The sequence below is a fragment of the Solanum lycopersicum genome, chromosome 9 (genome assembly GCF_036512215.1).
Source record: "Solanum lycopersicum chromosome 9, SLM_r2.1".
Taxonomy (NCBI): Eukaryota; Viridiplantae; Streptophyta; class Magnoliopsida; order Solanales; family Solanaceae; genus Solanum; species Solanum lycopersicum.
In genome coordinates, this window is record NC_090808.1 from 60192917 (window position 1) to 60265005 (window position 72089).

The following is a 72089-nucleotide window of genomic DNA, read 5'->3' on the forward strand; positions in this document are numbered from 1 at the left end:
TGAGTTGAAATTATAAAGCTAAATAATAAAATTTATTAACTAATCTATTGATTTAAAAATTAAATAAAAATGAAAACTTTTAAATACCGCGCATAGCGAGGCTAAGTTTACTAGTTATAGTTATAAAGCACAATTATTGAAACTACAGTTATAAAGCCTTATTATGTCTATTATGTTTGCTATCCTGAAAGTTTCTCTTCTTTATTTCATGTGTTATTCTTTTAACTCATTTTATCGCCTCTTTATTTATTTTTGGGAAAATACACAAGCACTCCCTCAACCTATGTCGGAACTCTCAGAAACACACTTATACTATACTGAGGTCGTTTTACCCCCTGAACTTATTTTATAAGTAATTTCTGCCCCTTTTCGACCTATGTGGCATTAGTTTGAAAAAAAAGTCAACCAACATTGGGCATAGTGTCACGTAGGCCAAAAAGGGGTAAAAAACTATTAATAAAATAAGTTCAGGGGGTAATAGGATCTTAGTATAGTATAATTTTGTCTCTGAGATTTCGGACATAGATTGAGGGAATACTTGTGCATTATTCCTTTATTTTTAATTATATGTGCTCATTTGCTTATCCTATATTTGACTTTATTGTTTAAATAAAAAAAATGATTTTGACGTTCTGAGCTCTTCGAAAAAATCACTAACACGTGATTATGCCATAAAGGGAAGTCATATATAATATGTTTGGATAAAGTGTTTTGACTTTTGTTTCGTTTGATAGATTGAACATAAATATCTAATATCCGAACATAAATACTTTAAGTTCAATCATAAATGTGCCAAAGCGTATATATATGCCAAATTTTAGACATGCTTATATGAACTCGTGAATTCAATTACAAATATTTTTTCTATCTCTATCGCGTATCGCGTATCGCGTATGTTTGAAGTTGAGCCAAAAATAACTAAAATATAGCTTTCTTTGCTTCCAACAAGCTAGGTTCTTTTAACTAGGCCATAGTTTAAATAGGAGTTCTGAAATTGGCTATGTTTGCACTTACCCCATGTCCAAGCCCACGGCCCAAGTTAAAAGCAAGAATTAGGGAAGCCTTTTTAAAACCCTAAAGTGTAGCAAGCAAGATCGATAACTGAACTCAGAACGGAGGCGCCGCACAGTGGGGGAGAGAGAGAGACAGAGAGTCTCCGGAGTAGCAAAACCAGAGTGAGAAAAGTATTATTTTCATCATTTAACATTTTTCTGTACTTTTGTTGGTGAACTTTTGTGTGGTGGATTATATTGAAAATTCGTTTGTTTGTTTACAGGACAACAATGGCGGACAAGGCAGTGACTATTAGAACTAGGAAGTTCATGACCAATAGGTTGCTTGCAAGGAAACAATTCGTGAGTTCTTAAATTGTTGATTTGTTATTGAAATCTAAAAAACTGTTCTTTTTTTTTATCCCCTTTTGATTTGCCTTTACGATTTTTTCAGATTATTGATGTCTTGCATCCTGGAAGAGCTAATGTTTCCAAGGTTAGTGTTTTTTTCTTCACGAATAGCTTTCATTTGCTTGCTTGTTTTGTTTATCCTTTGGTGATTTTCAGTTTAGGTGTTGTTGGAGGAGTGAGAGTGCCAATAACTCTTTAGCTAACACGATGGGCGTTGTGCTGTAATTAAGCAAAATGAATGTAGATATTTCTATAGCTAACCTCAGCTAGTTTAGGATTGAGACAGTTGATTGTTGATATTAGGTGTGTCAACTTCTTGCCAAGTGAAAGGACCTAATTAAGGATCTCTTGTGGAAGCTTAGTTATGATTTTGTGCTATATGGTCTCTTTGGAAATGTTAGAAGAAGAATGCTCCTCGTATATATTAGTTGCTATCACTTTTTCATTATCCTGTAATTCCACTCCCAGGGCATGATGCCTTGTATCTTCACAGTCATGCTTAGTTTGAACCCTTATCCTTTATATAGTTAGATGTGATTCTGTACCTTTTCATTGCTGACCTGTTTAAACTAATATTTTAGGCTGAGTTGAAAGAGAAGTTGTCAAGGATGTATGAAGTGAAAGATCCAAATGCCATCTTTGTGTTCAAGTTCAGAACCCACTTTGGAGGAGGCAAATCTACTGGCTTTGGTTTGATCTATGATTCTGTTGAGAATGCCAAGAAGTACGAGCCAAAGTACAGGCTGATCAGGGTAAGACATTGCAAGCATGTGCATATGCTTGTATGCTTTAAAGACCTGCAATTGTTATAGTTCTTTCTTTAATTCAAGAATCTTTTTATGTTACCTTGTCAAAAGTAAAAATTAAATCTAGAATCTGTTAATTTCTAGTGCTGCAGCTTATACCTTTTGGTTCATTGTGTAGTTTGAAACCAACCAGCAAGGCTATTTGATATAACTGTCACACTGCAGCATTGGTTTTTATTTTTATTTTCTTAATCATGCTTTGATCAGTGTTAGTGTTATATCTGAATGAATAGAAGCTCTAAACTGAAAGATAATCTTATACTTTATCTAATGCTTCAAAATACACAAAAGGAAACCTTCTTTGTTTTCCATAGACTTTAAAGATACCTTAAGTATGCCTTTTCTATAATTTAGCTTGGTGGATTGTGCTTTAAAGATACCTTAAGTATGCCTTTTCTATAATTTAGTTTGGTGGATTGTGCGGGTAGAATTTGTGGTGCTGGAACTAGAGAAGTAGAGAGAATATAGTATTGATTGTTCATTACATGTGTGTCCATTAGATTCTTAATATTTTTCTCAGGGAATCTCATCTTGTATCTATCTGCTTCTGTGCTAATCCAGTTAGATACTGTTATTGAATCACTATCCAAATCTGGTCATGTGTAATACTTTCTACTTTCATAAGCTTTATTGGATGGTCTATCACTGTTATTGGACCACTCACTATCATATGTTTTGAAGCACCTAAATGTCTTTCCTCTAACCCTATGCCTTCTGTGTTCAGTGTTTTCCCTTGTTCATTTGAGACTGTTACCTTATTGGAAATGTATGCTGAGCTCACTCCCTCCCCCCCCCCCCCAAAAAAAAGTGCATCAAGTTTAACTGTTTTCTGCATTTATAAGCAAAAATGTGTTCTGAGTACCTATCTTACAGATGAGAGCAGTATACAAATTATTGAATTGGTTTTGTTTATAATGTCAGTGATGATAAAGATTTCCTTCTATATCATAATATTAGTTATACGAAAATCAAGGACTGCTATGTTGGGTACAACTTATATTTCTCCTAATAAATATGTATCTCAACTTTCACAGAACGGATTGGATACTAAGGTGGAGAAGTCCAGGAAGCAAATGAAGGAGAGGAAGAACAGAGCTAAGAAAGTCCGTGGTGTTAAGAAGGTAAACATTGTTGTCTCCGTTTCTATCCTTGCTCGTATGAACAGGAGATAATTACTGTTCTGTTCATAGTTTCATTCTTTGTCGTGCTAATGATATTATTCCATGACTTGCAGACAAAGGCTGGAGATGCCAAGAAGAAATGATCTGTTAGTAATTGTAGACAAAGCAGGAGAAGCGTTTTGTTGCTCCAGTTACATGCCATATCATTTATGCTTTTTATTGAACCTTTTTGTAGACTCTTTTCAATTTTGCTCAGGTTACTCCAGCATATTTTGCATGTGAAAGTACTATTAGATCATCATCAAAAATGAGTGAAGTGTTAGAATATTATTCTCTCTTCAAATATTGCCAAATTCATTTCTGTCACTGTTACTTGCTTATCATAGGAGGATTTGACGTGTGATAATATTTTTGATGAGTTCGAGTAATTTAGGTTACGTACATTCAATTCGATTTGACCAGCGCGCCTCTAAAATACTTGAAACTCTCCTATTAATAATGTCACATTCAGTTGTTCTGCCAGAAAGATTTCTCTTAGCTCTTTACGGAAGTAGAATTTAGTTGTGTTTCTATTAAGAAGAGAGATTTATTTTTACCCCAAAAAATTCTGAATAAAGCATTTTCTCCAATACAAATTATTGGTGGGCAAGAGATGACGTTTTCTAATAACTAAACTTTAGATCTCTAAAGCATGATAACTACAAATACTGATTTAAATTTACATAAGTTCGGCCTACATAGATCGTTTTGCTCTGCTCCTCAAGTATGGAAAATATATTCTTGTAGGTAATGGATCTCCAAAATAAAAAAAAGTTAAGACTTAAGAGTATTTTATTAAAATAATTTTAAAAAAAGGAATCCGTGTTTATCTATATATAATTACAAAAAAAAAATTAAAAAGGGCTTTTCAATTGATTTAATTTTTTCCTTGATTTATTTTTTTTATATATAAAATCAAATCAATATCACATTTTTCATTCTCTAGCAGACAATCTCTCTACATTTTTTTGTTTTGTTTTTCACTTGATTTCGAATACTCATATTAAAATTCGATTAAATTTGAATTTACACTAGAAAATTCGAGTAGATTTAGCAAATCCTAATTAAATATATTTGATTTAAATTTGAATTTATGCTAGAAAATTCAAGGAGATTCAAAAAAAATTCTACTTAAATATGAAAAAATACTTATCACTTTTATCACAATCGTGATCGATTAAATCCCCCTACTTGCCGCAGTAGATCCAGCACTGTTTGAAGAGATTAAGTTGATTATTTCCCATTTAAATAAATTTTTTGGTATTATGATGAAGTAGCAAATTAAAATGAAGCACATTTTTTCATTTTGAAGGACAAGTCCAAAAAAAAGAAAATGAAAACTCATTCATACTGATAAAATGCAGGCAGGTGTATGTGGGAAGAAATTAAAAACATTAAAGTCCGACAAACTCTCTGGTTTTAAGAAAGTAACGTATAAAAGGATTGTACAAACTCGTGAGAAGCATGCTTTTATTTTGCATTTGGTCGAAAATATTTTTATTTAATTATTTTTATTATAATAATAAAATAAGTTATTACATATATATTTTAAAATAATTTATTTTAATATAACTTGTCTCAAAATTAATTTTTCTGAAATAAATTGTTTTATACATCTCTAGGAATAATCTTAATCAAGAGAATTCTTAATTAGTTAAATTCTGTTTATATCGTAAGACATAATTCCTTTTTTCAATATTTACTTTGTTTATATAATCTTCAAAAATATAGTTACTACTAAGATAAGATTAAAAAGAGTGAATTTGTTATAAATCCATTGAATGGGTGGATAGTCCATAAAGTTGGTATATGAACAACCATCCATATTCACTAGGTTCATGAACCTTTTTGGATAAGATGTATCTATTTATTATGGTACCTAATATGGTGACTTTTGGAGTGATTTCTCAACCTATAAATAGGATTGTTCATTCACTATTGTATGATATACATATGAGACTTACATACACTTGAATAAGAAGAAAATTCTCCTTTTTCTATCTACTTCTCTTGTCTTCTTCTCTTTATGATTATATTCTTATGAACTTGATTTTATAATACGTTATCAGCACGAGTCTCTAGCCTATTGAGAGTGAGTTTTAGTTTTTCTTTAACTCATGTTTTGGTTGATCTCATTATGAATCAAGGTATTATTTTCATAAAATCAGGCTATACAAAAAAAATTTAAATAGAAGAAGGTATGAAATTTTAATGCATGAGTTTGAATATTATTTTGATTGTTTTGAAAGACTCAAAGGGTGAGTCATGTTGTACTTCGGTCTATTATACCGTTGGTTAAGGATAAGATGATGAGTTCAAGTCTCATCGCACCTAAAAGGATAAGACATCAGGTTAAGTTCATATGCACATAATGAAAATTATTTGAGGATAAGACGACAGATTCAAATTATATCGCACCAAGAGGGTAAGACATCAATTTTGATGCACCGTGATAATAATATATGGATAAGACATTGAGTTTGAGTCTCTATTGAGAATTACAACTAATCTCACTTATCTATGTTAACAGTAGTTTAATAGTGTGTTAATAATTCTGTTAGTTAGTTATATTAGTTAGTTACTTAGTTAGATACATTTTTGATTCCTTTCTAGAAGGTTCTTAATCACATGTATATAGTGTATTGTTGATGAATGAAAGAGCAGTTTTGCTTGGCTGAATTCACAAACACTCTCTTCTTATCTTCTTCTCATTTTCTTTGATCACCATTAATGGTTAGCTATCCATAGGAAGCTGCATTGCATATTTTACTCACTGATACAGTGAATTCTGTTATGGTATCAGAGCCACGTTGATTTCTCTCGTTTCTGCATCATCAAGATCTATCTTCGATCTGTTTTGTTATTTTTCAATTCGTTGATCCATCATGACAGAAACCACTACTCAAGAAACTGCTACTATAATTGATACAAGCAGTGTTTTCTATGTCCACCCTTCAGATAATCCAGGAATATCACTTGTTCCAGCTCAGTTTGATGGGGTTGGATACAGATCCTGGAGAAGAGGCATACTGCGAGCTCTGTCTGTGAAGAACAAGCTAGTCTTCATTGATGAAAGCTGTGTGAAGCCAGTTGATCTTTCTCAATCTCGTCAATGGCAGAGATGGATGATATGGTAACTTCGTGGATTTTGAACTCTCTTACAAAAGAGATTGCAGACAGTGTTGAGTATGTCAACAATTCCTCTGAACTTTAGAAGGAACTAGAAGACAGATATGACCAAACAAATGGTGCGAAATTGTATCAAATTCAGAAGGAAATTGATGATCTGACTCAAGGAACTTTGGACATCACTGTCTATTACACAAGGCTGAAGAAGCTCTGGGAAGAGTTGAACACCTTAAATGCAATGAGCATATGCACTTGTACATGTACTTGTGGTGCCAAGGATAGTGTACACAAATCTGAACAGGACAAACGTCTAATACAATTCCTCATGGGATTAAATGAGGTTTACACTGTGATCAGAGGGAATATACTCATGATGAACCCTCTTCCTTCTACTGCACAGGCTTTCTCTTTGTTGATTCAAGAGGAAAAACAAAAAGAATACAGACCTGCTAATCGTACACCTATGGAATCAATTTCATTGAATGTAAATGCTGGTAGAGGATCACAAGGTGGTAGAGGTTATAGAACAAATTTTCCAAGCAACAATGATTCAAACATCAACAATAACAGGAGCACTATGATCTGTGATTTTTGTAAGAAACAAGGTCACATTAAAGAGAAGTGTTACAAGCTACATGGATATCCTCCAAAGAATAATACTTTTAACAATAGAACAAACAATGCACAACAGTTCAATACACAACAGTACAGGCAAAATGACAATCAGAACTTCAAAGGAAGAAGGATTGTAGCCAATGCACATGGGGAACAATGCTCACAAGAAAACAGTAATTCAAATGTTGTCATTACACAAGAACAGTATGGTCATATTATGAGCTTGTTGCAGCAGTTCCAGACTGATAGCTCAGGAGAGGATTCTAAGAATAATGCTGAGCCTAGCAAATTTGCAGGTACAATACTGTGCACTTCTTCTATTGACTTTGGTATTACTTCATGCAAATGTTCTAGATCAAGTATTGATTTATGGATCATTGCTCAGGAGCTTCAAACCATATGACATATAACAAATCTTCACTAACAAACATTCAAACATTACCCTATCCTATACTTGTTTCACTCCCTAATGGATACAAGGTTAAAGTGACAGAGTGTGGTGATGTACATATTTCATCTAAAATGGTTTTAAACAAAGTTTTGCATGTTCCCTCTTTCAAGTATAATCTCATTTCAGTCCAGTCTCTAGTCTCTTCAATGAAATGCATACTTTCGTTTACTGATAAAACTTGTCTATTACAGGCCCCTTCGATGAAGAGGCCTCAGGAAATTGGTAGTAGCAAGGATGACATTTACTACATGTGTGGGAGATGCTTGAATGACACTACTCATACCTCTGATTCTGTTTGTAATTGCATATCTCATAGTTGTAGGTGTTCTTCATTTCCAGCTTCATCTTGTAATGAATCATCTGTTAAACAATCTAGAGAGGTTCCTGTAATCTTTGATAGTTCTTCTACTAATAATACAGATGTGTTGAACAATTATGCATCTATTGAATCTCTGAAAGATGGTATGGATTTACTGTGGCATAATAGACTTGGCCATGTACCTTTTGTGAAAATGAGAAATATACCTACTATTCCTATTAAGTTTTCTACCAAACAGCCCTTCATATGCACCATATGTCCAATGGCAAGACAAGTCAGGTTACCTTTCACTCCAAGCACAACACATTCTAAGAACATTTTTGAACTTCTTCATATTGACTTGTGGGGTCCTTATCATGTTCCTACATATGACAATTACAAATATTTCATTACCTTAGTGGATGACTATAGTAGAGCTACCTGGACATATTTGTTAAGCACCAAAAGCAATGCCATACAAGTCCTTCAAACCTTTGTTAACATGATAGAAAACCAGTTCCAAACAACTATAAAATGCATCGGGTCAGATAATGGTTTAGAGTTCAATAATAATGAAACACTCAAATTCTTCCAAGCTAAAGGTATCACACATCAGAAAAGTTGCCCTATACACCACAACAAAACAGCATAGTAGAGAGAAAGCACAGATACCTGCTTGAAACAGCTAGAGCTTTCCTTTTTCAGTCCAAGTTACCTACCAAGTACTGGGGTGATTGTATTCTTACATCCACTTACATCATTAACAGGCTTCCTTCCACATTTCTTCAAAACAAGTGTCCCTATGAGATGCTCTATAAGGAAAAACCAAAGTATAGTCAATTAAGGTCTTTTGGATGTCTATGTTATCCCACACTACCTAAAGTCCATAGAGACAAATTAGAACCAAGAACTACCCCTCATATCTTTTTAGGATATCCTTCTGGAATCAAAGGGTACAAGGTAATGAGTCTTGCCACAAGGAAAATACAAATCTCAAGAGATATGATTTTTCATGAAAAGATTTTTCCATTTGTTTTATCTTCAGAAAACAACATTTTTCCTTCTATTTCAAAACCTTGTTCTACTGATTTCTGTGAACCTTGTGATACATTGTTGAACAACCATTTCGATGTAATTGATGATCATACAACTCTGTCTCTTAATCCTACATCACCACATTCCTCACCAACTACACAAACTGAGTTACCAAATCCACCTATACCACAAAGAAAATCCAACAGAGTAGTTAAGACACCTCATCATTTAAAAGATTATGTTCTGTCACTTCCTAAGCTAAAAACCAACTCAAATTCTGTTTCCAACATCAATACCATTTCCAACAATAACTTGGCTTCTAACACATTCCTTGATAAACACCATTACATAAGCCCTGAAGTCATTGCTTCTAAAAGTCAAGTCTTGGTTGAAAGCATTTGTTGTGACAGTGAACCATGTTCCTATGAAGAAGCTGCAAACAGTCCTGCATGGCAAAAGGCAATGGAACAGGAATTTGATGCTTTACATGCAAATGAAACTTGGGATCTAGTTAAACTACCTGTAGGTAAACAAGCCATTGGATGCAAATGGGTTTATAAGGTGAAACATAAAGCTGATGGTAGCATAGAAAGGTTCAAGGCCAGATTGGTGGTTAAGGGATACACTCAAAAGGCTGGGATAGATTACACTGAGACATATTCACCTGTTGTTAAAATGACTACTATGAGAACATTGATGGCATGTGCTGTGAAAAAGGGCTGGGAGTTGTTTCAACTTGATGTCAATAATGCTTTTCTACATGGTGATTTGCATGAAGAAGTATGTATGTCAGTGCCTCAAGGTCTTGATGTAGGTGAGCCAGGTCTAGTTTGCAAGCTTAACAAGTCCTTATATGGCCTTAAACAAGCCAGCAGACAGTGGTATGCTAAATTGACTGAGGCATTGTCTCTTAGAGGCTATACACACTCACAATATGATTATTCTTTGTTCTACAAGAAATCTAATTCACTGGTGGTGTTTTGGGCAGTTTATGTTGATGACATAGTTTTGACAGGCACAGACACAATTGAGATCACTCAACTGAAGATGTACTTGGATAAGACATTCAAAATTAAGGACCTTGGTAGACTTCACTATTTCTTGGGCATGGAAATACTTGATACTGCAGGAGGGGTCCTCATTTCACAAAGGAAGTTTGTGTTGGACTTACTGAAGGAGTATGAGTGTTCCAACTACACATCTTTATCATCCCCTCTTGATCCCAATGTTAAACTCAGGGCTAAGGAAGGAGCTCCTCTTTATGATCCTACTTATTACAGGAAACTTGTGGGGAAGTTAAATTTCCTCACCAACACTAGAATGGATATAGACTTCAATGTCCAACAGCTGAGCCAGTTCATGCAGGATCCTAGACTTCCTCATTTACAGGCAGCTTTTCACTTACTTAGATATATAAAAAAGGATCCTACATTGGGAGTTTATTTGTCAAGAAATTCTGATTGTACCATGAGAGCATACTGTGATTCAGATTGGGCTACATGTCCAGATTCTAGAAGGTCTGTAAGTGGTTACTTGGTATTACTTGGAGACAGCCCTATTAGTTGGAGGTCTAAGAAGTAAGAAACAATTTGATTATCATCTGCAAAAGCTGAATACAGATCACTTAGGAAAGTGGTAGGTGAATTGGTTTGGTTACATAGACTGATCATTGAGTTAACTATTCCTCATCCTTCTCCTATTGCTGTGTACTGTGATAGTCAAGCTGCCATTCACATAGCACATAATCCTGTTTTCCATGAAAGAACCAAACACATTGAAGTGGATTGCCATTTTGTACGAGATAAGCTGCAGGAGGGGCTCATCTCGATTCAACATGTGCCTACAAGTGAACAATTGGCAGACATTTTTACTAAGTCCCTCAATGGTGTCAAACATGCTGCAATCTTGAACAAGTTGGCTGTAAGATCATTACCACCAACTTGAGGAGGGGTATTGAGAATTACAACTAATCTCACTTATCTATGTTAACAGTAGTTTAATAGTGTGTTAATAATTCTGTTAGTTAGTTACATTAGTTAGTTACATTTTTTTTCCTTTCTAGAAGATTCTTAATCACATGTATATAGTGTATTATTGATGAATGAAAGAGCAGTTTTGCTTGGCTGAATTCACAAACACTCTCTTCTTATCTTCTTCTCATTTTCGTTGATCACCATTAATGGCTAGCTATCCATAGGAAGCTGCATTGCATATTTTACTCACTGATACAGTGAGTTCTGTTAGTCTCATGCACCATAATGGTGATAAAATGATGATTAAGCCAAAAATGATATATTTTTGATGAAATATCTTGAAATTCATCATATTGAATTTGCTCCATTCCTTGAAAAGAATGTGGTAGCAACATGTGATAACTCTGAAATTCGCCTGTTGACTTGCTCCATTCAATCATATGAATGTGGTGGCAGTGAATGATTAGTCTGAAAGATGACAAATAATTAATGATATGAATAAGGGCATGGAGGGACACAATTATAATAGTCATAATTGTGGTAATGATAAAAGGAATAACACTATGAGTTCTTCAAATAGTCCTTCAAAATGTAAAGACAATTTTTATCATCAAAATTGTATGAAAGGTCATTAGACTTGTAAATGTTGTCAACCCAATAATTTGACAAGTTTACAAATCCTCTATCATGAGACAAGAAGATAAAGTGATGGTACACTTGATCTTTCAAAGTGATGTTGAGGTGTGTCATGGAAATATGATGAATTTTAAAGCCATGACAATGTGCTTATAATGCAAATTTATGAAGTACATATAAATAATTAGTCCATTCCTTGAAGAGAATGTGACTTGTGATGAGTATCGTGAATACTCTACCATTCTATAAGAGAATGGTTCCAGATGTGATAAAATCATTATAGATTTGAGAGGAAATAAATTTTATTTGGTAGAAATGGCTAATTGTATTGTACGTTTTATACGTCACTATGGTATGTTTATTGTGAACTATCGAAAGGGCAAAAAAAAGAAATAGTTCTTGCCTATAAGGATTGTGGTCATTATTGTGTGGCAATACAAATTTGTCAATGATTGTGTACCTATGGTACAACAAAAGTAAAGCAAGAAAGATGTCTTGCTCATAATGATTTTGACCATGACAATAATAATATAATTTCTTCCTTGAAGGAGATGCTCACCATAGGGATGGTGTCATGCAATATGTGATAGTACACAAAATTAATTGCAAGCTCTAACGAGTTGTGCTATTATCAGAGAAATAATATTGGGGTTGTAGTAAGTCTCAAAAGAAACTTTTTAAGTTTCGGATGAATTGAAAATAAATATTGAGACTATAAATCACTACAATCGAAGAGGGTTATAAATGTTTATGTAAAAGATTGCCCCACTTTTCCTCTTGTTTGTTCCATACAAACATGTACATGCTGATGAAATCACATGTAAAAGTAAATTATAAGTGTTTTAAAATAAAGATCAAATGACATGACTGATTGACCATTCCGATTAAATGTGATGTAAACGTGATTGAAAATTCAGGTGATTTATATGATGAAGAAATAAAGATTCTTCAAGAATTCTCTTGTGTTACATGTTCTCTTGATAAAATGATCATTGTACCAGCTAAGGTTGGGATTGTAATCCCCTAAAAAATTTGAAACATATAAAAGGGTGAATATGGGCCCGTTCACCTGTCATGTGGATCATTTGCAACTATATGATTGATGCATCTATGCGATGGTCACATGTATTTTGTTGTCAACTTACAAATTGATTTTTGTAAGGTTGTTTCCTCGAATTGTTAAAATTAAGAGAACAGTTCCAAACTATGAAATTATATTGATAATGTTGGTTGATTTAGCAGAAATTGTATGCCTCCAATTATAGCTAAATCATGGTTATGAGAACAAAACTCTCAAAGAAGATTTGGTATGAGATAATTTTATTTAACATGTAGCAACACATGTATTTCCCCATTAAAATTGGTTCAGGGTCAGGAATCATATAATTTTTCATCCAAAATGTTGAATGTGCGGTTTTGATTTTAATTGCTCCACCACGCACAAAGATGAACTTCCAAATAAGGTTGGAATTATGTTAGATTTTCTAACATTAGGGGGAGAGATGATTGACAAATGAAAATTATGTGTGAGGTTAATTATGAATTATCTAGATCCTCATTAAATAAATATGTGAACTTAAAGTTCAAGGGATAATTCAGTTGCATAATGTTCCAAATCAGTTGCCAGATGAATACACTGACCCTATGATATAATTCAGCTGCAAATGCTCCAATGTGAAGTCCTTGAAGGACAGAGTCTATGATACGCCGGAAGTATAATAGACCAATCGATTTCAAATATAAAATTCCTTGAAGAAGGAATGAGCAAATGATCAATATGGTCATGATAATGAGGCAAGTGCTATAAAAGAGCACATTAACATAACACTTCATAAAATTTTGAAAAAGGTTCAGGTACCTGAAATAATGAAAAATGAAGAGATCTCGATAAGTTACGTCTTGTTGGAATCGATATCAAATAACCGTCGACGGTATCTTTGATATGAGGTAGCGCTCAATGATATAAATTGTGACGAGGATCTTGATTTCAAATCTGTCATATAGTGTGGATAGATAAATGGTTGGCCAAGTAAAATGCACAATTCAAGTATATTTTGTTTCACTTAGAAAAGTGACATTTTGGACTAGTAATCCATAAATCAAGGTATAATGTCAGAGGGGTACAAATAAATTATTATGCGATAGTATAACCGTAAGATATCAAATACGGTTTGTGCCTTGGGACATAAAGGTTTATCGCAAAAAATCCTAACATTATTGGAGATGTTTTCTCCTTTGGTGGATGCAGTGAGATTTGTTTTGATATGGCAACATATGAAAAACTTGAATGCATGTAATTAATAATTGTAATGTCTAGCTAGACTATGAAGGTTATATGAAAATCCTTGAAACAATCCAGGTGTCTGAAGCATATAAGAGTTAGAAATAAACTTTTTCAATAAAGCTTCAAGAATCCTTATATGAATGGAAATAGTCAAGGAAGAAAAAGGGTACAAAAGAATGACCCTAATTATCCTTGTATTTTTATGAAAAGGTCTGGGTAAGACAAAATTTTGTCTTGACCTACAAATTGATAATTTGACAAATGAAATATTTGTCTAACAATGCACATACACTGAAAAGTTTTGATGCAATTTTATATGGATAAATCGCATTCATTGAGTACCCCAATGATTACGAGATAACTTGACATAAATGATGATTCGGTTTGATCTCAAAAGAAGGATGAAGAGTTTCTTTGTGATGAAACTCTATCTTTGTGCAATCAGGGCACTAGTGCACCTTACTAACAATATTTGACCAGATATTTGTTTTGCAGTAAATTTACTGGCAAGATTCAGTTTCTCTCCGATAAAAGGACATTGAAATGGTGTTGAGCACATGATTGAATATCCTCGAAAGACCATAGTTATGAGTTTATTCTATTCCGAGGAATCCAAGACAAAATTGATTGGTTACGCAGATGCAGAATATTTTTCTGATCCGCATAAAGTTCTATCTCAAACACGCTATGTATTTGCATGTGGAGGCATAATAATATCCTAACGATTAATGAAGCAAATGTTGCAATGCAGAAATAAAAGTCCTCCACGAAGCAAGTCGAAAGTGCGTCTGGTTGAGATAAATGACACGCCATATTCAAGAAATATGTGATTTTTCTTTGAAAAAGAATATACCAACCACAATGTGGGAAGATTGGAGACATCATCACAAGAAATTAAGTGATGTTTTAATCAGGGGGAGTATAATACGCGTTGCACTCTTTTTCCCTTGACCGAAGTTTTTTCCCACTGGATTTTCCTGGCAAGGTTTTTAATGAGGCAACAAATAGTGCGTATCAAAAGGTATGTGTACTCTTTTTCCTTCACTAGAATTATTTCCCACAGGGGTTTTTCTTGTAAGATTTTAAGGAGACACATTATCTATGAACATCCAAAGAGGAGTGTTATAAATCCATTGAATGGGTGGATAGTCCATAAAATTGGTACATGAACAACCATCTATATTCACTAGGTTCATGAACCTTTTTGGATAAGATGTATCTATTTATTATGGTACCTAATATAATGACTTTTGAAGTGATTTCTCAACCTATAAATAGGATTGTTCATTCACTATTGTATGATATACGTATGAGACTTACATACACTTGAATAGGAAGAAAATTCTCCTTCTTCTATCTACTTTTCTTGTCTTCTTCTCTTTATGATTATATTCTTATGAACTTGATTTTATAACAGAATTAGTTTTGTTTTATTATCTAAAATAATAAATAATTAATTTTAAAAATCACTACAAATAAATGGGATGCAAGGAATATATAACATGACTTTATTATAAAGCTGTTGAAGTTAGTTCCTTCATTTTATTTCATGCATCTTAGTTTTAATGATTCATATCTTATAAAATATGTGTATCTTATAAATCTAAACATATTATATAAATTAATAAAATTAAAAATTAATAAAGATAAAATAAATAATCTTTTCAAAAGTATATTTTTTAAAAAATAAAAAACAAAACACATAAGTTGAAATAGAGTAAACAAAACATAGAAATATTATTTTTGTGGAAGTGTGAATTAATTAATTAGCTTAGCGGTAGCAACCAGGGGCTTGCCCCTAGTTTTGGTGTTTTTCTTGAATTTGATTATCTCATGATAGCAATATTCAAACGGCTAAACGATATGATATAGCAGATGAGTTAGTTTTTTATTGACGAAAAATTTTACGTTTAAGTTTTAAGTATGAAAAAATTTGAACCGAAATATTACTCTTTTAATGGGGCTTTATGTGTGAATCTAAAATAATTAAGCTTTAATATAAATATCGAACGTCGAATAAAAAAATTATATATCAACCTTTATTCCATGAAATAAGATATTTATTATATTTATACTTCATAGAAAGTTGGAAATATATAATAATAATAATAATAATAATTTTATAATACAAACACTCTTATATATATATATAGTATTAGATAAATAACAACAATTCCAAAGTCAAAAATTCTTGCCCCACATTTTCATTTTTAATATATTAAACAAGCATTTGAACACATTCAAAAATTTTCCCTCTTCTTTTAGCACACAATGAATATTAGATTACGATAGTTCATAATGACTAATGACGAATATAACATACAAAAAATCAAGATTAAGTCAATAATAGTAAATAATTAATTCAAGTGATTAAGTATAATATTGTCACAAAACTAGTTTATAACAAAGTATCATGTAAGATCATTCTTAATATGCTAAAAGAGGTTAACATCCTTAAGTACTCCATGACCTTTCATCCTGAAAAAAGAGGGATTCATAATTTTTTCCCTTTAATTATCATCTTCGACATTCATTTAAATCTACTCGATTACTTTCGATTTATAAGAATAAAAATCCTTTTAACATTTTTAAATTAAATTTGATTTTACTCGCCATTTAAATTATAAAATAATAGTAATTCACATAAATGTTAACATTGTAAGTTGAAAATACACAGACTATATGATTTTTTTTTTTAAAAAACAATCGTAATACACATATTAAAATAAAAATTAATTTACTTAAATAATTGGTTCTATTTGAATCGATTTTCATTCAAATTGTGAGCAACCTAATTTTAAATCTTAAAAAATAATTTGGAGAATTAGTAATTAATCATTAAAAGAAGTAATTTACTTCTTTAATGTTTTTTGCCATTAATTCAAGTATTCAACTATACTTCAATTTTGTTTTCAACATTATTAATCAAAATATTATCCCAAGGCTGTTCATATTAGGTAGAGCAATAAATATTTTTTTTGACTATTGTTTATTTTAGGAAAAGAGGCAACAAATGGAGGGAAAATGAAAAATAAAATAAAATAATCGATTCTCCCTCCCAAATTACAATTAGTCCTTCTAGCTTCTTACCTCGAAAACGTAAAAAAAAGAAAAAAAATGGTCTCAAAACTTTGTACTAAAATACAAGAAAACCCACTTTTCTCCTCTCAAACAGTCTCTGCCAATTTCTACTAAAACCCACAAATTTCTTTCTCTCACTAAAACCCCAAATCTAACGCTTTTTAATTGAAGCTCAAAATCTTCTATGATGTCTCTGCTTCACCGATTTCATGGTCCTTGAAGATTTATTGGTGAGCTGAAATCTTTTTTTTTTTTGAATTAATTGGGTGTACTGTTTTAGGGGTTTTTGTGGTTATTTATTTGATGGGGTTTGTGTAAAAATCTAGTCTTTTTTGGTTGATAGAGAAAAGAGGATCAAGAATGGATGAGGGGTTGATAAGTGGTAGTGTAGAGAAACATGGGTTGGATTTGAATAGGGATCCGTCTGAGCTGATGGAGACTGATTTGACTGTGATTGACTTGAATTCTAGGCAAGATCTTGATTTGAATGAGTCTGTTAAGGAGGTATGTGAGAATGAAGATGGAATTGAAGGTGTCATTGTTGATGTTGAAGAGGGTGATAAGGTTGAGGTAGGTGTTGGTAAAGTTGGGGAGGTGGTTGAGGAGGAGAATGTAGTGGAAGTTGTTGTTAAGAGGAGACGAGGGAGACCGAAGAGGGTGGTGGGTTCAGCTCATTTGGAGCTTGAGAAGAAGGGTTTGGGTTTGATGTCAAGTGGGTTGAGTCCTTCTGAGGAAAAAAAGTGTGATAAGGGAACTGCTGTTGGAAATGGCAAAGAGGGTCAAATTGAGGACAATGTAGCTGGTGAGCCACACAGCAAGGGTGATGCCACAAAGGGCAAAGGGCGGAGAGGGAGGAAAAAGAAGGTGTTGGTTGCTTCTTCACCGGGAGGACAAACTAAGGAAGGACGTGATGATTTGGTAGGTTTTGAAGGTGGCAAAACAATGAAGGTGGAGGATGGCATTGATGCCAGTACCCAAGTGCATGTTGATGAAAGCAATGTTAAGGGTCAGGATACGCCTGGCAGGAGAGGCAGTGGAAGGAAAAGACTTAAAGTGGATTATACTGAATTGCACGAAGATGAATTCACTGACGATGAAGAAATTGATGCCAGAACTGATCAGTGTGAGGTTAAGCCTGTAAGGAGAGGCAGAGGGAGGAAAAGAATGAAAGTGGAGGGTATTGAGTGTCTTGATGATGATGATCAAGTGAAAAGACAGAAGGTAAACCCTATGGGTCAGTTTAAACGGGTCTTGAGATCCCAGACACTGGCAGTGACTGATGGCGAGAAGGATGTTTTTGAAGTGAAGGATGCTGGTGTGTCCAGTCCAAAAATAGATAATAAGATTGATCCTTCTGAAAAAATAATTAAGACTAGGGCAAACGATAATGCAACCCCGAAAAAGAGGGGAAGGCCAAAGCTAAAGGGCCGTCGTGGACGACCTACGAAGATGCAAGGGAGAAATGAAATTTCCAGTCTGACAAGTAGCCAAACGAATAAATCGAGGGGCCCCAAGAGGGGCATGAATTATGAAAAAGCAGATGGTTCTGTTAGGAGCTCAAAACATCTAAATGTTAGTCAGACAAGTGGTGTGGAAGGGGTGGTTAACACCAGAAAGGAGAAAGACACTGATCAAGCAAATGATGAAGCTAATTATGAGGGTCCTAAAGATGGTCATAATAGAAGGCTCAGCAGTAATCCATATTGTGCGAAGAAAAGTAAATTGAAAAGAAGCAAGCCTGAGGTGATGGAATCGGGTCTTAGGGAACAAAAGCAGGTAATTAGAAATCAGATAATTGATATGCTTGTGAAGGCAGGTTGGAATATTGAGTACAGGCCCAGGCTAACGAGAGAGTATAGTGATGCAATTTTTTATGATCCGGAAGGAAGGCAACATTGGTCAGTCACTTTGGCATACAAGAAGCTCAAACAGAAAGTTGAAGCTGGGGATGCTGACGATAAGACTAATTCTGCGTTTACTCCTATTCCGGAGGAGGTATTTAGCACATTGTTCAGAGTTAGGAAAGACAAAGAGATCAAGGGAAAAAAGAAGAAAAAAGATGCTGGAAGTAAAATGAGCAAGAAAATGACCAACAAGAAGTTATCCAAGAAGCTATCTGCCAAAAACAACTCAGATAATAAAGGAAGTGTTGGTTCCAAAACAGGATACAACTCAAATGTGGCAGTACGGAGAAAAAAGTTGGGACCAAATACAGAAGATGGAAAACGCAGAAAGCCCTGTGCTCTATTGGCTCGTAGCTCTCAGGGAGGGGTTGATTCAGATGGTGATGAGTTTATACTGTATGATGGGAAGCGCACTCTTTTAGCGTGGATGATTGATTTAGGAGTTATTCAGTGTGATGCTCAGGTGCACTACGTTTATGGTGGAAGAAAAAAAGTGAGGCATGAAGGAAAGATCAAGGGAGATGGAATTTGTTGTGGCTGTTGTGGTGAGACACTGAAGCTTGCTGATTTTGAATCTCATGCTGGAAGTAAGCTGGGCAGGCCACTTCAGAATGTGATTCTGCAGTCAGGACAGTCTCTTCTGCAATGTCTAGTAGACTCATGGAATAAGCAGAAAGAAATTGATCCTATTGCATTTCATTCCGTGGATATTGTTGGTGATGACCCCAATGATGATACATGCAACATTTGTGGAGATGGGGGTGACTTGATATGTTGTGATAGTTGCCCCTCAACTTTCCACCAGAGCTGCTTAGATATTCAAGTAAGACTCTTCTTCTATCCTTTCGTTCCGTGTTTTCTTTCTTTTGTATTGTCTTAGTTTTACTTCAATCTATGCTCAAAGAATATGATAATATTCTCTAGTCACTTCTGTTAATCCTGAAAAGAGTACAATGCTCTTTTTCTTCAATATATTACTTTTGGATAATATATGTTAGGAAGACTATCTTAATTGATTTCCTTGTAAAGATTTTGTATAGATTAGTGCCATACCTCTTCCAGGTTTGATTTAGGTTCAAAAGGAAACAGAGAGTTAGCAATGGAGCAAAGTGGAAAATCCACTGCTTGGCCCTTGGATAGTGTAGAAAGGCTTACCATATAAAGAAAGATCAAAACAGAAGTGTAAACAGTAGAAAGAATTAGGTATGTTCATGGGAATATATTGCATATTCTTTTGTTTGTTCAAGAAGATAGTACTTCCAGTATTGAAAATGTGGCTTGAGTTTTTGTTCAGCTGCTACAATCTGGGTTTCATATTATTTATCAAAAGGAAAAAGTATTGCCTCAGTTCCAGCTGTACTCTTATAAGTCATGGATGTTGGTTGTAAGAATGAGAAAAGGAGGTTCTTGGACCACCTATTAGATGGCTGGCTAAAGGAATAGTTGGTCATTTCAAATTGTAATCCCTGGTACTCTCCTAACTTAGAGTATGTCTGGATGAGCTTATGACTATAAGCCAAAAGCCATAAGTTGGGAATATTTTTGTATTTTGGCTTAAAAACACTTTTTTTGTTTTACTCACACTGCAAAAATGCTTTAAAACTACTTTAGCTTAAAAGCACCTAAAATAAGCCAGTCCAGATGGGCTCTTTTAGAGAATAGTAACTGTGTATTTTATCCAAACAGTACTTAGGTAGTACTTAAACCATATATACAGTTGGAACTTTAGAATGTTCATATTTCTATCTATAATCAATCAAGGACATCAATGATAGAAATAGTGTCATTAGAGTAGAACAGATTATACCCAAAACAAAGCAGTAAGATAAAATCTAGCTTAATCTTTTGCCTATCATTTTCTGTGCCCTCAAAGCACTTGGAATTTCTCTCCTTCCTCACTGTCCACCAGATACATGCAGGGATAAGTCTCCATCTAAATCCAAACTAGCCTTTACTCATAAAATTGTTGAGCATAAGCATGTCTTATTGTTTTTGAATGTGTTGCAGAAGTTACCTTCTGGAGATTGGAGATGTGTTTATTGTTCATGCAAATTCTGTGGGACAGTTGTCAGAAACTCCTCAGAAAATGATGTGCAGGATGGCATGGCAGTATCTGAGTTGTTAAAATGCCATTTGTGTGAGGGAAAATGTAATTTCAAATCCTCTTTTGTTAGTTATTTTTTTTCTCTAAATTTGTAACATGAATTCGATGAACTAGACAAATTTATCTGCTTTGGCTTTTGCAGTCCATTTGCCTTGTGTCCCCGGTGACAGTGCTCTCGGTTTTGATACTAAAGATCTATCGTTTTGCGGAAAGGGATGCCAGAAGGTATTGTACTTGTCCAATTAAATAGATTGCAGTTTTTGCAACTTCTACTTCACATTGTTCCAGCCTTGAAGAAGTTATTTAAGTTCATTTGTCTGTCACATGCACTTAAATGAAATTGTTGAAAAAGAAGAGAGAAGTTCCAAATCGCTCTCCAATCCTCTGATGTATTCCTGCATGTATATTATCTAGAACTTTCTTCCTCAGACTGAGATTAAATTATATTTATGCAATTTGTATATACATATACATATGAGTTTCTATGCACTATGCAGTGAAATAATCTCACCTGTTCTTCAACAGATTTTTGAAGGCCTGCAGGTGCTTCTTGGTGTAAAGCATGACTTGGATGAAGGATTTTGTTGGAGACTTCTTCAACATCGTGATTTTGGCAGGGATACAAATTTGACTGACGATCTAGTAGACATAGAATGCAATTGCAAGTTAGCTGTTGCTTTCTCCATCATGAATGAGTGTTTTGTGCCCATTGTTGACCAGCGAAGTAAAATCAATGTAATTCAGAGTGTTGTTTATAGCTGCGGGTGAGCATCTCTGAAGATTGTGATGATATGTTCTCATGAATTTATATTAAGTGATGACATAACTAATTTGTTGCTATTATGACTTTTTCTGTTCCTGTCTACTCATGCTTTGATTAAAAGTGATGCCATTTAATGAATTCCATATAGAGTTTGTTTCTTTTGTTAGTTCTAGATATGAAGTGTGGAAGTGTTTGTTGATTATTGGATCACTGAGTCTCGTCCAGATGGCGATAGAACAACTAGTAATTCCCCTGCTCAAGCTAATAACTTTTAATTTTCTTTTTTCTTGTTAACTCAAATCATCAGGTCATGTTGATGATATTGATGTGATATCATTTTTTAGTTTTTTCCACTGAAAATACTATCTATACCTTTTCATTGAATTCTAAATTTTGGTTCAGTTTTCTTAATACCAAAAATTTTCAAGTTGTCCTTGTTTTTAATACTACAGTTGAACACTAAATGATTCCAGTGATGGTGTACATGGTTGATAATTAAGGCACTTATCTTTCTTCTATAAGTTGATTATGAAGAATTTATCCTTATTTTCCTCTTTTGATACTAGGTCAAACTTTAGGCGGCTGAACTACAAAGGGTTCTATACTATTGTTCTTGAGAAGGGTGATGAACTTATCTGTGCTGCATCCATAAGGTGAGTGTTTGTTGGAGTTTTTTAGTCTTCGTTGGAGTATTTTCTATTCATAGTGATCATAATTCTGTATTGCATCCAAGTGCTTCATGACCAAAGCATATTTTTTTTTTTGGGCACCACACCTGGAATCCCCTGTCTAGGAGTCAACAGTGGCTCTGTCTCACATTTGCTCCCATAATGACTCCATCCCCTAACCTCATGCTTGGAGGTTGAGGTCTTTTCCGCTACATAAGCAGTGAAGAAGCAAACTTGAATTCTGGCAGCATTTTTAGCATCAGCTGAAGAATCAAGTGAATTATTATGACTGAATCTGTTAATTGGAAACCTGCAATATTTATTACTGAAAAGCTGGGTATTGCTGTGGTAGCTCTGAGCATCCTAGGTCCCAAAACTTGACGGCTCTATGCCCAGAAAGGGATGCCTCAAGGACGCGTGCATATTAATAGGCAGAAACTGGGAGCCTCAGTCCTTCAACATCCAAAAATAGTTGCATCAATACCAGAAAAGTTCTACTGCTTTGTTCTAGAAGAATGGTCCCAATAAAGATACTTAGTGATAATATGATCTAGGCTATCCTTGCTATGGATTACTTGGTTATTGTATTTGGTTTGGTTGTGGCTAGGTTTGTTTTGATTAATTGACATATTACTTTTTCGTAGTTAGCATTCTGGAGGCACTTGAATGGACAGCTGTAATATGAGTGATTCTCGTCCTTCTTGAATAGTCAGTGTAGAATCAGTAAAAGTTGTGATTGATGTAGGTGAAAACTTAATAGGTTATTCAAATGGCCAAACTACCTAATTTATTTTATTTGATATTTAGTTACCATCCCAGGCGAATTGAGAAGTTGGCCACAAGTACTAGTTGTATGCTGTGATATCTTTGCCCTTCAGGAAGGCAGGAAAGAACATCATAATCTTTTATACTATAGGCAACCCCGTTTTAGTTTGTTTGGTTGATTTTGACTTGACATGGAGTTTTAGAAGATAAAGAGACTATAGAAACTTATGGTTTTAATCTTAACACATGTAAAATTACCAAAATGCCCTTGAGTCTTGTGGTCTTAAAAATGCGATGTGGAAAGTAGAAATTAAAGAGTTACCAAACATAGAAAGAGGTTTTACTCTTGCTGAGCTATGCATGGCAATAATCTAAATCATATCTAAAAGTACCGGGCTGAACTGGTTGACTGGCTGGCGTACTTTCTAGCCTAGAACAAAAGCTAGGCACATGCGATATAGTATTCCATTAAGGGATGTAACATACTACTTTTCAACGTCGACCTTCATGTTCTAAATTGATGTTTGATGATGTGGCAATCTCTTAATGTACTTAATATTTTTTGCCACTTCTCCTCTTGTGCTAAATGAATTATGGAGAAATTTGTAGTAGTGGTATCTAGTATCATTTTAGTTTGACTCTCTCTTGTATTCAAGGATTGTGATAATAACAACTGGAAATAATTCTACTCTTTACGTAGGATTCACGGGAATGAAGTTGCTGAGATGCCATTCATTGGAACCCGATATATGTATCGTCGTCAACGTATGTGCAGTCGGCTTCTCACAGCGATTGAAACGGTATGATTATGTAATAAGCTAGTTTGATGCCTCTTGACATTTCTAAAGTGGCATGCTACTTCTCATTGTAAAGATTTGATATGCCTACCCTTTTATTTAGAACCCACCTTTATTTTCTATGATGGACGAGGTATACAAAATGTGTTGACTTGAACGTTTCCTATGTGCTTAAAAAGAAGTTGGAAACTTTACCAGTTCATTATTCAAAAAATAGTATTGAAGTATGATAGTTTTGACTTTCAAACAAAGTATATACTAAAATAGATCAAGAATCTTGAAGGACTTTTGTTTAGTGAAGCCTTTTATTCAATTCTTTTTTTTGCATTGGAGGTAGATATTTGATGACAGTTGTGTAGAGTCGATGTTTTCTTAAAATGATTTCTATAAATAAAAGGTCATATATTTATTTGATCATTTGTAATCTTCTTTAAAAACCTTTTCCAGGTAAATTTTTAGGAATAAATGCTGCGACCAGTGTTCTAAAAGGTTTTTTGGGATTTGGTCGGGGCTCGCCCCTTGATGGGGCACTTGTAAAACACCCTGAGGCACATGTATGTGTTCGTGAGGCTTATGCCCCAAGCGCTTGACTGTGCGCCTTAAGTATGCGTATTGCTCAACGTTCAGGACACAATAGTTCTTAGCAAATCATGTGTCAAATTCCCCAATTAGCACCCTCAAATTCTGAAGTCACATTACTAGTAAAAGATCTAATCATCTATAGAAAATTTAGATAACTCAAATAATGGGCCATAAAACAGCCTATTTTATGATTGAGAACATTACGAGGGTGAACACCAGTAGAAAATTTCTTCTGAATATAGACAGTTGGAACTTTACACATTCACTTGCAATCTAAGTTGCATGCACTCTTCAGTTTCTGTGCTGCACACGTGTTGACACGACATGAGTTTGGGATTCATACTGGATTTGGTCAACTGATATTGGATACTTTGACCAAAATCAATGGAGAATTCGGGACAGATACAATGATTATTGCAATCAAAACAAAAGCTAAGGTGAAACTGAAGAGGATGGAGTACGTTATATATATAAATTTCTATGTCCGTCCTTTTCCTTGCATCAGCTTCTAGAATTCTCCTCTTGATTAATATCTTTTCCTCAGAATACCAAGTAAGTTTTCCACATATTGTCTCATAATTTAGACATATAACTCTATCTATAGATATTTAAATTATTTTTAGCTGAATCCTTAAATCCATAACGGTACCCCTGATTTTTAAAATATAGATTTTGAAGGATCTGACCGCTAGATCTGCACCTTTATAGGACACCCTCACCGAGTCCAAGCAACTAAGCTTGCTGTTGATTTTCATGACTTCGTTCTTTCTCTCAAAAGTATCAGACTTTCTATTATTTTACTGTATGAAAGATACTTCATATTTCTTCCTGAAAGAGTCAGTTTTAAATTATTATACTGATTAAGATTAAATTATTTTGGTTTAGAAAGGTAAAACATATGGTCTGATAATATTATTTAAGAAACTGTGATTTTTTTGGTTGTTTGAATGTTAAGACTATTGTCAATTTGTATCTCATGATAAGTTCACTACAACTGCATTATTCTAGGAGCTTTTCTAATTCCTTGCAATTTTCGTGAATGTTTACTGTATTTTTCATATTTTCTTGTGTCATTGTGCCATTTTGTTGATTTATAAATTGAAATATGTGAAGAACTATGAGGCTTACGCCTCGGGGCTTGCATCTCTTTTTGTATTAAGTAAAATGCATTGCCTCACCTCACCTCCCCTTATGCCCCTGCCTTTTAAAATCCTGGCGGCATCTTTAATGTTTAGGATGTCAGGTTTGATAAACAATCAGTTGTTTAAATATAAGGTCCATCATTTGGCTGAGACTAATGCTACGGAAGTCTGAAAACAGGGGAGATGTATGCAAAACTTGAAAACTAAATGGGAGATATCTGTGATTCGAGCAGACCTCGGGGGAGGTTAATGTAATTTGCCCTTCAAGTCTTGCATATATTGTACTTACACTTTTGGAGGTGGCCAGTGTTCCCTTGATGCTGATGAATACATGTTACCAGTGTCAAAAGAAGTGTTGCATATGTTAATGTTAATTGTTTACAGCTATTATTTGAGTTAGGCCTAAAATCAGGTCCAGTTTTAGTATACTGCTGTACATTTTGAAATCCAAAATTCATTAGAACATATAACTGTTTTTCTGTCTCTATTTACTGTTCAAAAGCCTTCCAATGAGTCCTTGCAGCAAAACCTTTTCCTATCGAACTGATTGATTTACAATTTGAACCTCTTGACATTAGCAGTGCTCTTGTAACCAGTGTATGGGTCTGGATTCTACTTTCTGACCTATTCTTGCAGATCTGAGTCGATATATAAGATCCCCTGAACATAGTGAAGGTACCACATGTTCACATCCATAGAAATCATCATTATCTCTCTTATTCTTCCTCCCTTGTGCCTCAGTTTTCAAACTGGTGCTCAGAATTCTGTTTTAGTTGCCAAGGCCAAACTATAATCTGGATTATGAATTATAGATTTGGTGTCATTAGGTAGAGGAAAAAGAGGTGAAGCGGCTATATTTATGACATCATGAGATGTAACAAGTGTTATCATGCATGAAGTCTATGCTATTTGTATGGAAATGTGGAGTTGATTAACTTGCTTATGTATTCTAGTCTCTGGAGCCAAAGAGTTTTTCTTTGCTCTTAAGTACCTATCTGAAGTCTTTTCTTCTTGAAATTCTTGTCAGGCGCTTTGTTCTCTGGGTGTTGAGAAGCTGGTTATACCTGCTATACCAGAACTTAATGAAACATGGACGAAGGTTTTTGGTTTCAAACCCCTTGAAAAATCAAAGAGACAGGAAATGAAGTACATGAGTATGATAGTGTTCCCGGGCACAGATATGTTAGAGAAGCCTCTATTGAAGGATCAGTCCAGTGAAGGCCAAGTTACTTCAACAGGTATTTGATATATAATGATGCTGTACTTGTTTAATGCTCTGTCTTTTCAAGTTCTTTGCTTCTCATGATGCCTTATTAAGTTGAAATAACAAATCAGCTTCAATATGTGCCCGAGGACTGGAGTTATTAAAGTAATATGCTATTTTTCAGGGTCCAATGCTGATGCTATCTCTGAAGTCAAGCTCAACCAGGATGATAAAGGTGCTACTTTCCCTGTTGAATCAAGTCTTGATATAGTTGATGGTGTCTTGAATGATATGTCGGAATGTAGAAATAGTCTTCCTTCACATGCTTCTGGACCTGATGCTCATCAAACTGAAAGGATAGCTAATTGCTCTTCTGCACAACCTGATTACGGAACTATCCCCTCTGATGTAACAGATGAACAACATGGGATAAAGATGTATCAACATTGTGTAAGTGGGATGGAAGGCAATACAGTAATTTCTTCTCCTGTGGCACCTATATCAATAATTCATGAGGAGAAAGCCATTCACAGTATGGATGTTAGTAAAGAAGCTGTCACTTGTCAGCTAAAAGGAGAGGTTAAGCGTCTGAATAATGACTCCGATTCTGTTGACAAGGTTTGCCAGGAGACATCCTCTGTAGATTGGCAAGATAGAAATGAATGTGACACACTTGAAGTGCCTGCAGGAAAGGAAACAATTGCTTCAAGTGAAATGACGTCTGCTTTGATGTGTGATTCAACTGGTTCGGTAAAAGCTACTTCCGAAGCCTCCCATCAGATGGAAAAAGTTGCGGATTCTTTAGATCTACCTGTTTCTAATGGCTATATTTGTGATAAAACATCTACCTCAGACTCTTCTTGCTTGAATTCTCCTTTGGCAAGTCAAGAAACTTCTCATGAAGTCATGAGAAGTAACATGAATGACCATAAGGAAGTTTATGTGGATGCTCATGTTCTGTCTCTTGATTCAAAGTCTCTCCATGATGTAGCTCAGTTGTCTGCAAAATCAACTGAGGAATTGGAGTCTTGTTCATAATTAGTAGTTTGTCTGGTTTTGAACTCTGCGGCAGTATGAGTACCTGTGATGCTCCTGTGGTGCTATAATAGAAGGATGCTCGATATGTAAGTTCATTTCTATTGGCTTTAGACTTTTCCTTAAAGTGACATGGTTTTGTGAAGCAGTCAATGGTGTATGAATTGTTTAGTTTTTCTATTAGACTTTTAATCTCTAAGCTATTTAACATGATAGCGAACCATATACAAAGTTTATATCGAAAGAGCTCTTCAAAGATGTGTTATTTTCTGCAGTGATCCAATTATATACCTTATCTGTATACATCATATAGCATTCTTATTGGAATATATAAGTTATCTCTCTGGACGACATGAGTGGCTCGTTAGTCTCTCTCCCTCCCTAGTGGTCCATGTGATGACTTGGTCATAATGTCCAAATTTCTCTGGGCTCCTCCCGTTTCCCCAGCATTGAAGAGTTGCCTAGTACTTTCTAGTTTCTTCAAATAGTAATTTTTACTAATCAACTTGTAGCAACTTCCCAAAGTCCAAGTATAAGTGGTTTGTTAGAAGCTATTATATAGTCTCTGATTGAAGGCCGTCACCATATAATTGACCATATAAAACCAAAGTTTGAGATATGTATGTGCCTTTCTGAACATGGCAGGTTACTGTCTTTTCGTCTTTTTAGTGTCATGGCTGTTAGAATAGGAATTATGTATATACAATCCTACTTAGAATAGGAATAAGAATAGTTATAGAATAGTCATAGAAATAGGAATAGTAAATCGTATCCTACTTGGTAAAGGATTATATAGTAGTGTGTATAAATAGGGTCTTTTTTGTAATAATGTAGACAACAATAATTCAATAATATTCTTTTCCAATATTTCTCACATGTATCAAAGTCTCGACGATTTTGGTAGAGGATCATAGAGCTACCTTTGTAGGCGGGTGGCTAATTCTCATATATGCCGCCCATCTGGCAAATGAGTATGTTAACAAAAGTAGCGCCAATGATATATGCATGAACCCTATATTCAGAGGGGAAAAACTTAGTCAGTTAGGTCATCGTGTGTCAATTACCGGTGACTTTCTAGGGTTGTTTGTGTTTGCCCCATATCCATTGGTATTTGTGTAGCACTGTGCCATTTTTTTGGTAACCACTTTTTCATTTTTAATTTATGTAGCATTGCCATTTTTCCAGTGACTACTTTTTTGTATTTAATTTGTGTAGCACCAGGCCATTCTTTCGGTGACTTACTTTTTTTTTCATATCTAATTTGTGTAGCACTGTGCATCTCTTTGGACTACGTTTTTAATTAATTTGTGTAGTATCATGGATTTTTTCCAGCTACTTTTTCACGTCTTTTCGGTAGTTCCTCATATTTGATTTGCGTAGTTCCATTCTTGTCTTTCTGGTGACTCCTCAAATCTGATTTGTGTAGGGGTTGGGCCATCGTTCCAACCCTACCCATATAATTTCTCTTTTTCAACATGGTTGTGCCGTCAATCCAACCCTACCCATATTCTAGTTTGGTTGTACCATTATTCCAACCCTATCCAAATAATTTTATTTTTTAGAGTGAGCACTTTCAGCCATCAAATCTATTACTCCGACATATGAGCATATTCCAACTAATTTTTCGGTGACTTTCTTGTTTAATTTTATTTTGTGAAATTAAGTGAATATCTCACCAAGCCCCTCATCGGTCCTTATTAATTTACATTTGTAACGAGCTAGGTACATATGATTTGTATGCACTAGCTTGAGAAGGAATGTTAAAATAGGAATAGATATATATATCAATAGAAATAGGAATAGTCATAGATGTATGAATAGTAAATAGTATCCGATTATATTGTAGTATCTATGAAAAAGATCTTTTTCTAATAATGTAGACAACAACAATTCAATAATATACTTCTTCAATATTATAACTCAGTGTTTTGTATTTGCCAAGTTTGTTCTTTCTAGAGATTGTTGATTTCTGAATTTTATGTTGAGCTCTGAGTTTCTGTTTGTGTTGCAGGTAGGTCGTGTAGATTTTTGAAGATGTAATATGCTAATTTTGATCTTTAATTGAGCGACAACTGACTAAGCGAAATGTATATTCCTCCATGTAATTATTGACATGAACATATTCGGTGCTATGGTTTTTGAGTAGCTTTTTTCGTTTCGGTTGAAAGTTGTAGATGGTTCCTACTACATGGCAGCGGATAAAGGATAATTTGACCTGACCTACACACTGGATTTGGATGTTGTTTATAACTACGCGTAGATGTATGCTTTTATTGAGGTATGTATTTCATGTCATTCTAAAGCACCTTTCGTAGCTTATTGAATGATGAAACCTTTCGTAGCTTATTGAATGATGAGACCATTCCTTCTGCTTCTTGCTCTGTAGTATCGTTTCCATGGTAATAACTTCAATTGCATTGCATTTTTTCCCTTTATCCTTTTTTCTCTGCTATCACTAAACTTTTGTGGAAGTTGGTTTTGTCCGGAGATGGTTTAAGATCGATCTTCCGCTCGGAATTTCTTACTGGAGAGATATAGTGCAACAGCGTCAATAATGTAGTTGACAAGTTTTAGATTTGTCATTTAGAAAAAATTTCATGTTTGAGAGGAAGGTAGGTGTAGTGTAATGGTTGGTTTGACCAAGTGTGGTGAGCTAGAGTGTGAGAACTAGTGAGAAGTGGGTAGTTTGGAGAAGGTAACAATACAAGAATATATTCATCGGTTTTGACTAACAAGAGTTGTGGTAGAATTGTAAGTACTCCTTGATTCTTAACTAGAGCTCTCGGGTTTAAGTTCTTTTGGGTATAGAGTCCCCTTTGTTAGGGAGCGCTTTACTCAATAGTGTGGAACTTTTGGTGCGAGATTGATGACTTGCCATGTATAGTATAGCTCATGTATTGTCGAGATTCATGTGTGAGGCTTAGTTTTGTGAGATTGATGCTTCAATCCCTTGGGTCGCACACTCTTAACTACTCTGTGCTAGAGGCTTGTTTAACCATTGTTACCAAAATCATGTATCAATATGGATTTTTATGCGAATGGACATTATACACAAGTGTGATTTTTAACTCGATCTCACTTCACGTTTATGCACTCCAGCTTTGACTGTGTATAAGTAGACATTTAAACTTGTAAAAAGTGAAATAGGTAAACACATTATGTATTGTGTGATGTCCTATACGGTGTTCTACGCATTTTATGCCACATAAGACACGTTTACTTATGTGCTCTCTAGATTTTACTCCTACCTTAGTCATTTTTGGAGGAAATGATAACATATTTTCCGTATGATGAATTTATTGGTCCTTAAGGCAGAAAAGGGAAAATCAGTACAAATCTTTCTCATCACATTAAAATTTATAGATCAATCAATTTGGGATTGCTTTTCTAAAATTAAAATAAAATACAAAAAAAGGTGAGCTTTTTTTTTTGGGGAAAGAAATCTCAAAAATATTTCAACTTTGGTTGAAACTCTTGTTATGATATCAAAATTTATGGAGTTTCTTCTATCACTTGCACTTTTTAATAGTGTATTTTAAAGGTATGTCCATGTGAATACATTATTATATATAATTATGCGATATTTTTTATGTCTACGTGAACGCATTTATAGCTTTAAAATACACAATTAAATAGTGCAGAGGGTAAAAGGTTCTTTCCAAAATTTGGATCGTTATAGTAATTTCGGTTAAAGTTTGAATCTATTTCAGATTTTTTTTCTCCTCTTTTGGTTTGGTGTTCGATAGAATGGATTTGTGCCGCGAAAGGTTCCATTTGGAAAGACATTTTCTATCAACTTTTTTTATATCCAACTTTTAATTAAGGGAGGAGCAATATTATCTCGAAGGATTATGACGGTGCGATGTGTTGCTTTATTTTGGTTTACTATTGGACAAAAGGCGGAAATTTTTCTAAAAAATCTTTAACATGTTCTATTTTCCATTATTTCAAAATTGAAATAATAATAATGTTATTATTATTATCATACAAACTATAATTCTTCATAAGTAATTTCTTTAGAAGCACTTCTAATAAATATATTTTTGACAAGAAGGCCTTCCTCCTGACGAGTTCTCTACAGATTCAATTCAAATTAATCAAATATCAATACGAATTTTAGAAACGGAAAAAAGAAGAAGAGGACGATCACATGAGACTAACACATGATATGAGTGAACATCATAACGTAATATTATATCCATCATCAATTAAGTTGGCCATATAATATACTAATAATTTGTAAAATTATAAACCAATAATAACCCAACTTGTGTTCAGAAACCAAGTCATATTTCACTGGCATTGGCATCTTTGAATTAGAAAATATCTACTATTAAAATAGCACATGCATTTTACTGTGCATGACAGAATCTTGAACAATAACAGTAGATGAATTATGTTTTTACACCCAAACAGCAAAATATCAAAGTGAAAAACAAAACAAAGATTCTGTTTCATATAAATTTTGTCTTGAAGCTGCCCAACTAGTTCCTTCAAATATAGCGTGACACGACTGTTTCTTTCTTAATCAGATGTCTCGAATTTAAATTTTAAATGTAATTTTTTTTTGGATAGGGAGTGCTCATTCTTAAATAAGGCCTTCAGCTACGTGAATTTTAAATAGTCGAACTTCGATATGAATATCGACTACCAAGGCGAAATTCAGGTAAAAAAGTTTCATTCGAATATATATGACTTTAATCACAAATGTATTTATTTGTTTGCACTTTCTGTGAAACAAAAGCACGCCAAATAAATAAAATGTCATAATGTATTTGCCATATATAAAGTGACCTCGTGAATATTTTTATCACATTTTTGGTATATAAATAATAATTTACTGATGAAACTATATAACATGGTGTCAGTGAGTAAACTTATTTTGTATGTATGTATGTATCTATATCTATATTGTACGGCTAGCTGTATAAGATTATCATATATCACTGCACCAAAGACAAAAACTTCAATGATTTATTATTTTATTTCTTTTTTCGTAAAAGAAGAAATTTAACGGATAAAGATTTTAAATTTCAAAAATAAATTATGTGTGCCCACAGCTTTTGTTGTTATCCCTGGAGGCCAGAAGTTGTAGTTTCGTCCGAGTCTCCTTGATTCTCAAAAAAATTATTAATGGTGTCGTTTAATTTGATATGATGTGTCTAAAATAAAATTTTAATTTAAAATGATAATTAAAAATTTATATAATTATAAATTATTTTATTAAAAATTAAAAACGTTTAAAATTAAATTAGAAATAATTATAATGCGATAGAATCTTGCAATCGCACATAATCACTTGCCACTAAATATTGAAACAAGCTCAACTAAAATCTTTCAGTATTTAGAACCTAACTATATAATATGTCCTTTCCAACAAAAAAGAAAAAAAAGGAATATCATTGTGTTGGAATGGTAAGTTCTTTTTTTCATTCGTAATTAAAGATTTTGAGTTTTAATCTTTTTGAGTATGCAATCGTTTTTTATAAGGAAATATTTTTATTTCGATACAAAACTTTTTGATGAGAATACAAATTTAATTACCCTCGATGTGAGATCTTCAAATGTGAACTCAAATTTAATCGTGATAGAGTGCAAATATGATGTATAAAAACGAACTATTTTTATCTTAAGTAGTATAAACTGAGACTCCAAAGTAATACTTATGACTTCGTTTGTTCCATTTTATGTGACACTTTTTTTTCTCTAGATTGTCCTGAAAAAAATATCACCTTATATAATTACAAAAACTTCAATTTTAAAATTCTCTTTTATCTTGAATGAACTGAATCTCAATAACATAGATATTTAAAGACTTGTTTTTCTTCTCTCTTTCTATTTTAAACATTATATCAACTAAAAAAATATGATATAAAATGAGACGGAGAAAATATAATATAGAATATCGATTAATTAGTTGATTTTGCATGTGTGGGGTTAGCGTAGTACTGCAAAATCACGATACCCAAAAATGAAAAAGTAGAAGGCTTTTGGGGGAGACTGTCCTCTGCCTGCCAAAAAGAAGGTATAGGCTGGAGCCTACTAGCCGCTACTTAATTAACCTAGTCTTCTCCCATTTCCACAACACTTAACTTAACGCCTTATTTGGTTGGGAAAAAAAAAAATTTTCACTATAATAATTATTTTCTCGTCAACTATTATTTAGTATGATTTTTATTCTTAATATTAAATTGTAAAAATTCTGATGAATTTTTAAAGATATTTTTATTATATTGGTTTTCAATTTATTTTTTATATAATTTTTAAATATTTATTTTTTTATTTAAAATATCAAATTAGTGTATTTAATTTTTTTTAATTAAATTAACTTTTAAAAAATGTAACATCACGTATAAAAAAAAATATATATAAAAAACATAGCGTGTTTATATCCTTTTAACTTCATTAATGGCGTTTTTAATAGATTCTGCTATATTTTAAAGTTAAATTACTACTTAATACTTTCTCTATTTCATATTTAATGTAATTGTTTAACATATTTTTTCATAGTTTAAAGGGAGAAGGGTCAATTATGCCCCTAAACAATTCGAAAAGGTCTAGATATACACTCCGTTTAAAGTTTGGTTCACTCATGCCCTCGCCGTCCAACTTTTGGTCCAAATATGCCCTTATGGGCGTTAGTTGCCATGTTGGACATATTCAACTCATTTTTCATTTCTTTAAATGCCACATGGAATTGTCATGTCATTTTGATCTTACCACATAACATTTATATGAAAATGGAAAGATATTTGGACTCATAAACACCTAATCCGACCCATAAATCAACTCCTTTTAAATTTACTATCCGACCCATTTTTAACAATTTTGTTTAATTTTTATTATTGCGGTAAATCCCAAAAATGAGTAATTGATTAATAAAAAAAATTGAAAAAACTATAAAATTAACGCCAAAAATTTACAAATAAATATAGTAACCTTAAATCTAACATTCCAATTTTTTAAAATTTTTTATTTTTTGATAAATCTCGAAAATGAGTAATTTATTAATAAAAATTATGAAAAGTATGAAAAAAAATATAAATTAACGCCAAAAGTTCACAAATAAATATAGTAACATTTCAATCTACAATTTTTTTTTAAATTTTTATATTTTTTGGCAAATCTCGAAAATGAGTTATTTTTTAATAAAAAGGGAAAAATATGAAAACAAAATAAAAAATATACGTCAAAATTCACAAATAAATATAGTAAACTTAAATTCAATAATTTCAAAAAAAAAATTATTTGATATTTTTTTAATATTTTTCTATTTTTATTTCTGAATTTTTTGCGTAATTTTTATATTTTTTCATATTTTTTGTTAATAAAATCATTTTTGGGATCTGTCAAAAAAATTAAAAAAATATTGAAATTTTTGAATTTAAGGTTACTGTTTTATTTTTTAATTTTTAGCTTTAATTTTATATTTTTTCATATTTTTTATTAATCAATTACTCATTTCGGGATTTACCAAAAAAAAATTAAAAAAAGTTTTTAAATTGAATTTAAGGTCACTATAATTATTTATGAATTTTTGACGTTAATTTTATACTTTTTTCATATTTTTCTATTTTTTTATTAATCAATTACTCATTTTTGGAATTTATCAAAAAAAAAATTAAATAAAATTGTTGAAAATATATTGGATAATTTATTTAAAAGGGGATTGATTTATGGATCGGATTAGCTGTTTATGAGTCCGAATATCTTTCCATTTTCATATAAATGTTATGTGGTAAGGCCAAAATGACATGTCAATTCCATGTGGCATTTAAAGAAATGAAAAATGAGTTGGATATGTCCAACATGACAACTAACGTCCATAAGGGCATATTTGGACCAATAGTTGGATGGCGAGGGCATCAGTGAACCAAATTTTAAACGGAGGGTATATCTAGACCTTTTTAAATAGTTTAGGGGCATATTTGACCCTTTTCCCTAATTTAAATAAGTGAATAGTTCGATAAACTTATTGGTAATTTCTTCTGTTTTTTTCCTCATTTATATTTTTTATACAATAATTTCAAAAGATTTAGTTATCTTATTTATAAGATTACTTTGAATAACTCATATGTACAAGAATAATTTAAAGGGCAGTAATGGAAATTAATGTTCAATTTATATTCTAATTATTTTAATAGATGTGCATCGTCTCACATTCACTTAATACAATACAATACATCATTTTTTAGACTAATAAATAAGAAAAATACATTTATTAAATTGTAATTTAATATATGTAATATATGATATTTTTGTCTCAATTTATGTAAATTTTTCATTTTTTGATAGTCAAATCGTTTAAGTTCGATTAGAAATTTGGATATGAAATTTTCAATTAAAATTTATATATTTGTAAACTATGTAAAAAATACAATAAATCACAAATTCATAATTCAAAATATTTAAAAAATCTATAAAAAATTTACAGTTAAAAATAAACTTGTTTAAATCTCAAAACTAAAAAATGCCACCTAAATGAGACGAAAAAAAGTATAAATTTTTATTCAACTCAAGTGTTCCTAATATTAACTTAATTTTTCTAAAGTTTTTTGGGAGAAAAAAAGCAAATTATAATACCTTATCTAACCAACCAAACAACCCCTTGAAACAATAGGGATATCCCAGAAAGTAATTTGTAGCAAAAATTGATTTCTAGATCTAAAAAAGCTTGGAAAACAATTAGCTAAGACAAAATACTGAAAACTGATGATAAAAAAGCTTCAATTCGTGTTACTCAAGATAACAGCTATTTAGTTGCCGGGGACCAAATTCAATCTCTTCATAATGTACATCATGTTTAATATCAACACCATGGTCCACGTAACATACATTTTTATCGATACAAAATATCAGATAACTCTGTCCATCAAAAAATAAAATAAATAAATCAAACTCATTCATCACTTGAATTCTTGTAACACTTACTTGTGCTGGCTGACGATAGATCTAACTGTTGTGATTTTGATTCCATGAGACATACAATAAGGTCAGAAAATGCACCAACTATATACTTGTGTGTACTCTTTGGATTTAATGTAAAATAACACATAAGAAGTTCATGTAACGATTCCCAATTGCCTCTTATATCACTTAATCCACGTGCCTCCACCATTTCTTGCATCGATCGTCGAAAATCCAAATACGGGTCGGGTGAATCCGTTGGAATCGCGATGCTCCCTCGAGGGGAGCATCCGATCCAACGGATGATGAGGTGGATGCTATAGAGGAAGAAATTGACGATGATGAGTCGATAATAGAATTGGAATGGCCCGGGCTAGAAAAAAAGAAACGCTGAGAAGCGTAAATAGTGGCTAAATCAGGGGTATTATTCTCCAATTCGTAATTATAATCCGATTCATCGGTAGATGAAGACGTAGGAATATTGCATTCTGATGATGATAAGTCGTAAAGAGAGTTGAAGTTTTTAACGGAGTTGCAAAAATGCATACTATGATGTTGTTGTTGATGACGTTCATTATCATTATCATTATCATTATCATCGATGGATCGTAGGGGTAATGAACGTTTGAGTTTAGTGAAACAAAGATTGAAGTTTGTTCCAAGTGTAGTTCTTGGCATATTGTGAGGGAAATGGAGAAGATTTTTTTTTTTTTTGGGTGAAAGAGTAGAAGTGATGTGAATTATAAAAGTAGAGAGAAGACTTGGGGAAATGGAGCAAATATATATACATATATTATATTATAAGATAAGATGTCGTAAAAGTTCGGGTATGGATTACCTGCCCATAATTAAGAAGAAGTTTGCTTGTGTTTTGTGTTTACTAGGGACTAAACACATTGTTTTCTTTCTCAAGTCACGATTCTACTTATATTATATTTGTTATTTAAAGTCGTAGTAGTTTAATCAGTTAAAAATAAATTTCACAAGTGACATTTTATATTGATTGTATTATCTTTATTCATCCTAACATATATTATCGATTTGTCCATTAAGTCTGTTTTCGCTAAAAACAACATCTATTTTGTACTCCCTTCGTTCCATCTTATGTGGTACTTTTCGCATTTTGAGATTCAAATAAGTTTATCTTTAATCGTAACTTTTTCATAGATCCTTTTAACATTTTGAATTATTAATATCGTGACTTATAGTACTTTTTACGTAGTTTATAAATATATATATTTCATTTTAAAAGTTTGAAGGTTCCATATGCAAATGTCTGATCAAAGTTAGACTGTTTGACTCTCGAAAAACAAAAAAATGCTACATAAAATGAGACAGAAAGCAATATGTAAAAGGAAGGACGACTAAATAATTAATTATTAAACAATAATGATGCTAACTTAACCATTTAATTTTCTTTGCCTTAAATTAGGGTAGAACTAGAAGAAAAATCATAATAGGATCTTTTCTAGTAGTAGTTATATATAGGCCAAATACATAAGCAGATTTCTAAATTTGTTGGGTTTTTTCTCTCAGGTACCTCAACTATGTCATTTTCCTATTGAATCAATGAACTCCCATAATTTGTTCTGTTTAAATAAATACCGTTGTCTGATGTAAAACCAAATTTGTGAGGGGTATAGATAGATGATACATATGTTGTTTAAAAAATCATTAGTCCAATTGATAGTGAAAATGTTTGAAAATAATTGTGTTTTACTTAAGTCATTTGAACACATTAAAAAACAATTAAGACTAACACGGTTTGTCTTCATCCCTTCAATCAAAATTATTACAATTCGAACAATTGAAGACATTTATAATAGAAAAGCTGATCAAATCAACACACAGTGTTTTAAAGAAACAAATTATGGGTGGTTCAATAATTCAATTGAAAAATAACGTAGTTAAAACACCTAAGAAAAAAATCCAACAAATTTCCGAATTTGTTTAGGTATTTGGCCTTATATATAACTAACTAAGCATGGTATGATGTACCTAACAAAAAAATCTATCACATGGTGTAACTGCAGCAGTTAATTTTGGCTGCCATTTTTATTTTTATTTTGGTATATCATAGCTAGCTAGCTAGGTCCAAATAAGGTCAAAGAAAATTATTATGTTCTTAATTCTTTATAAATTGGCTAGTGTGGTACTATACTAATCTCTATTAAATATTAATCAATACGTTGCAACTTCATTAAATAAAAACTCGTTGTAGAATCTGCATCCAGTTAAAAATAATAATAATAATAATAATAATAATAATAATAATAATGATTTTGCAAGGGTCATTGTAATACTTAATTCTTGTATATTTCAATAGATAATTTTAAATATTTCAATCATATTAATGAATAAATTTAACAATATTGTACATATCGATTATCTTCCACAAAAAATTATAATACATAGTAGTTGGGCCTTCACATTGTTTAAGTTGGAAGCAAGGTGCACATGTTTGCTAAGCTGTGTTCATATGCTCACACCAGACAAAGCAGGCCACCACTAATTTTCTACTACTTATTATATAGTATAATACTAATTTATTAATATTGTTTTTAAAAGGGCTTCGTTAAATTTATCCATAATAGAAATTTATCAATCCGGTTAACTTAAAAAGGGAAAACTACTTTACTAGACATACTTCACTATCATATCTACTATTATTACTTATATTTTTAAAATATTACATATCTTACTATTTAAGAGTCTCATACATACATATATGTATTTTTGCTACTAAATACATAAAAATAGAGAGAGATGAGCGAGAATGGAATGGAAGGCAAATGGTATTCCTACATGCAAATCACAGTACGTATATATAGACTAGATACATATACATGTATGTATCTAAAATGATTCTGAGAAGAGAGAATGGCGAGCCAAATGGGAGAGAGGCTATGGAGGGGAGCATGATTTGTTGTGTATCACAGATACATGCAAATTCACTTGGATACATTACATTTAAATTTGATTTCATATATCCATGATACATATTTCTGAAGATACAAAAACTTGATAAGATATGTAACATAGCAAATTAAAGTGTATCTAAATAATTAGCTAATAAATTAATGAAATTATGTAAATTCCCTTCATTTAAATACATACTAGGTAGATCAACCACTTCGTTCGTTCACTTTCTTACTCATCCTCTATTTAACTTGACACTCTCAAACTATTTTGTCTTAAAGTATGATAAATGAATTTAAATTAAATAAAAAAAGTAAAATAAAAATAAAATATTTTTTAAAAAGTTTTATTAAAAGAAGGGAGTTATTTGGTTAATGATTTGAGTGGTCATTGTCGGTCCAACACAGTAGGAAAGTGAAACATCAATTGTGTATGATTGTCTTATAACAATCCCCATATCACTCTCTTCTATCTACATTGTTTTTTTCTTTCATAAATTTTAGGTATGAGTGTAAGTTTGTTAACCTAAATAAATATAGTGTATGAAAGAAAAATATATCGCTAAAAATTGAATGAAAAAATAAATAATAAAGAGATATTTTTTGTCGATCTTTAAAATCTCAAAAGATATATTTTACGTTGAGTAAGATATTATAAGAATATAATGATAATATAATTGATTTTAGTCCGAAACTCTGACAAGTAAAGATGACACTGCAAGTGTTCTAATACTCCAAGAAAATACGCTTTGTTATTTTATAACTAATAAAAGCAAATTAGGTCACTATGGTAAAGGCAACATTTTAAGCCAAATTTTAGGAGGGAAATATCAAATCTTTGCTTTTTCACATAGATATAAAGGTCCCAACTTTAACAGCCAATTTCCCTTTTCTACCATCTCAAAAATTTTATTTACTCAATAAGATATAAGAGGATAAATCTTTGAAAACTACTTATGAGATGCAGGAGAGTGGTAGGGTTTGTCCCCGATTTTGTAATTTATTTGAATTCTACATAAAACTGGTCAACGGATCGGAACTGATTCACCGGATCGGAATTAACCGGTACCAAACCAGAACGGAATGCGTTGATTAGTATGTTGACAGGTGCCGGGATGAACTGGATCGGAATTACCAGGACCAATAATCGGTTTCGTCCCGTTCCACTACATACCAAGATGGAACCGGAACGGGACGGGATAAACGAGACGACATTTTTTGGGATTACGAAAATATGAATATTTTTTCTATTTTCTAAGTTTAAATTAATAGTTTTTAATTTTTTACTTAAGTTTTTTTTAAAGATATTTTTAATTTTTTTTAATTAAGTTTGCAAGTAAAGTCTAATAAAGTGTTCAAAATTTAAATTTTTTGAAGTTTATACTTTATAAGTTATTACTTATTATTCATTAATATTTATTTTATAAGTTATATTTATAACTTGTGTCTTGTAAATTATAAATAAAAAAAATTTATAATTTAAAAAAAATTAAAATAAGGATAAAACAATTACAAAAATTAAGAAATATCAATTTAATTTATTTAAATTTGTAACAAATTACAATTTCAATTTACAACTATTAGTAGAGTACATAGTTTACGCAAGCACCTTCTAGGAAGAATTCTGTTTCAACTAAATCTCGAATGTAATACTAATAGTTGTATAGTCCCGTAAATCCTCTTTCTAACTCAGTTATAGATTGATTATAATCAACTGGTCTTGGTAAAGCTCGTTGACGATCTTGAAGTTTGATGCCATCATCACTACCACATATAATAGCTGAATCTATGAAAAGTTCAAATTGACCATCTAACTTTGGAAGTCCTTGATTTCTACACTCAGCATTTATCCAGTCTCTAAATAACACTGATATCTCCAAGCTGTCTTCTGCTAACGAATATTCATGGTCTCCAATTTGAAATCTTGCCGCGCTGAAAGCTGCCTTTGAAGCTACTGATGATCCTTGAATTGCAAGCACAACCTTCACCATCCTACTAAGTTTTGGAAATTGAGTTCCATGATTCCTCCACCGGTTCAATAGTTGCGGTATACCTTCAGGGAAGGGGAGGGTGTGGTGCGTAATTAATTTTAATATATAGAAATTATATAAAATATAAATTATATAAAATATAAAATATAAAATATAAAATATAAAAAAATTAATATATATTAAGTGAACCAGACCGAAATCGAAACGGACCAAATCGAAATCGGGATGAACCGTTACCGGTACACCGGTATCAACTCACGATTCTGTCCCGTTTCGTGTACCGATTCAGACTATCCCGTCCCATCCTGTATGCAACCGAAACAGTACTGGTACGTCCCGTTCCGTTGCCCAGTCTTAATTCTACATAACCATATTTTAAGTTAAATTTTTTTTTATAAGTACAACGATTGCTTGGTTGGAAATAACTCTACTATATCTATTCTTTTCTCGGATAAATTTTTCAAACTCCTATAAATTGAAAATTCTTTATATCTTCTCACAACATAATAACATTCACAATACAATGATTTAAAGAATCTTATTTTGAGGGGTAACTTTTAATACACATCTCAATTGACCAAACCATATCAATGTATTATGCTTCTTCTAATATAATTTTTTTTTATCTTTTAATTTATTATTGTCGAAATTTATGATAACTTCTACACGACGCCTTGATTAATTCAAGTCAAAGAGAGACATTAATTGAGATAGATGATAGAAAGGAAGAAATAATTATTACTCCCACTATTTCAAGTTATTTGTCTTGTTTTTATTTTGTGATAATATTTTTAAAATAAAAGAGACTTATATTTTTATAATCTTTAATATGTTACGTAAAAAATTACACTTAAATTAATATTAAAATAAAAAATAAATATTTAATAAAAATGAACTAAAAAAAATAAATCAAAATGAAAAGAAAACCACATAAACATCACCATTTAAATATAAATATAAATAATAAAGTTTCAAGTTCCAATATTATTATTAAAGACTATACGATCAGCTACAAAATCTGAAGTACTGTTTAAAAAGACAATTATTATTTAAATTAAAAATTAAGGATCCGCATCACGTTGGTTGTTGAATAGTGAACTGACTCTACAAGCAGTATTATTAGTTGTTATATTCCCTTTAAATAAATAGTGTAAGAAGCATAACATAATAATGCTGCAAAAATAATTGTCCTAAGTATTAAATAATGGAGAATATAATACGCTGGAAAATAATTAATACATGTGAGAGGATTACAAGTTCCATTATATTGCACGGAAACAAGTACATCGAATAATTAAGTAATCATAGTGTAAGAATTACAGTAAAGAGAAATGATTGGGAAATTTTCTGTGTATTTCTTTCTTCTTGTAAGCTTCTATATATACAATTATTATGAAAAATCAAGAACCTTCTATTCCTAACAAACTATACAGCTGTTCTAATTCTATTTGTCCAAATATCTAACAAACTTTTATTCTTTACAAAGAAATCTGTTAAGGGTAAAAAAAAGAATCTAGGTATTGTATAATTGGATATATACAAATGGTGAGAAGACATAAATATTCATAGCTTTGAAACCATAGTTGGGCCTTCATTTCTTGTTTCCGTTTCTGATCCTCCAGGCCCAACTTTGCTTCAGCTTGCTATTTCCGCAGGCCCAATATGATTCAGCCCACTATTGTCGGGGCCCCAATGTCAACACTGCTGAAGTGATTTTGAAACATTTGGAACGTTCCTCTGGTCTGAAACTCCTCGATATTCTCTTCGATGTTTCCCAAGATGTCCATTGTTCTTCTCACCTTTCTCTTCGTCTTCTTCTTCACCTTCCTGATCTGCATGTTGTCGGAGATGCTTATCTTCAACATCCCCTCTCAAGTTGGAGGTGAACAGGGTGAGGCCCAACTTGGTCATGTTGTGAAGATGAGAAGGACCGGCAAGTGGTTTTGTAAACATATCAGCTAGCTGATCTCTGGAAGGAACGAAGGAAAGGGAAATCAGCCCTGCAAGGTACTGTTGACGGACAAAATGGCAGTCAAGCTCGACGTGTTTTGTTCGCTCATGAAACACAGGATTGCGAGCGATGTGAATGGCGGCCTGGCTATCGGAGTGAATCGTGACTGGCAAAGGAGGAGGAATCGACAGATCGGTAAGTAAACGAGTAAGCCAAGTTAACTCAGCAACCAATCGTCGCATGGAACGATATTCTGCTTCTGCAGATGATAAAGAGACTGAACTTTGTTTCTTTGATTTCCAGGAAATGAGAGATCCACTTAGGCTGATAAAGAATCCACTAACAGATCGACAGGAATCACAACAAGATGCCCAGTCAGCGTCGTAATAAGTGGCTAAAGATAAACCAAGAGAAGACGTGAAGAAAAGTCCATAGTTTGGAAACTTCTTCAGGTAACGTATTACTCGTAAGCCAGCTGAATAATGAGTAGATGTTGGTTTATGCATAAATTGACTGAGTGTTAACACAACAAAAGATAGATCAGGTCTTGTGTGGGTTAAATAATTGATTTTGCCGATTAGATGACGATAGATTGTTGGATCTGACAGGGGTGTTCCTGAATCTGCAGAAAGCTTGAGTGAAGGATCCATTGGAGAAGATACTGCAGAGATATGGGAGACATCGAACTCGTCCAAGAGCTCTAAGGTATACTTTCTTTGTGTGATAATCATTCCTTGTTCTTCTCTTAGCACTTCCATACCTAAAAAATAGTGTAGAAGTCCAAGATCTTTAATTTTGAATTCCTTGTGTAGAAAGGCTTTTAGAATCTGGATTTCTTCTGTAGCATTCCCTGTAATTAAGATATCATCAACATACACAGTGACAATTGAAATATAATTCCCACATTGCTTAAAGAGCAGTGAGTAATCATTTAATGAGGCCACATATCCTTTGAAACTTAAAGCTCCTGCTAATCGAGCATACCACTGTCTAGAGGCTTGCTTGAGCCCATAGAGTGATTTTCTTAACTTGCAGACCATATTAGGATGAGGAGGTTCCAAACCATGTGGAAATTTCATGTATACTTCTTCTTGCAAGTCTCCTTGCAAGAAGGCATTGTTGACATCAAATTGGTAGACATTCCAGTCTTTCTTAGTGGCAATGGCCAGTATACATCTGATTGTAGTCATCTTTACCACTGGAGAAATAGTCTCATTATAATCTATCCCTTCCTTTTGTATATCCCCTCTTACAACCAGCCTTACTTTCAATCTTTCAATTTTTCCATTTGCATGTTGTTTCACCTTATAAACCCACTTACAAGGTAGAGCTTTTCTACCTTTGGGTAAAATAACAGCATCCCAAGTGTGGTTAGATTTCAAGGCTTCAATTTCATCCTGCATGGCCTTCTGCCAACCTGCATGTTTACAAGCCTGATGATAACTGTTAGGTTCTGAAATGATGGAGGTGGAATGAAGAGTGACTTAACTAGATTGTGATAGATTAGCAAAAGAGAAATTAGAAGGATTGTTAGGAGGAGTAAAACAGGAATCTGTAACATTGCTAAGAAAAATGGTGTTACAGAAGTAATCCTTTAGATGAGATGGCAGAGTTCCAATATTGGTTCTACCAGATCTTCTAACAGGGATTGGAGACTGTGATATAGGAAATTGGAAAGTTTGAGAGGGGAGGGTTGATTGTTCTGACTTATTCTCCAAACCAGATGAATGTTCAGGAGGAATAGGATCTACAGATTCTGTACTACTGTGATCAATAGGATCATGAGAAATGAATATAGAGTCATCTGATTGTACATGGGAAAAAGGAAAATGGTTTTCAACAAAATGCACATCCCTAGAAACAAAAACTTTCTTAGAATCCAGATCAAGTAATTTGTAACCTTTTTGATTGTTTGGATAGCCTAGGAAGACACATTTCTTGGCTCTAGGATCAAATTTATTCCTTCCATGAACCAGAGTGTTTGCATAGCATAAACAACCAAAACATCTGAGAAAATGATAAGAAGGTGGCATTCCAAATAAAATTTCATAGGGTGCTTTTCCTTGAATTACTCTTGATGGTAGCATGTTGATTAAGAAAGTGGCTGTCAAAATGCATTCCCCCCAATAGGATAGAGGTACCTTTGAATGAAACAGTAGAGCCCTTGCTATTTCCAAAAGGTGTCTATGTTTTCTTTCCACCACTCCATTTTGTTGTGGGGTAGCTACACATGAGGTTTGATGAATGATTCCTTGAGAATCCAAGAATTTTGAGGCAACATCACTTTTCCCTAACTCCATAGCATTGTCAGATCTGATTATTTTCACTTTTGCATTAAACTCTCTTTCATCTTGTAAGCTTCTATATATACAAGTATTATGAAAAATCAAGAACCTTCTATTCCTAACAAACTATACAGCTGTTCTAATTCTATTTGTCCAAATATCTAACAAACTTTTATTCTTTACAAAGAAATCTGTTAAGGGTAAAAAAAAGAATCTAGGTATTGTATAATTGGATATATACAAATGGTGAGAAGACATAAATATTCATAGCTTTGAAACCATAGTTGGGCCTTCATTGCTTGTTTTCGTTTCTGATCCTCCAGGCCCAACTTTGCTTCAGCTTGCTATTTCCGCAGGCCCAATATGATTCAGCCCATTATTGTCAGGGCCCCAATGTCAACACTGCTGAAGTGATTTTGAAACATTTGGAATGTTCCTCTGGTCTAAAACTCCTCGATATTCTTTTCGATGTTTCCCAAGATGTCCATTGTTCTTCTCACCTTTCTCTTTGTCTTCTTCTTCACCTTCCTGATCTGCATGTTGTCGGAGATGCTTATCTTCAACATAGAAACACATCAATTTTGGTTATTAATTAGCGGTTGAAAAGATTTGGTATAGTGGAAAATGATTTTCTTGAAAATACGTATTACTATTTTCTTGTGTTTAAGTAGAAAAATAGTATCTAAAAAATAATTAATATATATGTAGAGAGAACTTGTTCTCAATTTTCACTCACTCGTGAATTTCATGTGTACTTAATTTGACATACTTATTAAGAATTAGAAATAAAATGAAAAATTTATTATATCATTTTTAATTATGACAAGTTTATATATATATATTATATAACTATAATTTAATAAAATTGTATTTGCTACTATAGTATTCATTTTTAATAGCTATTTTCCAATTTAAAAGTATATCTTTTCAATTAGTGTATTTCTAGACTTATTCTAGACATTGTATTATGGGCAAACTACATAAATCTCATTAGTTTAGGTTCTAATTGCTTAGATTTCTAACAGTTTAAAATATTACTATCTCTATCATATTTCATACTTAGGATACATGAGTTTGAATCCGTGCGATTCATGTGCGAATTTTAAAATTGAGATACTTATTTTATTTGTTTAAATTAATTGATTGTAACCAATTTCCTTAATATAAGACGGAAATCAAGGAGTGTATCTATTTTTAATTTAATTTATTTTATTATCATTTGAAAAAATAAATTCGTTAATATTATTTAGAAAAGACAAAAACATGCATATCTTCATTATGCAATTTGATTAATTCCCTTTTATTACTCTTAAAGTAATAAAATTCATTCATTTGATGTATCTATTAACAATATTTGATGTATATATTCAACAAACAATTTAATTTTTGTGTATTTGTTATATGTATCTAGTATTAATTTTATGTATCATAGAAGTATCTAATATTAATATTGTGTATCTAATATTAATTTCATGTATCTATTTATATGAGATAATATTAATTCCATGTATCTATTATATGTTCATGTATCTTTTATATGTTTCTATTATTAATTCGATGTATCAAGTATTAATTCCGTACATTATATTCAAAAGCATGTATCTCGGATACATAGTAAACACACATATAATTACATGTATCTAAATATGAAATGTAATCGAAACACACGAATTTAGAAACAAATTACAATTGTGAAGTATTTGTCTTATCATTAATTCAATAAAAGATTTTTTAAAAATAAATCAAAATCCAAAGGATCTGAATTTTTTTTCATAGATACGTATAATCTTAAGTCAGATACATGAACTCTTAACTAGATAGAGATGTGTATCCAACATTATTGTTGCACTGAATGTGCATGTAATGGAGATTTTGGGAATGTTAAATCATTAGAGTGTTTGATAAACAACAAAATCAAAAATATAAAACCTAATTTGTAACAAACCTATACGTATAATACTGATTTGAACATATAAACATTTATTGAGAGAATAAAGAAATAAAAAGGGAAAGAAGAATTAAGGAAGAGGACGTGACTATGGAGGAAATGCAGAAGGGAAAAAAAGAGAGAGAATTTGACTTGTTAATGGACAAGGAGTTATAGATCTAAGATAATTATTTAATTCCTTATTTAAGGGATTTGTATATCTAATTAATTTTTAAAAAAAAATATATGATATAAATATTTAAATTAGAGATAAATATAGTATATATGGTAATGATATATGTATAGTTATCCTTGTATTTAACTATTTATCAAGTATCCATCTTTTCTCTTTTATCTCTCCAAATTAATGTATAACCCCATGTTAGCTCATTCTTCCCTCATTCATAGATGATTATTTTTCTTCTTTTTTTTCATAGACCATTTTTTCATATTTTTTTAAAATCAAACTTAACGACGTTGCGCTTTCTCTCATTTTCTCCGATGAAGTGTTGTTTTTTCATTGGCTAGAAATGATTTTTGATACTGCATTATTAGTAATGAGAGAAAGCTTTGAAGTTTAAGTTCAAATTACGAATTCATGAAATTGTATTTACATTATATTCATGTATTTGAGTGTATTTGTTTCAATATTATTGCTAGAAATTTGAGGGTTTTTCATGGAATCAAACGCACACATATATGCATTCTATTCATATGTCAATGCACATGTATTTGCATTATATTCATGTATTTGAGTGTATTCGTTTCAATATTATTGTATCAAATGTATTTATTTGTATATGATATTGATTATGTACATTTATATCAATGTATTAAAGGTCTCTATTCCTTGTTATTCATTTTGTATCTTATGTATCTTGCAACTTGTTATAATTTGTATAAATGTATTCAAGTCTATAATAGTTCTTTTTTATAAACTTGTGTCATGTATTTGAGTGTACTTTTATTCACTATTATATATTTTGTATTAATGTATAATGTGAGTGTTTCTATATAGTGTATTTATCACCATATCCATTTATATTAATGTCATACCAAGTGGGAAAAAAATCTATAACAATAAATTTTTCATTGTATCAATGTTATACAGGTAATAGTTAGTGATACAACAAAATCAATGACAAAGAAAAGATCTTGCAGTCTAATTCCTTTGTTTATTAAAAAAATAATGATGAGAGATTTCATATTTCCATTTATTGAGATATTATGTTGATTTTCTTCTTAAAAGGATATTGCCTCACCATGCACTACATTATATATTGTATTAGTATCCGGAGTAATTGTCTAAATAATATGAATACTAGAATACAACTATGAATACATTTAGATACGACTGGATAGTCAATTAAATATTAATTACGAATAGTAATTATCTTAATTATAACTACTGAACTTTACTAACCTTAAATTATAGTCATTTCTATAAATTCTACCGTATATTTGTAGCATCATAGATAAATAAAAATAATGATAGAAGCACTTGCGGTTAGGGATGGAAATGGGGCGGTGTAGGACGGACAGTGAGGGTTGAGCTTAACTAATAAAATTTTTAATCTGCTCTGCCACGCCCCGCATAACAATACTTTTCATTTTCAACTCGTCCCACCCCGCTCCTCATATACCCGCTCCGCATGGACCCGCCCCAAATAATTTTTTAAATATCTTCTGTTTCTAGTTATGTTTGATACTAAAAAAAAATTCATAAAAATAAATTCATTAAGTTGTATTAATTTAATAGGATAGTGACTTAAAATTTATTTTTTAGAGGTCAATTGAAAAACATGTAAGAAATTGTACTATTTTTTATTGAACCATTTTCATTTATTATCTTGAATATTTTAGTAGCTTTAATGAAATTATCTTAATAAATAATGTTCTATCACTCTATAACATGTAAAAAGTTTAAAATTAAGTTTGAACCCACATAAAATAACATGTACCCGCAATCCGTCCCACGTTAATTTAAAAAAAACCCACTTCAACCCCCCGCGTTCGATCCACCACACTTAACCTTAAACCCGCCTGCTCCGCTCCGCCCCACATAGCCTTAAATTCATTCTATCCCGCATCCGCCCTGCCCCATTGTCATCCCTACTTGCGATGATATTTATTACTACGTGTACATATTAAACACTTTAAGATGTACTAGTTTTTTTGGACCACAATGAATAAATACACTCCCTTTGTATTAATAGCTTAACAAATTCTTACACACAATTATGACTTCATCACTTAATTATAACAGATCTAATATCCTCCAGCTTACCAAACTGGGTTTATTAGAAGATTATTTTGGGGAATTGACATATTTTTAATTCAATATTTTGTTTAACAATTTAGTCCTAAACATAATGATATTCTTTAGTCTTGTATCTAGTTAGCCTTAAAATTAGAGGCAGGTTATAAAAAATTCAATTAGTTTGAAGCTATTTAGCTACAAATTAATCTTAAAGTATCAATAAATCAATAAATTTTGTAGCTAATTTCATATTATTAGACGTGACATACATGAGCCAACTTAGGGGGCAGTCAAAAGCTACAATTCAAGAAGGAGAAATGGTTGCTACGATGTATACATTGCATGTATATATCGTATGTCTTGTATCTTTTTATATTATAATATGTGTATATATCTAGAATTGTCTTATTCTGTATATGCGCAACGTACGCTATATACATTCTTATTAGTGGCTGCCACCTTACAATATAATTAGGGGGTTCGGAAACCCTTTAGGCGGAAAATTATATGATTTATGATTAAAATAACATTTTAGATATATATAGTAGATGTCGAATCCCCTTCGACTTATTGAAAATCTTGACTCCGCCACTTATTCTTATTAATTCTAGACATAACTGAAGATGATTTCATTGACACTAATTCTCTACAACATGTATACATGAAAGTTTGTCTAGCCCTTCACAGTATGTATATCAAAGTGTATATATGTTTCTACATAATATATATACAACTGAATATATATTTATTAATTCACAGGATATGATGATGAATAGATATATGGTATATTTTATAATATATATCACAATGTATACATAATAATACTTTTCTCTATTGAATTTGAGAAAGATCTTTTAAAATCGCTTAAACTGCATCTTCAAATTATATATCCTTCTTATCAGAGGCGGATCTAGGATTTGAAGGTCGGGGGTGCCACAACGTTCTAGTAAGATGAAAGGATCAGTTGCTTTAATTTTGGGTTACAACTCAAATTATTTATTTTATAAATAAATCGACCAAATATGCATGTAGTATTATTTTCTTTTAGATATTATCTGATTAGATATAACTAAACGATTCAATTTATTTCCTTTTTGGAATTTGATGTCTTCTTCGCTGAAACTTTTAAGAATTTTTTTTTTCACATTAAAATTTGAGTTTGTATAAACCATCTAATAGTATAAATATAATATATTCATCTTCCACTGACTTTATGTGTTGTTGGAAATATATAATGAGAAAAATAAAAATTATAGTTTCAGCTTAGTCATCTTACATAGCAATTTTTGAAACTTATGTTTTTTTAAAAACTACTATTTAAATATATTCTTCATAATATTTATTTGATGCTCATAATTCAGTACTCACTAATTGATAAAAAAATAAACATGTTACACTCATCAAGAGATTAATAATTAGTGCAAGAGAAAGTAAAAGAAAAACTCAAAATTAATTATGAAAAGGGGTCAATTTGAATTAATAAAAAATAGAAATCAATAAGTTAAAACAATGTAGAAAAAAAAGGGTCAATTTGAATTAATAAAGAATAATCATAAATAAATACGACGAATAGACAAAAAGAAAAGAAAAAAAAAGAAAGTGTTGATGGACAGGTTCGGACCTGGATAGGCTAGGTGGCAGATCCACTCCTTTGCCAGTTGAGCTATTCCACATCACAGTTACTAGGTGGCAAAAATAATATATATACAATTAATATACATATATACATATATATATATATATATAAAATATTTTTTTCGAAATCACTGGGTTCCGTGGCACCCTAGGTGTCCACGTAGATCCGCCATGCTTCTTATAGAAAACATCTTTAAAGTAATTAAAACTTAATAACTTTCACACCCTTTTGTTATAATTTGTCAAAAAATTAACGATTCTCACACAAAAACATAATCAGTTTTACGAAGAGTAGTATGAACTACCCATTTTTTTTATATGAATTCCGTTAATTTTTGGTAAAATGCAAAAGTACCCCGCAATCTATGTCCGAAATCTCAAAGACACACTTATACTATACTAAAGTCCTATTAACCCCCTAAACTTATTTTATAAATAATTTTCTATCTCTTATCGGTCTACGTGGCACTATCTTCAGGAAGGTAATAGGACCTTAGTATAGTATAAGTGTGTCTCTGAAATTCGTGCATAAGTTGGAGATACTTGTACATTTTTCCAAAAATTAACGGAATTCATATAAAAACATGGGTAGTTCATACTATTATTTGTAAAAGTGATTATGTTTTTGTGTGACAACCTCTAATATTACGTTTAGGAGGTTCAACACCAATATATAGACATAAAATTCTTAAAAATACCTTATATATACAAGTATTAAGAATATCTATTTTTAGTAAGGACGACATATAAATAAGAATCGAGAGAGTAAAGGTAGCCATTATATTTCACTTAATATATGCTGATATATTGGTAATTTTACATATACTAATTATTACCATCACTATATAAAAGATATTAATCAGTAAATCCATTAAAAAATTTGAAGTGTACACTACTTTAATTTAAGAGTTAAAACCTCAAAAACTCAAAATCCGTGCAAAGAGAGTGAAACATAGCATAGAAATTTGTATCATTCATGTGAGATATTTTGGATTTTGAGATTCAAATAAGTCTATTTTTTATTGTAATTTTTTCATATATCTTTGAATTATTTTGAATTATCAATTATTGAGACTTATAGTTCTTTTTTATGTAGTTTACAAATATATAAATTTTATTTTTAAAAAATTTAAAAATTTCATGAGCAAATCGTCGATCAAATTTAAATTGTTTAACTCTCAAAAACTAAAATCTGTCATATAAATTGAGACAAAGGGAGTATTTATTTTTGTATAGGAGGGGTGGTTGTCGATGTACCCAATGACCGAATAGATAAATATTTGAAATTTTGTGATTATTTTTTAATAGAAATTGTTGAGTATCAAAAACTTATTAGGGGAGACTTAGAGGCATTAAATTGGGATTAATAGAGATAATGCTACAAGCATCTAGGATAAAATGAAATCTTCATGAAATTGATCATTATCAATCTTTCAATAAGTAGGGTTGGAGCTATGGTGGTGTTAGGGTGTCTAAATAAATATTCTTTTGCGAAAAATTTCATTATATATGCATCAAATCTTACTTTATATTGATATATATACTATTTTGAACAGATTCCATAGCTACTTGAAATCTATAATATATAAAAAATGCACAACTTTGATGTGAAGTGAGCAATAGTTTGATGGCAATTGGGTGTTGAAGTATGCAAGATTGAGTCCCAATAGCATTACAATTTTTTTGTTTTGAATTTACTATCAAAAGTTTGGACACTCTTCATAAAATTTTTGCTACGCATGTGGATTGATACACTCAATTAGAACACATTCATTGCATACAAGTGACAACCTTTATCATTCCCATCATGTTATTTTCTTTTTCCTAATCATATATATTGCATGCAATACGAACGAACGATTGAGAATCCCATAAAACATAAAAGGTAAGACAAATAACACCTACCTACATTCATTCTCAAACGTCTCCTAATCATAATCTAATTTTCACAACCACCTTCTCCAAGATAACACTCAGCAAGTACCATAATGTCAACCTTATCTAATCAATTCTATCATTAGCCTAAAAATCACAACTAGCCACACATTCATCCACCCAGACTCCATTTCGAAGGTTTTACATGCTATCTCTCGACAATTTACAGGATAACATATAAGTAAAAATTGTTCTAACTATTCGGTTAAGAAAATTTAGTCTACCTAGATGTCAAATAACTTTTGAAAATTCTGAAGACGAACTTTTGGCTCCATGAGGGCAAATCTCGACGTAAATATAGATCAAGAATATTGTTATGGAATGGAAGAAACTAGAAAGATAAATTATAGAGTGAATGAATGATAACTCTTTGTATTGATTGTTACATTGATTCAAATAGAAGAGTACATCCTTATTTATAAATAATTAAGGAGAATCCTTCTAGATACTAAACTAATATAAAAACTAATACAATTACTGTAAACTCTAGACTTCAAAGAAACTATAAATTATTTTTAGACTAAAAAGAAGAAGTAAAAAGATTCTACCAAATTTCAACATTCCCCCTCAATTCAAGTTGGTATATCTAATTTGAGTTTAAACACTTAATTATTCTTCAAAAATATCTTCTTATAGAATTCATCCTCACATTCTTCTTCTACTAATAATGCTTGTGATTTATCTTGAGTGTCTTCAAATTTGCATATTTTTGTAACATGACCTGTTTGATTTGCAACTTTCACATACCACATCAGATCTCCACCAGCAGAATTTTCCAAATGTGTTTTAATTTCTTTTTGTAATATCTGCAAGGAGGATAATCAACTTTTCTTTTTTGATAGTTTGCATAAAAGATACCTGCAACAATTTTATGTAGTCTGAAAGCTCTTCTTTATTTTTGTTCTTGAATAACACTTATCCATTCAACAAGAGCGATAGTAGAGAGATCTTTAGACTCTTCAAAAGCAGAGATTTTAGACTCAAATCTCTCGGGAATAGTTACAAGAATCTTTTGAACTATGGTACTATCTTTAAAATCCTCACAAAAAAACCTGATTCTGTTGACAATCAAAGAAATTCTGTTAGAATAATTACTGATAGTTTCACCCTTTTGCATCCTAAGAGATTTAAAATCTCTCTTTAAATTCAGAATTTGATTTTTTCTGCCTCGTTCACTTTCTCGGTACTCATCCTCAAGTTTTTCCTAAGCTTATTTTGCTGTCTCACATACAATGATTTAAGAAAAGATTGAATCTGCAATTGAATTTTGAATTACAATTTTGACTTTGTGTTTTTTGATTTTCTCTTTTGAGTGAAGTTTGATTTCAGCATCAGAAGATTTTTCAGTGAGTTGTAGTATGTGTTTGTCTTCTATTACAGCTTCCCACAAATTATAAACCTCAAGATAAAACTTCATCTTAACTGCCCAAATTTGATAATTTTCACCATTGAAGATTTGGGCATTGAAGAAAAAGTATTGCTTGTCATGGTTTGAAAAATAAAGTTTAAAATAATATAGATTAAAAATTGATTAAAAGTAGACATGCGTTAAAAATAAAACACATGTTAAAATTAGCACTGTGTCAAAAATAAAAAGCACGAATTAAAAGTGGGTTGAAAATGGATATGAATTAAAAGTGATTGAAAGTTCTTCTTCAATAAACTCTCCATTAAGATCAATGTAAGACTCTGATGCCATTGTTATGGAATAGAAGAAACTAGAAAGAGAAATTAAAGAGAAAATGAATGATAACTCTTTGTATTGATTCTTGCATTGATTCAAATAGAAGAGCACATCCATATTTATAAATAATTAAGGAGAATCCTTCTAGATAGTAAACTAAAATAAAACCAAATATTTTGCAATTAATGTAAATGTAAACCCTAGACTTGACAGAAAATTAAATACTAGAAACTTTTTTTAGACTAAAAAGAAAAAGTAAAAAGATTCTACCAAATTTCAACAAATACATGAATTTTGACCTTCTTTGTTCCGAAATCCCTCCCCTCTATTATTTCTAAGTTTAAAGCTGCTTATGACAATTTAAAGAGTGGGAGGAAAAATAGAAATTTCATGTTTTTCGAGTATCTATCCCTACTGTAGCAGTTGACATGCCGCTATAGTAGTGTCATCACAGTGAAAATTCCTAAATTTACGTTGTGTGCTCCAATATTTAAATTGACTTCATATCTTAAATTTTTTAGGACTCTACACGAGGTGATTTGAATAACGACGATTGAGGTGATTACATTTCCTTTTAAAAATGATTTATCTAATGATGTGGCCAAATCATGATAATTGAACATGTATAAAAAAATATACAAAATCAAAATTGTTTTCAATAACAATAATGACATAGATGAGTCTTTTCTCAAACAAAAATGACATAAATAAGCCAAATTTTCAACGAATGTCATAGATAAACCTTTTCATCAAAGTGTAGATACCATATTTGATTTTTTTTCTTTTATAATGAACTAGATGATATATAATTATCCATATACTTATAAAAAATACTAATAACACAAATTATAGCTACTATATAATCATCAAATTTTATAATTAGTTGCATGTTAGTGAAAAAATGATAATAAAGAATAATAATTATTAACAAACTATTTTTTTTAATATATAATTGGATGATCATCTTCTGTAAATACTAATTACTCAGATCAAACCTCTTATTTTCCTCATATAAAATGTTTGACTCAAAAAAGATTTAGTCAGAACACGACCAAAATCATAAACTATGTTGAATGCCTTGAATCTGGGAGCCGCTCGGAAGATTCTAGGGATGGAGATCATTAGAGACAGAGAGAGAAGAGAACTTTTCTTGTCACATAAAAGCTACATTCAGAAGGTCTTGACGAGGTTTGGCATGTCTTCATCTAAGCCTATTGATACCCTCAGTGCTGCCAATATTCATCTCACTGCCATGTTCGCTCCACAGTCAGTAGAAGAGAAGGAGTATATGTCACGAGTCCCTTATGCCAGTGCCGTAGGAAGTTTGATGTATGTTATGGTCTGTACAAGGCCAGATTTAGCACATGCAGTCAGTGTAGTGAGCAGATTCATGGGACAACCAGGGAGAGAACATTGGCAGGCTGTGAAGAGAATTTTCCGGTACCTTAGAGGTACATCTGACGTTGGTCTCATTTATGGAGGTGATACTCAGTGCTTGGTTACTAGCTATTCTTATTCTGACTATGCTGGAGATGTTGACACAAGAAGATCGATGACTGGCTATGTGTTTACCCTTGGAGGATCTGTCGTCAGTTGGAAGACAACTTTGCAACCTACAGTGATTTTGTCTACTACGGAAGCGGAGTACATGGCCTTGACAGAGGCTGCAAAAGAAGGGATTTGACTGAAAGGGCTGGTTAGTGATCTTGGTCTGCATCATGATCAGGCTACGGTGTATTGTGACAGTTTGAGCGCAATTTGTCTAGTCAAGGATCAAGTCCATCATGAGAGAACCAAGCATATTGACGTGAGGTATCATTTTCTGAGAAGTGAGAAGAGAATCAAGGTGAAGAAAGTAGAAACTGCTGATAATCCTGCTGATATGTTCACAAAGCCGGTTCCACAGAGCAAGTTTCAACACTGTTTGGACTTGCTCAACATCAGAAGCTGTTAATTGCCCTGCGGGGCAATTCTGAGGAAGAGGGGGAGGCCTGGCACTATCATAGTACGTCTGAAGAATCTTTTCGGAGAATTCAAGTCAAGGTGGAGATTTGTTGAATGCCTTGAATCGGACCCGTTACAACAGAAAGGACGGGGGTCTCGCTGTTGGGCCCTTAATTATCTGTCAATTCTGTATGTTGGGCCCAAGCCTGTTAGGGCGTAGCTTAGCACTATATATAGACGCTATGGCAAACCCTATTCTGTAATTCTGTTTTTGCCTCTCCATAATAAAACTGCTCCCTCTCTTCCCCGTGGACGTAGCCAATTTATTGGTGAACCACGTAAATCTGTTGTCTTGTTTTTCGCATTTATATTTTCTCGTATTATCTCGAATTCCGTACAACAAACTACATATATTTCAAATTAATAACATTCAACTTGGTATCTAATACACCCCCATTTAGTTACGTATTAAAATACTTACCATCAATAACTAAATATTTTTTAATTCAAACTATTCAAAAATTTTACAAAATTTAAAGTTTTCCTATAAATAGGTGTCAATACTAAGCAAAGAAACACACAACATTAGTAACAGTCATTTGATCCACATACCAAATAATCACACTTCTCCTCTTCAGCCACGAATAGAAAAAATAAAGTTTGATTTCATTGAAAGTAGATTGACAAGGAAATTCCATACAAGAAAAAATAGAAAGAGTTTATGAAAAGACTCATAAACAACACAATATGTAGTCCTTATCACAAGGAACTTGTGGTGTTCGCAAATCATGAAAATTCATTGTGGTAAGAACTATAGATAATCATAGCCATTTAAATACTACAAAATGTGCCTTGTTCTTGAGTTTTTTTTTTAAGAATCCTTTTTGTCTTTTTCTGTGTGAGACGTCCTTGGTAGTGTAGAACACTATATTGATTGTAGTATCAGTCTTTTCATATAATTGGTGTATTTTGATATCATTGGTCTTTAGGTGATCACACCTTATTATTGTGTTACGATTTCTCTTGTTGTCACAATCCTAATCCATCGTGCATACCATCCAGACTAACCCCGATTGGTGAACTGACTAACTACCAGCACATAATCCATTAAACAACCAAAAATAAACAATTTTCAATCCTAAACAAGGTTTCACAATTAAAAATCAAATAATTGCGAAAATTTTTCCTAGAATTTGAAATTCATTGTACCAAAAATCTAAATCCTCTAGAATACGGAGATACAACTCCAAAATAGATTTTCTCCCTGTCCACTTTTATTTATAATGTAGCGCTTTTTCAAAGTCAATTTGACTAATTTTTAAAGTTAAATTAAATTACGTTAGTTCAATTTTTTTTTATAAAAAAAATTAGATATTCAAAAACTATACGAAAAGAACTATAAATTGCATATTTTGTATATCAATATGATGAAAATATACATTATAAAATATTGATCAAAATTCGTATAGTTTGACTCTAAAAAAAGAAATCATAATAATTACTTGTCGAAGGAGGGAGTATAGTTTAAACCTAAAAAAGGGACCAGAGAGAGGAGGAATCCATAGCCAAGCAACTCATCCTTAAATTTAGAAAACGCTAAGATCACAGTTGAGATCGCAATTGGACAATCCTATAAATATCCCCCAATGAATGCATCAGTGCCATTGAATAACTATCATACCTACTCCATTTGACTTTCTAAAGGGTCCAACATATTATTTGATGATTCATATTTTTCAATAATAAATTTGAACATTCTTTGTAAAAATTTTAGCTAAACTCTTGTCATGAAAAACTATTTAATATAAATCCTTTTTAATAAGCATTAACCTGAAACCTCGTGTGCATCAAAAGCAAATTTAGGAAGAATTAATTAGGTTCATATAAGTTTCCTGACTGCCCATATCACTTGAAAGTAGAAAACTTTAGGTGTGAAATGTTAATAGTTCAGAAAAGTAGCAACTTAAACTTCTTTAAAATTTAAAATTTTACAACGATTTTGCAGATGGTGCAAAACCATACACTTGGAAAAAAGACTGAAACGTTATTTTCAGTCATGCACTTGGAAAAAAGAATTGATTTATTTTTGAGATTTTACTGAAGAGTGATGTAATCCTAATGTTTACTCAACTGAGAACAATTTATCTCCTAACTATTATAAATTATACACTAATATATGTGTGTCACATTTAGTATTCGCTCAAGGATAGACAAGGGCACTAGACCAACGCCAATTCTCTAAAAATAAAATTTAAATAACCATCACAATCTCATAATCACACCACCATGTATATACGCACACTCAACCAAGGGCGGATTTAGGAGGTTGTCAGAATGTTCATCAAAACCCCCTCGAAAAAAGATTAAGTTAATTTTTTTAAAATTATTTTTAATCTCTTTAATACAAGACTAAAGGTTGACTAGTAATTTAGAGGATTCAAAATTCCGAAAAGGTCCTGAATCCGTGTCACTGCACTCAACTACCTAGACAAAAACCAAAACAAATACATTCATTAGAATTCGTTGAGATCAGATGCTGTGGTGATGGAGGCTGCTACACCTCCCGGATGTGTAGCCAAGTCGAGCGTATTTCTTATTTCAGCACCCACCACGCCTTCTGCATCTTCCCTCTTCGCTGCTTTATCTTCTATAAGCTTGCTCGTTGCATCCTAAATAACCAATAAACAATAATTAACCCTAATTTGAATATGAAATAAACTTGTAATTGATAGAATATGATGATGTCCACATAACATGCAAAATGAACTTACTTTTAGCACATCTCTGAGTGTGGTCTTGTCATCCGTTTGAGCATTTATCGAAGCAGCACATTGAGCTTCCGCTCCTACGCCTCCTGGCACTACTTCACTTCGTCCAGTAGCTCTTGCTTCTGCAGCCTGTATGGCTGCAGCATCGCTCTGTTCAATTGGTTTGTTCCCCTCAGGCTTAAGTGCCACTGCCTCTAGTGCTTCACCTACCGTAACTGCATCCTCTTGAACTCCTGTCGTAGGATATCGTGTTGATCTCTCTTCATCTGCTGCACCTGATGGATAAATATACTGTGCAACTACCTAAATATCCAATCAATTGTTATTTTCATACATACACTACGTCGAGAATGATTTTTAGTGACAATTAATTAGCAATTGTTGTTAAATATGTATTTTTAGCGGTAATTAAAACTCTTTATATATATGTTCTAAAGACATTAGTGACATTGAATCTAATGACACTTAACTAATACCGTTAAAAGCTTTAACACTTTTTATTAATGAGTCTATTTATTACCGCTAAAAGTTATTTTGATTGTAGTGCTATCAACTACGTACTCCAAGGTGCATTATTGGGTATATATCAATTCAATTTGAAGGGAATCCATTATATTGCACTAACTATTTGCTGAAATTTTGGTAATTTTACTTATACTAAATATTGTATAAAAGTTATTAAATTTAGTAAAATCATATAAGAATTAAAGTACATTCTACTTTAATAAGAGCTAATATCTCAAAAGTCCTGTACAAACATTGTGAAACATAGCACTAACAATTTGAATCGTTCCTATATCATAATCTCAGAAATTTGTGATTATTTTTTAAATAGAGATTGTTGAGTATCAAAAAATTTATGACCCTGAGTCCTATAATGAGAACACATGGAAGGTATACTGTTATATTTTAGGTGTTTTGATGATCCTTTCAAAGGTAAGGACCTGATCCCTGGTAGAGTGCTCTCATCCAGATACAAATGGAGTACAACGGTAAAGTTGTCATGTCAGGCGATAGGTGAAAAGTGCAATGTCCTAAATCAATAGGAAGAGCGGATGAGATTGTCTGTCTCAGTTACTCTCACAAACAAAGAGACATTATCTCTTGTTAAATTCTCTCGTCCAAATCCATTATTGGGAACAACTATAAAGCTATTGTGTCAGAGTCGGAAAGCGTCAACATATTACACCAATCAGAATAAGCGCAAGTATTTGTTTAATGGTCAATAACTCTTTATGGTTGACTTAGTCAACATGACAAACAACAAATAAATTCATCCATCCAAAGAAGAAAGTCAGTCAACAAGCCTTTTCAAGAACTCACAAAGAAGTTTGCAAATGACCTAGTCCCTGCAAGACTACGATATGAAAGGTTACAAGACAACCGTCAGAAAAGTTGCTACCTCAAATGTGGTAAGTGCACACATCTCTAACAGCAGACCTTCAACCAGTGGGATGGTCTCAACGAGTTTGTGGTGATTTATATTATCTTTTTTCAACAAACACAAACTCAAGATTCGGCAAATTAAATTCACAAGCTTAAAAAGACAAAGTCATCTTCAAGGAATAACTCAAGCACAAGAATACATAAAGCAAGGACCTGATCAAGAGCAGAAGTGTTTTCCGTACTTGTTGTTGTTCTTGAATGTTTGTATTGAGCTTAACTTGTAGGATTCGTCTTATTGTTTGTTAGAAACATTTCAAAGCTGGTTTGAGTCTTGTAAGAACATATTTAGGACTATAAAAGTCTATATTAATCAGTTGGATTAGTATAGTGGGCGGTGTGGTATCCGCTTAGTTGAAGTCTAAGTTATCTAGGAATGATAGCTTAGTGGGCAGTGTTGTATCTACTCCGGCTTGTCCAAGTAATAGGTGGTATTGCTTAGTGTGGATATCAGCAAGCTAATCTCATTTTGTAAATTGATTTTTACTTTTGCTTGGAGAAGATTAGTGGAAGCAAATTGAAAAGTTCTGTTGAGAACAGGTTGTGATTTTACTCCTTTGAGCAAGGATTTTCATATAAAGTTATTTGTTCAATCTTTACTTTCAACACTTACCTTACTTACTGTTTGTTATTGTAACTATGCTGAGTATATCGAAACAAGTGAACACATATTCTTAGTTACTGTTCTTGCTGAGTCAAGGAACCTGGTTCTTGACTGATTGGTTGACACATACATTCAAACACACACGTATTATTAGGGGAGATCGAGGCATCAAATTGTATCTGATACCCCCCCCCCCCCACATATTTAGTTACATGCCAAAATACTTATTATCGACAAATTAATATTTTCTAATTCAAACTAGTCAAAAATTTAGAAAACCTGAATTTTTTCTATAAATAGGAGTCAATTCTAAGAAAAGAAATTACATACTCATTTGTCCTCCCAAACAATCACATTTTCCTTCTCTTCAACCGTGAATAGAAAAAAATAAAGTTTGTTTTTGTTGAAAGTAAAAATTGACAAATGAGTTCTTGAAAAGACTCATGAAAAAAACACATTTTATGGTATTGAAATTACTCAAAAATCTGTACTCCTTACCACAACAATGAACTTGTGGTTTTCTCAAATCATGTTCGATGTAGTACAGATGACGTAACCATTTAAATACCATAAAATATGTCGAGTTCTTCGCCAAGAACCCTTTTGTCTTTTTTGATATGAGACGTCATGGTTAGTTTTACTTTTAATGAAAACAAGCTTCACTTTTTTCTAGTCATCCCTAAAGAAAAAGAGAAATGTGTTTGTTTGGATAAAAATCTAATGGTTAGGTTTTTGAGTGCTTCTTTGCCCAGGGCTAACTCCTATTTTAGAGAACGATGACTTCGTGAAAGGGCTTTGATTCGCTCTTACTAAGGGACCCCAACAATTGTTTCATCTGGCAGCTTATTTGAGGACTTCCCACATATGGTTCCTTTTGTGAACTCCTTGTAGGTTCTTCCTTTATCTGATGATTCATATTTCAACAATGAATTTGGACAATCTTCATAAAATTTCTGATTATGCCTCTGCCAACAAGCTCCCATTTCAATTTTGAAAATCACATGGTAAACTATAATGAAAATCCATTGTATCTACCGCATTAAGTTTGAAACCTTATGTGCATCTAAAGCAAAGCAAATTTATATACGGTATCCTTTAAAACTTGGACTAGCATCTATATTGTCTAATTTGAATGTGTCTACGCTAATTACAATTTTAAGTGTTTGCAATGATTCATAAAGTCCATGATTATGATGAAATAAAATAAAAAGTTTACCTCTCCACCTACGGATTCAGAAACAAGACGAGTACCCCCAACTTCCACTTGAGAAACAGTAACGCCGCGTTCCGTGGCGAAATCCTTAGTATCTACCACACCCATACGCTCATTCTGTGAGGCGGCTGACTGCATGAGTGATGCAGGGCCGCCTCGCGGAACATGACCCAGGGCTACACTCTCTACTGATTGCATTATTGATGCATCTTCTGCTGATATAGTTTCTGAACTAACTTCACTGGACACAAAAAACACGTCCCCATATGTTATGGGTTTATCTTCATTATGACTCATCCTCATCAATGATCGAAGAGGAAGGATAAACATAAGTTAGATTAGGGTGATGAAGTAGTACTGCCAAAGGCTGTAAACGTGTTCACGGATATGATAAAACACTTCACTATTGATTTCACAGATGGTGCTTTGGAAGTTGCGGTGTCAACCGCCCACACCATTATTTCTTTTAAGAAAAAAGGTTATTTTTGAAGACTGCTCTACTCTTAATATTTATTTTAACTAAAATGTTCCTAATTTCAATAAAAAATGACAACGTATAGAAAATGGCACATATTTGTGTTTCTTACACAAGGGAGAGTGAAGCTAACGTTTGCAATTAGGATTACCCAGTGGCCTTCTATTGTTGCTCCACAAAAAAGAATCTCGAAAGAAGTAGATCGAGAATCCATGGGTTTTCACTTTCTTTGCGTAGTAATATTGTTCCCGAGCTTATACCTGCTTATTAGATTTTTAAAAAATAACCTCATTGATTTATTAATAAAAAGTCAAAGGAAAAATAAAAGAATTTATGTTTCTTTGAGTTTCTTCCCCTACTATAGCAACTGACATGCCCTATAGTGGCATCAACATAGCAGAAATATGGAGGAATGATTTCGGCTTGATTAATTTTTAGATTCCTAAATTTTTATCGTGTGTCCCAAATTTCAAATTTGTATCGTATTTTAATTTTTTTTAAGATTCTGCGCGAGATGACTAGAATAACGACGGTTCATGTTGTGGCATTTTTCATTTAAAAAATTAATTTATCAAATGTTGTAACTAAATTATAAGTGAACATGTGTAAAAAATAATTTTGCAAATCAAAATTATTTTCAGCTTTCAAATAATGAATATACTCATCTATTCAAACAAACATGTAAGTCAAAAGTCAATTTTTTAACAAATGTAATAGATGATACTTTTATCAAAGTTCAATCACATTATCATTTATAATGAACTAGGTAATACTTTATTCATATCCTTATAAAAATTACTAGTAACATAATTTTAGCTACTATAAAATCATCAAATTACAATTAGTTGTGAGGATTCATCAATGAAATAATAATAATAATAAAAAAGAATAAAGAATAACAACAATTAACTAATTGTTTTTCTAAATATAACTAGATAATCATCTCTTGCAGATACGTGGTATCTAATACACCATCATTTAGTTACATGCCAAAATACTTATTACCGACAATTTAATATTCACCAATTCAAACTATTCAGAAATTCAGAAAATCTGAATTTTCCCTATAAATAAATGTCAATCCTAATCAAAGAAACACATAACAACAGTAACAATCATTTGATCCCCTCCTAATCACACTTCTCCTCTTCAGCCATGAATTAAAAAAAAAAAAAATTTGCTTTCGTTGAAAGTAGATTGACAAGGAAGTTCCATCCAAAAATAGATAGAAAGAGTTCTTGGAAAAGACTCATGAATCAAAATATTTTATGGTATTGAAATGACTACAACAATCTGTAGTCCTTGCAACAAATGAATTTGTGGTGTTCTCAAATCATGAAAGTTCATTGTAATAAGAACTTTAAATAATCGTAGCCATTTAAATACCATAAAATATGTCCGAGTTTTTCGCCAAGAACCCTTTTGGTCTATTTTTGTATGAGACTTCATGGTTAGTTTTACTTTTAACGAAAGCAAGCTTCACTTTTTTTCTAGTCATCGATAAAGAGAAAGAGAAATGTGTTTGTTTGAGATGTGGATTCACAGTTGTATTTGGCTTGGTGGTAATGTAGAGCAACATGTTGGTTGTAGTATTAGTCTTTTCATATAATCGGTGTATTTTGATATCATTGGTATTAAGGTGATCACATCTTGTTTTTGTATTACGATCTCTTGTTGTACAATCCTAATATGTTGTGCATAACACCACACTAACCCCCCAATTGGAGAACTACCACATAATACATTAAACAACCAAAAATAAATAATTTTCAATTCTAAACAAGCTTTCATAATTAAAAATCAAAATCTTAAAACAAAAAAATAGAAAAATAAAAAATAAAAAAAACTGTTCAATTTATTGAATTTAAGGTTACTATATTTATATGTGAATTTTGTCGTAAATTTTTTTATTTTGTTTTCATATTTCCCTTTTTTGTTAATAAATTACTCATTCTCGAGATTTATTGAAAAAAATTAAAAAATTGTAGAATGAAAGGTTACTATATTTATTTGTGAACTTATGGCGCTAATTTATATTTTTTTATTAATCAAATTATTCATTTTGGAGATTACCGAAAAAATAAAAATTAAAAAAAAATATTAAAATGTTAAATTTAAGGTTACTATATTTATTTGTGAATTGTTGGCGTTAATTTTATATCTTTTTAATATTTTTCCTATTTTTTAATTAATCAATTACTCATTTTCGGGATTAATCGAAAAAATAAAAATTAAACAAAACTATTAGAAATGGGTCAGATAGTAAATTTAAAAGGAGTTGATTTATGGATCGGATTAGGTGTTTATGAATCCGAATATCTTTTCATTTTCATATAAATGTCACGTGGTAAGGTCAAAATGACATGGCAATTTCATATGGCATTTAAAGAAATAAAAAAAATGAAATTGAATATGTCCAACATGGCAACCAACGCTCATAAGGGCATATTTGGACCAAAAGTTGGACGATGAGGGCATGAGTGAACCAAACTTTAAATGGATGGTATATCTAGACCTTTTAGAATAGTTTAGGGGCATATTTGACACTTTTCCCATATATAATTAATACTTAATTAGCATATGTATCGTTAAAAATATACAATCAATTTCTAATATTAAAAAAATATTTATATCTGCATACGGAAGTATAGATAAAAAAATAATCTAGTATATAAGAAATAAAAACAAAAATGTTGATAGAAAACAATAATTTTTTCAATTAAAAAAATAAAAGAAATAAAAATAATCTAAACATAAAAAGAAATAAACAACAAACTTACATATAGGAAAATAATAAAATTTCCAATTAAAAATAATAAAACAAATTAATAGAGTAAATATGTAATTTACCACGTTAAGATATGTGTAACTAATACCCTCATAACTTATTCCACCTTCTATCTGCAAAACTTTTTACATAGATTCCTCATAAATTATATTGATATTAATTATTAGAAGTGCAAAAATAAAACCAAACATAATATAAATTATGTTAATTTTTCTACCTAAACAAAAGTTTCTATCAAATATTATATAACTTAATACAATATTTTATACATAAATAAAAAAACAAAGTTATACAGTAACAAACGGCTCCTTATAACATGAAGCTTCACTCTGTTTCGAATGAAATGGAGGTTTGAATTGAGATTCTCAAGAAGAGGGAGGAGAAACACAAGTTGCATATAAGGTGATAAAATGGTACTGCCAAAGGCTGGAAATGTATAACACGTGTTAGGAACCTATTAAAACACTTCACTATTGATTTTACAGGTGGTGCTTAGTAAAGTTTTTGCCCAAACAATTGATCGTTTAGGAAAAAACTGAAACCTTAATTTTCGTGACCGTAACTTTTTACGTGCTTCATTTCATTCGAATAAAATTAGGTCTTATATTATTATTTTTTCATTAATTTTATTTTGAATCGTTTTTTCACAAAGAAAAAAATAGCAGAGATTAAAAAATCAATTTTAAAAATTGATTAGAAATTTAATTTCACAAAAAGTTCCATTAATATAAAGTTAAGCTATGTATATAAGAAAATGGACAATAGGACCATTAAAGTAAGCTCCTTTAGCCCCCTTTGATTATTAGAGACGCTTACTTCACATCAACAGAATCATAAGCTTTCTTTTCTGCCTGAGCTTGAGATCTTTCTACATCAAGATCTAACCCTCGATAGGCTCTAACTAAATCATAAGCTTTTTTCTCCACCTCAGCTTGAGATCTTTCTACATCAAGATCTAACCCTCAATCGACTTTAACTATGGCGCTATGTTTGGCATATGTACATCACAGTAGCTTAGACTTGCATTGAATTTGAAGTTGAGGATGTAGTCAAGCTAAGTTACCAAAGAGTAAAACCTGATAAGTTTTTGAATATTCAAGGACTAAAATAGGTTAATATATATTTAAGGAACCAAAGGTGATAGGTCTTTACCTAGTTAAAAGACTAAATTCGATAAGTGCATAATTAAAGGATCATTTTAAACCTACTCCTACATTTATCTCGTCTAGTATCTTCTACACCCCCAAATTCTTCATATTTTAAAGAATGATGTCATTTAGAAGCAAGAAATCGCGATCAATATATCAGACCCACATTCAAAGTAAACCCCAGAGACATAGCAATGGATGAGTTACTTTTCCCTCAAGTATATTGAGTTTTAGAAGAAAAGAAAGCCTTTGATAAAAAGCGCTACCCTCTAAAAAGCCCCCACTCAACTCAAATTCGAATTAGTCAGGACTTCAGATGTATTGGACACCAGAGAAGAAGCGAAAATTAAGTAACAAAATAAATATCGGTAACTTTCTCAACGACTAACTTGTTTACCACGTACCATTGTCACTAATTTATGAGCTAGCTAGTTTATAAAAGCTAATCATTAGTTCCCTTGAAGACTACTTTGTTTCAATTCCATTGCAATTGAAAATGACCAATCAAGAATAAAACACAAAACATGCAATTCCTTGACTACTCTTCAAAACTTTTCTTTATAGTATGATTGAAAACACTTTTGCCATTAAATGTGGCCATCGAGAGTGACAGTACTTGAGAAGAGTATTTTGAAGCCATTCCAAGCAGAATGTATTCGTGTCCCACTTTGCAAAGAAAGTTGGAGAATAGTTCAACTTTCGTGTAATTTCAGGAGAGGTAATTTGGCAGCAAAAATACAGTGACGAAAATTCGTCTTTCTCAAGATAAAAGTTAAAGCTCTTAGATTCATCCTTTACTTCATATCATGGTGTTATGTGGAGTGTGGAGCCTCAAATTTCACATCAGACTAGACTAGGATGTGTCATTGCCAGCAAGTGTAAATGGCACATTTGTGTTGCTGACACAAGGGAGTGTGAAGCTAACATTTGCAAGACCCCACTTATCTCATAACCAGAAATTATACTAGTACAATTTACTAAAACTGTAGAAATAACCAGAAAAATAAGAAAAACTCTGTACCACCTTCTGATTCATCAAAGTCATTCGAGTAGAAACTTACCAGGATCGTGACAACACTTGAAGCAAGAAAACAGGTATTGTGCAACATCTGATATCAGTGATGGAAATAAATTGACACAGAAGTTGGTTTTGCCAATACAATCATCTACCAGCAACCAGAAGAAAATAAACATAACGCATCTTCCGGGAATTCCCTGGGTGATAATGCAACTCGACATAGTCAGTCCCACACTGCAATAATACACGTTTGTTGAACATACAAAAGTTGAAGATATGCAAAAGCTACTAAAGGATTCTTATCAAAGCTTTTACATAGGCTTGGGACTGAAAATGACCACTAAATATATGGCTTTTGTAAGGTCTATTTTAGGGATTCGATTGTAATAAATCTCACGTAAGAGCATTACCATGAGAATTTTTGACCAAATTCATCACTATTGTCTTGCCTCAACTTTCATGACATCCTTGTAATATTTCACTCAACTAAGAACATTGTTTAAATTTCCAAAATATGACCAAAAACACCCTTCTGTTTACTTTTTCATTCTTTTCTAACTGAATCTGTTTTTCTCAGTTTCGCTTCATCTCTTAGTTATTCTTTCTTTTTCAAAAAGAATTCCACCAGCTCTTCAAAGAACAAAAAGAACTTTACTTGGCCAGAGAACATTGCTGAAATCCCTTCTTCTCCAAGTAGTTCTCCAGTTTTGATGCTCTTAGCTCGTTGGACACCAAGCTATTGGGCAGCCTCATTAGTTATTGAATAATTCAATAAGTAGAATAATGACTCAACACAACCTTGGTACTTTCAGAAAAATGTGCCTATACATAGTTTTGGCTAAATTATAGATTATTTCTCAGAAGTCAGAACATGAAAGAAAAGAGTGATAAGGAACAACCCCAAGAAACAACAGAGAAAAAAAAAAAAAAAAAGGAAGAACCTTCTAAGTCAGTTCTCTCAGCTGGGTGAACTATTCAAAAATCCATTGCTCCAAATTGTTCCATATCCAAACCCTCAAATGGGAATATATTTTTTACATATACGGAGACTGTGGTTGAAGACGGTTACACAGTGTTCATTAGGTCAAGTCTTTGTTTCTGGGCGATTCTTCTTTTGTTTCTCTTTATTTTCTTATAAACTGATACTGATATAAAGATTATTAGAAAAGGATGAAATATTTAACAGAAGATGTTTTTGATAATTTCTTTAGAAACCTAAAGGATGTTCTTAGTTAAGTAGAGTATTATAAGGATGTATGGAAGTTGAGGTGAAAAGAACAAGGATGAATTTGGTCAAAAACTCAATAGCATGACAACTGATTGGCAGCTTCAGAAGCTCTTTAAACTCTGAGCAAAAAGACAGATTCCCAGCTGCAAAGCAAACTACAGAAAAAGCCCTCTCTCGGATACAAGATGATTAAACATTGAACACCCCTACAGCCATTAGGCCAGAAAGCTAAAAGCTCACAGATCACATAGCCATGGGAATATAGAAGCGACATACAGATTATTACACCATCTGTCTGCTCTAGGTTGTTTAGGTCAGCTGGAAACAGAGTTAAACTTAGGATCTGCTTCTAATGCCTCTTTCACCATAACATGACGATGCTAAAAACTTGGTTTCAAACAAAATGCAACTGGGGACTAGAAAATAGTCAACTCAAATGTCACAACATGCAACAATGGATGTCTCTATGATTTACTTCTTCAGATTCCTTTAGCTCTTAAGCCTTTCAATAATCTGTTAAGAACCCACTCTGGCCCCTTGGCTTATTGCCTTTGGCTTAGTTTTGCTATTTTGACTTAAAACAAGTACTTAAAAGCACTTTTAATTTCATCCAAACACTTCAAAAGTGCTTAAAAGTCATTTAAGCTTAAAAGCACCATAGATAAGCCACTCCAAACAGGCTCTAATTCTATTATAAATGCAAAGCAGATTGAAACTAGAATGTCTAGGTACTAGTAAATGCAACAGAATTCTACACTTAGGTACTCATGTTCAGAAGAGCAGCACCAACCGAACTATAAGAATACAAATGAAGAACTATAGTGTGAAATGACTTTTGCACAGCAATGACATATAAGACAATAAGGGAAAGTAATTATTAAAAGGATAGAACCAAGAAAGCTTTGATGGGACGTTATTGGACAAGCATAGAAGTGCAACAAGATCCGAATAAACCTACAAATCAAAATGGTTTAATCTGTTGGAAATTGGTAACAACACCATGAAAAGAATTAGGACCCTATACATAATATAGGACTGCACACACTTGAGAAATTGTTACCCCATTAGCAGCTGAATAATGATGATAATCATGCGGCAGTTCGGAGTATTTTTTGCAAAAGTGAAGGTAGAATTACCAACATCAGCAGTTCTTCGGCTACATCGGACAGCAGAAGTCTATATGACGTGTGATCAATACTATCTTAGACACTAGGAGCCATGGAGTTTCACTATATGTTCTTCCATTGGTTCATCAATCATCAACACATACCTTTGTGATAGGAATAAAAGGATATACAGAAAATCAACTGAATGGCACCACCATTGCATACTTTTTTAATGGTAAAGTGATTTCGAAATAGTGGCAACCAAAAAAATCAGATGAACTAAATTTCAAGATACAAAGAAAGAATGCATCTTTATATCGATAAGATCACAGACATGAACCACACACATAAAGAAGAATAAAAAAAAAGAAATCAGCCATTTGCCTATTACAAACATTTATGCTTATACAACACAACCAATTGAACAACTCAGCAACTCAAGCTACGCAGATGCGATTGTGACAAATTGCAACAACAGAAGTATAAAGACTACTTTAACAACTCATAGCCATTAATATTTCAAGGAAAAGCCTGCTCTTTTCTTCTTTCACAATTGGCCTATTAGTAAATTCCACACCAAATTAGTGGTTAATGAAAGCAATGATTCTACTAAATTTCGTCTAATACATCCATAGATTACCCCACTAAATCTAGCTGAAGTTCATTATTATGAATCCTCTTCATTCCTGACCTTTTGTAAAGTAAAAGCCAAAAAGTAAGGATAGTAGAGCACAATGATCAAAATTGAAATCCAAAAGGTACTATTTTATTTAATCAAACATAGATAGTTAAGATATATCCCTTTAGCAAGACGCGCCACAATTGGGACATAAACTGAAAAAAAACAACTGAAGCTAGAGAGAAGTTTATTGTACAAGAATAAGGCGTCCAGCCTCACCAATACCATCATCATCGACCTCCTCCTCATCAGGGTCTTTCGGAACCGTGACCACCAGTTCACCGTCAGCAAAATCAGCGGTAGCCAACTCCGGCAGAGTTGACGGCGGAAGACGGAATCGCCACAAA

The 72089-nt window shown here is 32.2% G+C and overlaps 4 protein-coding genes across 6 annotated transcripts in view; 2 read left to right on the forward strand and 2 right to left on the reverse strand.

Moving 5' to 3' along the window:
- The first annotated feature begins 965 nt into the window (after window positions 1-965).
- Window positions 966-3673, forward strand: LOC101258992 (small ribosomal subunit protein eS24z). Of its 2 annotated transcripts, none has more exons than XM_010328079.4 (6): window positions 966-1184; window positions 1277-1355; window positions 1447-1488; window positions 1985-2155; window positions 3244-3330; window positions 3444-3673. In XM_010328079.4, exons 2-6 carry the CDS (start codon window positions 1284-1286, stop codon window positions 3471-3473), a joined length of 402 nt encoding a protein of 133 aa, XP_010326381.1. In that variant the 5' UTR covers window positions 966-1184; window positions 1277-1283; the 3' UTR covers window positions 3474-3673. The 2 variants fall into 2 exon arrangements, with proteins under 2 accessions (XP_010326381.1, XP_004247175.1); XM_004247127.5 differs by having other exon boundaries at window positions 1007-1175.
- Window positions 3674-16515: 12842 nt separating this feature from the next.
- On the forward strand, window positions 16516-30209 carry LOC101262957 (uncharacterized). Of its 2 annotated transcripts, XM_069288685.1 has the most exons (10): window positions 16884-17101; window positions 17215-19598; window positions 20783-20924; window positions 21022-21104; window positions 21405-21643; window positions 22209-22295; window positions 23776-23875; window positions 26624-26834; window positions 26985-27924; window positions 29847-30209. In XM_069288685.1, exons 2-9 carry the CDS (start codon window positions 17232-17234, stop codon window positions 27836-27838), a joined length of 4083 nt encoding a protein of 1360 aa, XP_069144786.1. In that variant the 5' UTR covers window positions 16884-17101; window positions 17215-17231; the 3' UTR covers window positions 27839-27924; window positions 29847-30209. The 2 variants fall into 2 exon arrangements, with proteins under 2 accessions (XP_004247326.1, XP_069144786.1); XM_004247278.5 differs by having other exon boundaries at window positions 16516-19598.
- A 29400-nt stretch (window positions 30210-59609) lies between these two features.
- Window positions 59610-64446, reverse strand: LOC101263544 (late embryogenesis abundant protein 31-like). The gene is made up of 3 exons (XM_019215796.3): window positions 63304-64446; window positions 60044-60343; window positions 59610-59941 (listed from the first exon to the last, which is right to left on the reverse strand). The coding sequence occupies exons 1-3, from the start codon at window positions 63628-63630 to the stop codon at window positions 59786-59788; spliced, it is 783 nt and encodes a 260-aa protein (XP_019071341.1). The 5' UTR covers window positions 63631-64446; the 3' UTR covers window positions 59610-59785.
- A 7361-nt stretch (window positions 64447-71807) lies between these two features.
- The window catches only part of LOC101259285 (uncharacterized), a 979-nt gene continuing 697 nt past the window's right edge, over window positions 71808-72089 (reverse strand). The window contains exon 1 of the mRNA XM_004247128.5: window positions 71808-72089. This exon is cut by the window's right edge and continues 697 nt beyond it. Within this exon, the coding sequence (XP_004247176.1) occupies window positions 71930-72089 (160 nt within the window). The 3' untranslated portion in view covers window positions 71808-71929.

Excerpts from the sequence above, each read along its gene's own strand:
- LOC101262957 (XM_004247278.5), top strand. The coding sequence starts at position 17,232 with ATGGATGAGGGGTTGATAAGTGGTAGTGTAGAGAAACATGGGTTGGAT. Across the intron at positions 22,296-23,775 it reads ATCTGTGCTGCATCCATAAG|GATTCACGGGAATGAAGTTG; the intron begins GTGAGTGTTTGT and ends CTCTTTACGTAG. Across the intron at positions 23,876-26,623 it reads TTCTCACAGCGATTGAAACG|GCGCTTTGTTCTCTGGGTGT; the intron begins GTATGATTATGT and ends AATTCTTGTCAG.
- LOC101258992 (XM_010328079.4), top strand. The coding sequence starts at position 1,284 with ATGGCGGACAAGGCAGTGACTATTAGAACTAGGAAGTTCATGACCAAT. Across the intron at positions 2,156-3,243 it reads CAAAGTACAGGCTGATCAGG|AACGGATTGGATACTAAGGT; the intron begins GTAAGACATTGC and ends CAACTTTCACAG. Across the intron at positions 3,331-3,443 it reads AAGTCCGTGGTGTTAAGAAG|ACAAAGGCTGGAGATGCCAA; the intron begins GTAAACATTGTT and ends CATGACTTGCAG.
- LOC101263544 (XM_019215796.3), bottom strand. The coding sequence starts at position 63,630 with ATGTTTATCCTTCCTCTTCGATCATTGATGAGGATGAGTCATAATGAA. Across the intron at positions 60,344-63,303 it reads CTGAATCCGTAGGTGGAGAG|GTAGTTGCACAGTATATTTA; the intron begins GTAAACTTTTTA and ends TTGGATATTTAG. Across the intron at positions 59,942-60,043 it reads CACTCAGAGATGTGCTAAAA|GATGCAACGAGCAAGCTTAT; the intron begins GTAAGTTCATTT and ends TTGGTTATTTAG.